This window comes from Vanacampus margaritifer, chromosome 8, assembly GCF_051991255.1.
Source record: "Vanacampus margaritifer isolate UIUO_Vmar chromosome 8, RoL_Vmar_1.0, whole genome shotgun sequence".
Classification (NCBI taxonomy): domain Eukaryota; kingdom Metazoa; phylum Chordata; class Actinopteri; order Syngnathiformes; family Syngnathidae; genus Vanacampus; species Vanacampus margaritifer.
Window position 1 is genome coordinate 27139879 of NC_135439.1, and position 72089 is coordinate 27211967.

Here is a 72089-nt window from a genome sequence, read left to right on the forward strand (position 1 = left end):
AGTTTAGGTGTGAGAGCCAAAATGAACTTTTTATTGCTTTAAATGCGTTTTCAGCCTGATTGTGCACTTTAGGTGAAAATGTCAAAATCTTCAAAATGAGCATAAGCACGATGAAATTAATGCTGGAATCATCTTCAGGATGCTAGAATACACTGAATACAGCAAAAATTTTGAGTCTACAACGTTTAGTTCAGGTGTGAGAGCCAAAATGAACTTTTTATTGCTTTAAACGCGTTTTCAGCCCCTGATTGTACACTTAAGGTGAAAATGTCAAAATCTTCAAAATGAGCATAAGCACAATGAAATTAATGCTGGAATCATCTTCAGGATGCTAGAATACACTAAATACAGCAAAAATTTTGAGTCTACAACGTTTAGTTTAGGTGTGAGAGCCAAAATGAACTTTTTATTGCTTTAAATGCGTTTTCAGCCTGATTGTGCACTTTAGGTGAAAATGTCAAAATCTTAAAAATGAGCATAAGCACAATGAAATTAATGCTGGAATCATCTTCAGGATGCTAGAATACACTAAATACAGCAAAAATTTTGAGTCTACAACGTTTATTTTAGGTGTGTGAGCCAAAATGAACTTTTTATTGCTTTAAATGCGTTTTCAGCCTGATTGTGCACTTTAGGTGAAAATGTCAAAATCTTCAAAATGAGCATAAGCACGATTTAATTAATGCTGGAATCATCTTCAGGATGCTAGAATACACTGAATACAGCAAAAATTTTGAGTCTACAACGTTTAGTTTAGGTGTGAGAGCCAAAATGAACTTTTTATTGCTTTAAATGCGTTTTCAGCCTGATTGTGCACTTTAGGTGAAAATGTCAAAATCTTAAAAATGAGCATAAGCACAATGAAATTAATGCTGGAATCATCTTCAGGATGCTAGAATACACTAAATACAGCAAAAATTTTGAGTCTACAACGTTTAGTTTAGGTGTGAGAGCCAAAATGAACTTTTTATTGCTTTAAACGCGTTTTCAGCCCCTGATTGTACACTTAAGGTGAAAATGTCAAAATCTTCAAAATGAGCATAAGCACAATGAAATTAATGCTGGAATCATCTTCAGGATGCTAGAATACACTAAATACAGCAAAAATTTTGAGTCTACAACGTTTAGTTTAGGTGTGAGAGCCAAAATGAACTTTTTATTGCTTTAAATGCGTTTTCAGCCTGATTGTGCACTTTAGGTGAAAATGTCAAAATCTTAAAAATGAGCATAAGCACAATGAAATTAATGCTGGAATCATCTTCAGGATGCTAGAATACACTAAATACAGCAAAAATTTTGAGTCTACAACGTTTAGTTTAGGTGTGAGAGCCAAAATGAACTTTTTATTGCTTTAAACGCGTTTTCAGCCCCTGATTGTACACTTAAGGTGAAAATGTCAAAATCTTCAAAATGAGCATAAGCACAATGAAATTAATGCTGGAATCATCTTCAGGATGCTAGAATACACTAAATACAGCAAAAATTTTGAGTCTACAAGGTTTAGTTTAGGTGTGAGAGCCAAAATGAACTTTTTATTGCTTTAAACGCGTTTTCAGCCCCTGATTGTACACTTTAGGTGAAAATGTCAAAATCTTCAAAATGAGCATAAGCACGATGAAATTAATGCTGGAATCATCTTCAGGATGCTAGAATACACTGAATACAGCAAAAATTTTGAGTCTACAACGTTTAGTTCAGGTGTGAGAGCCAAAATGAACTTTTTATTGCTTTAAACGCGTTTTCAGCCCCTGATTGTACACTTAAGGTGAAAATGTCAAAATCTTCAAAATGAGCATAAGCACAATGAAATTAATGCTGGAATCATCTTCAGGATGCTAGAATACACTAAATACAGCAAAAATTTTGAGTCTACAAGGTTTAGTTTAGGTGTGAGAGCCAAAATGAACTTTTTATTGCTTTAAACGCGTTTTCAGCCCCTGATTGTACACTTAAGGTGAAAATGTCAAAATCTTCAAAATGAGCATAAGCACAATGAAATTAATGCTGGAATCATCTTCAGGATGCTAGAATACACTAAATACAGCAAAAATTTTGAGTCTACAACGTTTAGTTTAGGTGTGAGAGCCAAAATGAACTTTTTATTGCTTTAAATGCGTTTTCAGCCTGATTGTGCACTTTAGGTGAAAATGTCAAAATCTTCAAAATGAGCATAAGCACGATGAAATTAATGCTGGAATCATCTTCAGGATGCTAGAATACACTGAATACAGCAAAAATTTTGAGTCTACAACGTTTAGTTCAGGTGTGAGAGCCAAAATGAACTTTTTATTGCTTTAAACGCGTTTTCAGCCCCTGATTGTACACTTAAGGTGAAAATGTCAAAATCTTCAAAATGAGCATAAGCACAATGAAATTAATGCTGGAATCATCTTCAGGATGCTAGAATACACTAAATACAGCAAAAATTTTGAGTCTACAACGTTTAGTTTAGGTGTGAGAGCCAAAATGAACTTTTTATTGCTTTAAATGCGTTTTCAGCCTGATTGTGCACTTTAGGTGAAAATGTCAAAATCTTCAAAATGAGCATAAGCACAATGAAATTAATGCTGGAATCATCTTCAGGATGCTAGAATACACTAAATACAGCAAAAATTTTGAGTCTACAACGTTTAGTTTAGGTGTGAGAGCCAAAATGAACTTTTTATTGCTTTAAATGCGTTTTCAGCCTGATTGTGCACTTTAGGTGAAAATGTCAAAATCTTCAAAATGAGCATAAGCACGATGAAATTAATGCTGGAATCATCTTCAGGATGCTAGAATACACTGAATACAGCAAAAATTTTGAGTCTACAACGTTTAGTTCAGGTGTGAGAGCCAAAATGAACTTTTTATTGCTTTAAACGCGTTTTCAGCCCCTGATTGTACACTTAAGGTGAAAATGTCAAAATCTTCAAAATGAGCATAAGCACAATGAAATTAATGCTGGAATCATCTTCAGGATGCTAGAATACACTAAATACAGCAAAAATTTTGAGTCTACAACGTTTAGTTTAGGTGTGAGAGCCAAAATGAACTTTTTATTGCTTTAAATGCGTTTTCAGCCTGATTGTGCACTTTAGGTGAAAATGTCAAAATCTTAAAAATGAGCATAAGCACAATGAAATTAATGCTGGAATCATCTTCAGGATGCTAGAATACACTAAATACAGCAAAAATTTTGAGTCTACAACGTTTATTTTAGGTGTGTGAGCCAAAATGAACTTTTTATTGCTTTAAATGCGTTTTCAGCCTGATTGTGCACTTTAGGTGAAAATGTCAAAATCTTCAAAATGAGCATAAGCACGATTTAATTAATGCTGGAATCATCTTCAGGATGCTAGAATACACTGAATACAGCAAAAATTTTGAGTCTACAACGTTTAGTTTAGGTGTGAGAGCCAAAATGAACTTTTTATTGCTTTAAATGCGTTTTCAGCCTGATTGTGCACTTTAGGTGAAAATGTCAAAATCTTAAAAATGAGCATAAGCACAATGAAATTAATGCTGGAATCATCTTCAGGATGCTAGAATACACTAAATACAGCAAAAATTTTGAGTCTACAACGTTTAGTTTAGGTGTGAGAGCCAAAATGAACTTTTTATTGCTTTAAACGCGTTTTCAGCCCCTGATTGTACACTTAAGGTGAAAATGTCAAAATCTTCAAAATGAGCATAAGCACAATGAAATTAATGCTGGAATCATCTTCAGGATGCTAGAATACACTAAATACAGCAAAAATTTTGAGTCTACAACGTTTAGTTTAGGTGTGAGAGCCAAAATGAACTTTTTATTGCTTTAAATGCGTTTTCAGCCTGATTGTGCACTTTAGGTGAAAATGTCAAAATCTTAAAAATGAGCATAAGCACAATGAAATTAATGCTGGAATCATCTTCAGGATGCTAGAATACACTAAATACAGCAAAAATTTTGAGTCTACAACGTTTAGTTTAGGTGTGAGAGCCAAAATGAACTTTTTATTGCTTTAAACGCGTTTTCAGCCCCTGATTGTACACTTAAGGTGAAAATGTCAAAATCTTCAAAATGAGCATAAGCACAATGAAATTAATGCTGGAATCATCTTCAGGATGCTAGAATACACTAAATACAGCAAAAATTTTGAGTCTACAAGGTTTAGTTTAGGTGTGAGAGCCAAAATGAACTTTTTATTGCTTTAAACGCGTTTTCAGCCCCTGATTGTACACTTTAGGTGAAAATGTCAAAATCTTCAAAATGAGCATAAGCACGATGAAATTAATGCTGGAATCATCTTCAGGATGCTAGAATACACTGAATACAGCAAAAATTTTGAGTCTACAACGTTTAGTTCAGGTGTGAGAGCCAAAATGAACTTTTTATTGCTTTAAACGCGTTTTCAGCCCCTGATTGTACACTTAAGGTGAAAATGTCAAAATCTTCAAAATGAGCATAAGCACAATGAAATTAATGCTGGAATCATCTTCAGGATGCTAGAATACACTAAATACAGCAAAAATTTTGAGTCTACAAGGTTTAGTTTAGGTGTGAGAGCCAAAATGAACTTTTTATTGCTTTAAACGCGTTTTCAGCCCCTGATTGTACACTTAAGGTGAAAATGTCAAAATCTTCAAAATGAGCATAAGCACAATGAAATTAATGCTGGAATCATCTTCAGGATGCTAGAATACACTAAATACAGCAAAAATTTTGAGTCTACAACGTTTAGTTTAGGTGTGAGAGCCAAAATGAACTTTTTATTGCTTTAAACGCGTTTTCAGCCCCTGATTGTACACTTTAGGTGAAAATGTCAAAATCTTCAAAATGAGCATAAGCACGATGAAATTAATGCTGGAATCATCTTCAGGATGCTAGAATACACTAAATACAGCAAAAATTTTGAGTCTACAACGTTTATTTTAGGTGTGTGAGCCAAAATGAACTTTTTATTGCTTTAAACGCGTTTTCAGCCTGATTGTGCACTTTAGGTGAAAATGTCAAAATCTTCAAAATGAGCATAAGCACGATGAAATTAATGCTGGAATCATCTTCAGGATGCTAGAATACACTGAATACAGCAAAAATTTTGAGTCTACAACGTTTAGTTTAGGTGTGAGAGCCAAAATGAACTTTTTATTGCTTTAAACGCGTTTTCAGCCCCTGATTGTACACTTAAGGTGAAAATGTCAAAATCTTCAAAATGAGCATAAGCACAATGAAATTAATGCTGGAATCATCTTCAGGATGCTAGAATACACTAAATACAGCAAAAATTTTGAGTCTACAACGTTTAGTTTAGGTGTGAGAGCCAAAATGAACTTTTTATTGCTTTAAATGCGTTTTCAGCCTGATTGTGCACTTTAGGTGAAAATGTCAAAATCTTAAAAATGAGCATAAGCACAATGAAATTAATGCTGGAATCATCTTCAGGATGCTAGAATACACTAAATACAGCAAAAATTTTGAGTCTACAACGTTTAGTTTAGGTGTGAGAGCCAAAATGAACTTTTTATTGCTTTAAACGCGTTTTCAGCCCCTGATTGTACACTTAAGGTGAAAATGTCAAAATCTTCAAAATGAGCATAAGCACAATGAAATTAATGCTGGAATCATCTTCAGGATGCTAGAATACACTAAATACAGCAAAAATTTTGAGTCTACAAGGTTTAGTTTAGGTGTGAGAGCCAAAATGAACTTTTTATTGCTTTAAACGCGTTTTCAGCCCCTGATTGTACACTTAAGGTGAAAATGTCAAAATCTTCAAAATGAGCATAAGCACAATGAAATTAATGCTGGAATCATCTTCAGGATGCTAGAATACACTAAATACAGCAAAAATTTTGAGTCTACAACGTTTAGTTTAGGTGTGAGAGCCAAAATGAACTTTTTATTGCTTTAAACGCGTTTTCAGCCCCTGATTGTACACTTTAGGTGAAAATGTCAAAATCTTCAAAATGAGCATAAGCACGATGAAATTAATGCTGGAATCATCTTCAGGATGCTAGAATACACTAAATACAGCAAAAATTTTGAGTCTACAACGTTTATTTTAGGTGTGTGAGCCAAAATGAACTTTTTATTGCTTTAAACGCGTTTTCAGCCTGATTGTGCACTTTAGGTGAAAATGTCAAAATCTTCAAAATGAGCATAAGCACGATGAAATTAATGCTGGAATCATCTTCAGGATGCTAGAATACACTGAATACAGCAAAAATTTTGAGTCTACAACGTTTAGTTTAGGTGTGAGAGCCAAAATGAACTTTTTATTGCTTTAAACGCGTTTTCAGCCCCTGATTGTACACTTAAGGTGAAAATGTCAAAATCTTCAAAATGAGCATAAGCACAATGAAATTAATGCTGGAATCATCTTCAGGATGCTAGAATACACTAAATACAGCAAAAATTTTGAGTCTACAACGTTTAGTTTAGGTGTGAGAGCCAAAATGAACTTTTTATTGCTTTAAACGCGTTTTCAGCCCCTGATTGTACACTTAAGGTGAAAATGTCAAAATCTTCAAAATGAGCATAAGCACAATGAAATTAATGCTGGAATCATCTTCAGGATGCTAGAATACACTAAATACAGCAAAAATTTTGAGTCTACAACGTTTAGTTTAGGTGTGAGAGCCAAAATGAACTTTTTATTGCTTTAAATGCGTTTTCAGCCTGATTGTGCACTTTAGGTGAAAATGTCAAAATCTTCAAAATGAGCATAAGCACGATGAAATTAATGCTGGAATCATCTTCAGGATGCTAGAATACACTGAATACAGCAAAAATTTTGAGTCTACAACGTTTAGTTCAGGTGTGAGAGCCAAAATGAACTTTTTATTGCTTTAAACGCGTTTTCAGCCCCTGATTGTACACTTAAGGTGAAAATGTCAAAATCTTCAAAATGAGCATAAGCACAATGAAATTAATGCTGGAATCATCTTCAGGATGCTAGAATACACTAAATACAGCAAAAATTTTGAGTCTACAACGTTTAGTTTAGGTGTGAGAGCCAAAATGAACTTTTTATTGCTTTAAATGCGTTTTCAGCCTGATTGTGCACTTTAGGTGAAAATGTCAAAATCTTCAAAATGAGCATAAGCACAATGAAATTAATGCTGGAATCATCTTCAGGATGCTAGAATACACTAAATACAGCAAAAATTTTGAGTCTACAACGTTTAGTTTAGGTGTGAGAGCCAAAATGAACTTTTTATTGCTTTAAATGCGTTTTCAGCCTGATTGTGCACTTTAGGTGAAAATGTCAAAATCTTCAAAATGAGCATAAGCACGATGAAATTAATGCTGGAATCATCTTCAGGATGCTAGAATACACTGAATACAGCAAAAATTTTGAGTCTACAACGTTTAGTTCAGGTGTGAGAGCCAAAATGAACTTTTTATTGCTTTAAACGCGTTTTCAGCCCCTGATTGTACACTTAAGGTGAAAATGTCAAAATCTTCAAAATGAGCATAAGCACAATGAAATTAATGCTGGAATCATCTTCAGGATGCTAGAATACACTAAATACAGCAAAAATTTTGAGTCTACAACGTTTAGTTTAGGTGTGAGAGCCAAAATGAACTTTTTATTGCTTTAAATGCGTTTTCAGCCTGATTGTGCACTTTAGGTGAAAATGTCAAAATCTTAAAAATGAGCATAAGCACAATGAAATTAATGCTGGAATCATCTTCAGGATGCTAGAATACACTAAATACAGCAAAAATTTTGAGTCTACAACGTTTATTTTAGGTGTGTGAGCCAAAATGAACTTTTTATTGCTTTAAATGCGTTTTCAGCCTGATTGTGCACTTTAGGTGAAAATGTCAAAATCTTCAAAATGAGCATAAGCACGATGAAATTAATGCTGGAATCATCTTCAGGATGCTAGAATACACTGAATACAGCAAAAATTTTGAGTCTACAACGTTTAGTTTAGGTGTGAGAGCCAAAATGAACTTTTTATTGCTTTAAATGCGTTTTCAGCCTGATTGTGCACTTTAGGTGAAAATGTCAAAATCTTAAAAATGAGCATAAGCACAATGAAATTAATGCTGGAATCATCTTCAGGATGCTAGAATACACTAAATACAGCAAAAATTTTGAGTCTACAACGTTTAGTTTAGGTGTGAGAGCCAAAATGAACTTTTTATTGCTTTAAACGCGTTTTCAGCCCCTGATTGTACACTTAAGGTGAAAATGTCAAAATCTTCAAAATGAGCATAAGCACAATGAAATTAATGCTGGAATCATCTTCAGGATGCTAGAATACACTAAATACAGCAAAAATTTTGAGTCTACAACGTTTAGTTTAGGTGTGAGAGCCAAAATGAACTTTTTATTGCTTTAAATGCGTTTTCAGCCTGATTGTGCACTTTAGGTGAAAATGTCAAAATCTTAAAAATGAGCATAAGCACAATGAAATTAATGCTGGAATCATCTTCAGGATGCTAGAATACACTAAATACAGCAAAAATTTTGAGTCTACAACGTTTAGTTTAGGTGTGAGAGCCAAAATGAACTTTTTATTGCTTTAAACGCGTTTTCAGCCCCTGATTGTACACTTAAGGTGAAAATGTCAAAATCTTCAAAATGAGCATAAGCACAATGAAATTAATGCTGGAATCATCTTCAGGATGCTAGAATACACTAAATACAGCAAAAATTTTGAGTCTACAAGGTTTAGTTTAGGTGTGAGAGCCAAAATGAACTTTTTATTGCTTTAAACGCGTTTTCAGCCCCTGATTGTACACTTTAGGTGAAAATGTCAAAATCTTCAAAATGAGCATAAGCACGATGAAATTAATGCTGGAATCATCTTCAGGATGCTAGAATACACTGAATACAGCAAAAATTTTGAGTCTACAACGTTTAGTTCAGGTGTGAGAGCCAAAATGAACTTTTTATTGCTTTAAACGCGTTTTCAGCCCCTGATTGTACACTTAAGGTGAAAATGTCAAAATCTTCAAAATGAGCATAAGCACAATGAAATTAATGCTGGAATCATCTTCAGGATGCTAGAATACACTAAATACAGCAAAAATTTTGAGTCTACAACGTTTATTTTAGGTGTGTGAGCCAAAATGAACTTTTTATTGCTTTAAATGCGTTTTCAGCCTGATTGTGCACTTTAGGTGAAAATGTCAAAATCTTCAAAATGAGCATAAGCACGATCAAATTAATGCTGGAATCATCTTCAGGATGTTAGAATACACTGAATACAGCAAAAATTTTGAGTCTACAACGTTTAGTTTAAGTGTGAGAGCCAAAATGAACTTTTTATTGCTTTAAACGCGTTTTCAGCCCCTGATTGTACACTTAAGGTGAAAATGTCAAAATCTTCAAAATGAGCATAAGCACAATGAAATTAATGCTGGAATCATCTTCAGGATGCTAGAATACACTAAATACAGCAAAAATTTTGAGTCTACAACGTTTAGTTTAGGTGTGAGAGCCAAAATGAACTTTTTATTGCTTTAAATGCGTTTTCAGCCTGATTGTGCACTTTAGGTGAAAATGTCAAAATCTTTAAAATGAGCATAAGCACGATGAAATTAATGCTGGAATCATCTTCAGGATGCTAGAATACACTAAATACAGCAAAAATTTTGAGTCTACAACGTTTAGTTTAGGTGTGAGAGCCAAAATGAACTTTTTATTGCTTTAAACGCGTTTTCAGCCCCTGATTGTACACTTAAGGTGAAAATGTCAAAATCTTCAAAATGAGCATAAGCACAATGAAATTAATGCTGGAATCATCTTCAGGATGCTAGAATACACTAAATACAGCAAAAATTTTGAGTCTACAAGGTTTAGTTTAGGTGTGAGAGCCAAAATGAACTTTTTATTGCTTTAAACGCGTTTTCAGCCCCTGATTGTACACTTTAGGTGAAAATGTCAAAATCATTAAAATGAGCATAAGCACGATGAAATTAATGCTGGAATCATCTTCAGGATGCTAGAATACACTGAATACAGCAAAAATTTTGAGTCTACAACGTTTAGTTCAGGTGTGAGAGCCAAAATGAACTTTTTATTGCTTTAAACGCGTTTTCAGCCCCTGATTGTACACTTAAGGTGAAAATGTCAAAATCTTCAAAATGAGCATAAGCACAATGAAATTAATGCTGGAATCATCTTCAGGATGCTAGAATACACTAAATACAGCAAAAATTTTGAGTCTACAAGGTTTAGTTTAGGTGTGAGAGCCAAAATGAACTTTTTATTGCTTTAAACGCGTTTTCAGCCCCTGATTGTACACTTAAGGTGAAAATGTCAAAATCTTCAAAATGAGCATAAGCACAATGAAATTAATGCTGGAATCATCTTCAGGATGCTAGAATACACTAAATACAGCAAAAATTTTGAGTCTACAACGTTTATTTTAGGTGTGTGAGCCAAAATGAACTTTTTATTGCTTTAAATGCGTTTTCAGCCTGATTGTGCACTTTAGGTGAAAATGTCAAAATCTTCAAAATGAGCATAAGCACGATTTAATTAATGCTGGAATCATCTTCAGGATGCTAGAATACACTGAATACAGCAAAAATTTTGAGTCTACAACGTTTAGTTTAGGTGTGAGAGCCAAAATGAACTTTTTATTGCTTTAAATGCGTTTTCAGCCTGATTGTGCACTTTAGGTGAAAATGTCAAAATCTTAAAAATGAGCATAAGCACAATGAAATTAATGCTGGAATCATCTTCAGGATGCTAGAATACACTAAATACAGCAAAAATTTTGAGTCTACAACGTTTAGTTTAGGTGTGAGAGCCAAAATGAACTTTTTATTGCTTTAAACGCGTTTTCAGCCCCTGATTGTACACTTAAGGTGAAAATGTCAAAATCTTCAAAATGAGCATAAGCACAATGAAATTAATGCTGGAATCATCTTCAGGATGCTAGAATACACTAAATACAGCAAAAATTTTGAGTCTACAACGTTTAGTTTAGGTGTGAGAGCCAAAATGAACTTTTTATTGCTTTAAATGCGTTTTCAGCCTGATTGTGCACTTTAGGTGAAAATGTCAAAATCTTAAAAATGAGCATAAGCACAATGAAATTAATGCTGGAATCATCTTCAGGATGCTAGAATACACTAAATACAGCAAAAATTTTGAGTCTACAACGTTTAGTTTAGGTGTGAGAGCCAAAATGAACTTTTTATTGCTTTAAACGCGTTTTCAGCCCCTGATTGTACACTTAAGGTGAAAATGTCAAAATCTTCAAAATGAGCATAAGCACAATGAAATTAATGCTGGAATCATCTTCAGGATGCTAGAATACACTAAATACAGCAAAAATTTTGAGTCTACAAGGTTTAGTTTAGGTGTGAGAGCCAAAATGAACTTTTTATTGCTTTAAACGCGTTTTCAGCCCCTGATTGTACACTTTAGGTGAAAATGTCAAAATCTTCAAAATGAGCATAAGCACGATGAAATTAATGCTGGAATCATCTTCAGGATGCTAGAATACACTGAATACAGCAAAAATTTTGAGTCTACAACGTTTAGTTCAGGTGTGAGAGCCAAAATGAACTTTTTATTGCTTTAAACGCGTTTTCAGCCCCTGATTGTACACTTAAGGTGAAAATGTCAAAATCTTCAAAATGAGCATAAGCACAATGAAATTAATGCTGGAATCATCTTCAGGATGCTAGAATACACTAAATACAGCAAAAATTTTGAGTCTACAAGGTTTAGTTTAGGTGTGAGAGCCAAAATGAACTTTTTATTGCTTTAAACGCATTTTCAGCCCCTGATTGTACACTTAAGGTGAAAATGTCAAAATCTTCAAAATGAGCATAAGCACAATGAAATTAATGCTGGAATCATCTTCAGGATGCTAGAATACACTAAATACAGCAAAAATTTTGAGTCTACAACGTTTAGTTTAGGTGTGAGAGCCAAAATGAACTTTTTATTGCTTTAAACGCGTTTTCAGCCCCTGATTGTACACTTTAGGTGAAAATGTCAAAATCTTCAAAATGAGCATAAGCACGATGAAATTAATGCTGGAATCATCTTCAGGATGCTAGAATACACTAAATACAGCAAAAATTTTGAGTCTACAACGTTTATTTTAGGTGTGTGAGCCAAAATGAACTTTTTATTGCTTTAAACGCGTTTTCAGCCTGATTGTGCACTTTAGGTGAAAATGTCAAAATCTTCAAAATGAGCATAAGCACGATGAAATTAATGCTGGAATCATCTTCAGGATGCTAGAATACACTGAATACAGCAAAAATTTTGAGTCTACAACGTTTAGTTTAGGTGTGAGAGCCAAAATGAACTTTTTATTGCTTTAAACGCGTTTTCAGCCCCTGATTGTACACTTAAGGTGAAAATGTCAAAATCTTCAAAATGAGCATAAGCACAATGAAATTAATGCTGGAATCATCTTCAGGATGCTAGAATACACTAAATACAGCAAAAATTTTGAGTCTACAACGTTTAGTTTAGGTGTGAGAGCCAAAATGAACTTTTTATTGCTTTAAATGCGTTTTCAGCCTGATTGTGCACTTTAGGTGAAAATGTCAAAATCTTAAAAATGAGCATAAGCACAATGAAATTAATGCTGGAATCATCTTCAGGATGCTAGAATACACTAAATACAGCAAAAATTTTGAGTCTACAACGTTTAGTTTAGGTGTGAGAGCCAAAATGAACTTTTTATTGCTTTAAACGCGTTTTCAGCCCCTGATTGTACACTTAAGGTGAAAATGTCAAAATCTTCAAAATGAGCATAAGCACAATGAAATTAATGCTGGAATCATCTTCAGGATGCTAGAATACACTAAATACAGCAAAAATTTTGAGTCTACAAGGTTTAGTTTAGGTGTGAGAGCCAAAATGAACTTTTTATTGCTTTAAACGCGTTTTCAGCCCCTGATTGTACACTTAAGGTGAAAATGTCAAAATCTTCAAAATGAGCATAAGCACAATGAAATTAATGCTGGAATCATCTTCAGGATGCTAGAATACACTAAATACAGCAAAAATTTTGAGTCTACAACGTTTAGTTTAGGTGTGAGAGCCAAAATGAACTTTTTATTGCTTTAAACGCGTTTTCAGCCCCTGATTGTACACTTTAGGTGAAAATGTCAAAATCTTCAAAATGAGCATAAGCACGATGAAATTAATGCTGGAATCATCTTCAGGATGCTAGAATACACTAAATACAGCAAAAATTTTGAGTCTACAACGTTTATTTTAGGTGTGTGAGCCAAAATGAACTTTTTATTGCTTTAAACGCGTTTTCAGCCTGATTGTGCACTTTAGGTGAAAATGTCAAAATCTTCAAAATGAGCATAAGCACGATGAAATTAATGCTGGAATCATCTTCAGGATGCTAGAATACACTGAATACAGCAAAAATTTTGAGTCTACAACGTTTAGTTTAGGTGTGAGAGCCAAAATGAACTTTTTATTGCTTTAAACGCGTTTTCAGCCCCTGATTGTACACTTAAGGTGAAAATGTCAAAATCTTCAAAATGAGCATAAGCACAATGAAATTAATGCTGGAATCATCTTCAGGATGCTAGAATACACTAAATACAGCAAAAATTTTGAGTCTACAACGTTTAGTTTAGGTGTGAGAGCCAAAATGAACTTTTTATTGCTTTAAACGCGTTTTCAGCCCCTGATTGTACACTTAAGGTGAAAATGTCAAAATCTTCAAAATGAGCATAAGCACAATGAAATTAATGCTGGAATCATCTTCAGGATGCTAGAATACACTAAATACAGCAAAAATTTTGAGTCTACAACGTTTAGTTTAGGTGTGAGAGCCAAAATGAACTTTTTATTGCTTTAAATGCGTTTTCAGCCTGATTGTGCACTTTAGGTGAAAATGTCAAAATCTTCAAAATGAGCATAAGCACGATGAAATTAATGCTGGAATCATCTTCAGGATGCTAGAATACACTGAATACAGCAAAAATTTTGAGTCTACAACGTTTAGTTCAGGTGTGAGAGCCAAAATGAACTTTTTATTGCTTTAAACGCGTTTTCAGCCCCTGATTGTACACTTAAGGTGAAAATGTCAAAATCTTCAAAATGAGCATAAGCACAATGAAATTAATGCTGGAATCATCTTCAGGATGCTAGAATACACTAAATACAGCAAAAATTTTGAGTCTACAACGTTTAGTTTAGGTGTGAGAGCCAAAATGAACTTTTTATTGCTTTAAATGCGTTTTCAGCCTGATTGTGCACTTTAGGTGAAAATGTCAAAATCTTCAAAATGAGCATAAGCACAATGAAATTAATGCTGGAATCATCTTCAGGATGCTAGAATACACTAAATACAGCAAAAATTTTGAGTCTACAACGTTTAGTTTAGGTGTGAGAGCCAAAATGAACTTTTTATTGCTTTAAATGCGTTTTCAGCCTGATTGTGCACTTTAGGTGAAAATGTCAAAATCTTCAAAATGAGCATAAGCACGATGAAATTAATGCTGGAATCATCTTCAGGATGCTAGAATACACTGAATACAGCAAAAATTTTGAGTCTACAACGTTTAGTTCAGGTGTGAGAGCCAAAATGAACTTTTTATTGCTTTAAACGCGTTTTCAGCCCCTGATTGTACACTTAAGGTGAAAATGTCAAAATCTTCAAAATGAGCATAAGCACAATGAAATTAATGCTGGAATCATCTTCAGGATGCTAGAATACACTAAATACAGCAAAAATTTTGAGTCTACAACGTTTAGTTTAGGTGTGAGAGCCAAAATGAACTTTTTATTGCTTTAAATGCGTTTTCAGCCTGATTGTGCACTTTAGGTGAAAATGTCAAAATCTTAAAAATGAGCATAAGCACAATGAAATTAATGCTGGAATCATCTTCAGGATGCTAGAATACACTAAATACAGCAAAAATTTTGAGTCTACAACGTTTATTTTAGGTGTGTGAGCCAAAATGAACTTTTTATTGCTTTAAATGCGTTTTCAGCCTGATTGTGCACTTTAGGTGAAAATGTCAAAATCTTCAAAATGAGCATAAGCACGATGAAATTAATGCTGGAATCATCTTCAGGATGCTAGAATACACTGAATACAGCAAAAATTTTGAGTCTACAACGTTTAGTTTAGGTGTGAGAGCCAAAATGAACTTTTTATTGCTTTAAATGCGTTTTCAGCCTGATTGTGCACTTTAGGTGAAAATGTCAAAATCTTAAAAATGAGCATAAGCACAATGAAATTAATGCTGGAATCATCTTCAGGATGCTAGAATACACTAAATACAGCAAAAATTTTGAGTCTACAACGTTTAGTTTAGGTGTGAGAGCCAAAATGAACTTTTTATTGCTTTAAACGCGTTTTCAGCCCCTGATTGTACACTTAAGGTGAAAATGTCAAAATCTTCAAAATGAGCATAAGCACAATGAAATTAATGCTGGAATCATCTTCAGGATGCTAGAATACACTAAATACAGCAAAAATTTTGAGTCTACAACGTTTAGTTTAGGTGTGAGAGCCAAAATGAACTTTTTATTGCTTTAAATGCGTTTTCAGCCTGATTGTGCACTTTAGGTGAAAATGTCAAAATCTTAAAAATGAGCATAAGCACAATGAAATTAATGCTGGAATCATCTTCAGGATGCTAGAATACACTAAATACAGCAAAAATTTTGAGTCTACAACGTTTAGTTTAGGTGTGAGAGCCAAAATGAACTTTTTATTGCTTTAAACGCGTTTTCAGCCCCTGATTGTACACTTAAGGTGAAAATGTCAAAATCTTCAAAATGAGCATAAGCACAATGAAATTAATGCTGGAATCATCTTCAGGATGCTAGAATACACTAAATACAGCAAAAATTTTGAGTCTACAAGGTTTAGTTTAGGTGTGAGAGCCAAAATGAACTTTTTATTGCTTTAAACGCGTTTTCAGCCCCTGATTGTACACTTTAGGTGAAAATGTCAAAATCTTCAAAATGAGCATAAGCACGATGAAATTAATGCTGGAATCATCTTCAGGATGCTAGAATACACTGAATACAGCAAAAATTTTGAGTCTACAACGTTTAGTTCAGGTGTGAGAGCCAAAATGAACTTTTTATTGCTTTAAACGCGTTTTCAGCCCCTGATTGTACACTTAAGGTGAAAATGTCAAAATCTTCAAAATGAGCATAAGCACAATGAAATTAATGCTGGAATCATCTTCAGGATGCTAGAATACACTAAATACAGCAAAAATTTTGAGTCTACAACGTTTATTTTAGGTGTGTGAGCCAAAATGAACTTTTTATTGCTTTAAATGCGTTTTCAGCCTGATTGTGCACTTTAGGTGAAAATGTCAAAATCTTCAAAATGAGCATAAGCACGATCAAATTAATGCTGGAATCATCTTCAGGATGTTAGAATACACTGAATACAGCAAAAATTTTGAGTCTACAACGTTTAGTTTAAGTGTGAGAGCCAAAATGAACTTTTTATTGCTTTAAACGCGTTTTCAGCCCCTGATTGTACACTTAAGGTGAAAATGTCAAAATCTTCAAAATGAGCATAAGCACAATGAAATTAATGCTGGAATCATCTTCAGGATGCTAGAATACACTAAATACAGCAAAAATTTTGAGTCTACAACGTTTAGTTTAGGTGTGAGAGCCAAAATGAACTTTTTATTGCTTTAAATGCGTTTTCAGCCTGATTGTGCACTTTAGGTGAAAATGTCAAAATCTTTAAAATGAGCATAAGCACGATGAAATTAATGCTGGAATCATCTTCAGGATGCTAGAATACACTAAATACAGCAAAAATTTTGAGTCTACAACGTTTAGTTTAGGTGTGAGAGCCAAAATGAACTTTTTATTGCTTTAAACGCGTTTTCAGCCCCTGATTGTACACTTAAGGTGAAAATGTCAAAATCTTCAAAATGAGCATAAGCACAATGAAATTAATGCTGGAATCATCTTCAGGATGCTAGAATACACTAAATACAGCAAAAATTTTGAGTCTACAAGGTTTAGTTTAGGTGTGAGAGCCAAAATGAACTTTTTATTGCTTTAAACGCGTTTTCAGCCCCTGATTGTACACTTTAGGTGAAAATGTCAAAATCATTAAAATGAGCATAAGCACGATGAAATTAATGCTGGAATCATCTTCAGGATGCTAGAATACACTGAATACAGCAAAAATTTTGAGTCTACAACGTTTAGTTCAGGTGTGAGAGCCAAAATGAACTTTTTATTGCTTTAAACGCGTTTTCAGCCCCTGATTGTACACTTAAGGTGAAAATGTCAAAATCTTCAAAATGAGCATAAGCACAATGAAATTAATGCTGGAATCATCTTCAGGATGCTAGAATACACTAAATACAGCAAAAATTTTGAGTCTACAAGGTTTAGTTTAGGTGTGAGAGCCAAAATGAACTTTTTATTGCTTTAAACGCGTTTTCAGCCCCTGATTGTACACTTAAGGTGAAAATGTCAAAATCTTCAAAATGAGCATAAGCACAATGAAATTAATGCTGGAATCATCTTCAGGATGCTAGAATACACTAAATACAGCAAAAATTTTGAGTCTACAACGTTTAGTTTAGGTGTGAGAGCCAAAATGAACTTTTTATTGCTTTAAACGCGTTTTCAGCCCCTGATTGTACACTTTAGGTGAAAATGTCAAAATCTTCAAAATGAGCATAAGCACGATGAAATTAATGCTGGAATCATCTTCATGATGCTAGAATACACTAAATACAGCAAAAATTTTGAGTCTACAACGTTTATTTTAGGTGTGTGAGCCAAAATGAACTTTTTATTGCTTTAAACGCGTTTTCAGCCTGATTGTGCACTTTAGGTGAAAATGTCAAAATCTTCAAAATGAGCATAAGCACGATGAAATTAATGCTGGAATCATCTTCAGGATGCTAGAATACACTGAATACAGCAAAAATTTTGAGTCTACAACGTTTAGTTTAGGTGTGAGAGCCAAAATGAACTTTTTATTGCTTTAAACGCGTTTTCAGCCCCTGATTGTACACTTAAGGTGAAAATGTCAAAATCTTCAAAATGAGCATAAGCACAATGAAATTAATGCTGGAATCATCTTCAGGATGCTAGAATACACTAAATACAGCAAAAATTTTGAGTCTACAACGTTTAGTTTAGGTGTGAGAGCCAAAATGAACTTTTTATTGCTTTAAATGCGTTTTCAGCCTGATTGTGCACTTTAGGTGAAAATGTCAAAATCTTAAAAATGAGCATAAGCACAATGAAATTAATGCTGGAATCATCTTCAGGATGCTAGAATACACTAAATACAGCAAAAATTTTGAGTCTACAACGTTTAGTTTAGGTGTGAGAGCCAAAATGAACTTTTTATTGCTTTAAACGCGTTTTCAGCCCCTGATTGTACACTTAAGGTGAAAATGTCAAAATCTTCAAAATGAGCATAAGCACAATGAAATTAATGCTGGAATCATCTTCAGGATGCTAGAATACACTAAATACAGCAAAAATTTTGAGTCTACAAGGTTTAGTTTAGGTGTGAGAGCCAAAATGAACTTTTTATTGCTTTAAACGCGTTTTCAGCCCCTGATTGTACACTTAAGGTGAAAATGTCAAAATCTTCAAAATGAGCATAAGCACAATGAAATTAATGCTGGAATCATCTTCAGGATGCTAGAATACACTAAATACAGCAAAAATTTTGAGTCTACAACGTTTAGTTTAGGTGTGAGAGCCAAAATGAACTTTTTATTGCTTTAAACGCGTTTTCAGCCCCTGATTGTACACTTTAGGTGAAAATGTCAAAATCTTCAAAATGAGCATAAGCACGATGAAATTAATGCTGGAATCATCTTCAGGATGCTAGAATACACTAAATACAGCAAAAATTTTGAGTCTACAACGTTTATTTTAGGTGTGTGAGCCAAAATGAACTTTTTATTGCTTTAAACGCGTTTTCAGCCTGATTGTGCACTTTAGGTGAAAATGTCAAAATCTTCAAAATGAGCATAAGCACGATGAAATTAATGCTGGAATCATCTTCAGGATGCTAGAATACACTGAATACAGCAAAAATTTTGAGTCTACAACGTTTAGTTTAGGTGTGAGAGCCAAAATGAACTTTTTATTGCTTTAAACGCGTTTTCAGCCCCTGATTGTACACTTAAGGTGAAAATGTCAAAATCTTCAAAATGAGCATAAGCACAATGAAATTAATGCTGGAATCATCTTCAGGATGCTAGAATACACTAAATACAGCAAAAATTTTGAGTCTACAACGTTTAGTTTAGGTGTGAGAGCCAAAATGAACTTTTTATTGCTTTAAACGCGTTTTCAGCCCCTGATTGTACACTTAAGGTGAAAATGTCAAAATCTTCAAAATGAGCATAAGCACAATGAAATTAATGCTGGAATCATCTTCAGGATGCTAGAATACACTAAATACAGCAAAAATTTTGAGTCTACAACGTTTAGTTTAGGTGTGAGAGCCAAAATGAACTTTTTATTGCTTTAAATGCGTTTTCAGCCTGATTGTGCACTTTAGGTGAAAATGTCAAAATCTTCAAAATGAGCATAAGCACGATGAAATTAATGCTGGAATCATCTTCAGGATGCTAGAATACACTGAATACAGCAAAAATTTTGAGTCTACAACGTTTAGTTCAGGTGTGAGAGCCAAAATGAACTTTTTATTGCTTTAAACGCGTTTTCAGCCCCTGATTGTACACTTAAGGTGAAAATGTCAAAATCTTCAAAATGAGCATAAGCACAATGAAATTAATGCTGGAATCATCTTCAGGATGCTAGAATACACTAAATACAGCAAAAATTTTGAGTCTACAACGTTTAGTTTAGGTGTGAGAGCCAAAATGAACTTTTTATTGCTTTAAATGCGTTTTCAGCCTGATTGTGCACTTTAGGTGAAAATGTCAAAATCTTCAAAATGAGCATAAGCACAATGAAATTAATGCTGGAATCATCTTCAGGATGCTAGAATACACTAAATACAGCAAAAATTTTGAGTCTACAACGTTTAGTTTAGGTGTGAGAGCCAAAATGAACTTTTTATTGCTTTAAATGCGTTTTCAGCCTGATTGTGCACTTTAGGTGAAAATGTCAAAATCTTCAAAATGAGCATAAGCACGATGAAATTAATGCTGGAATCATCTTCAGGATGCTAGAATACACTGAATACAGCAAAAATTTTGAGTCTACAACGTTTAGTTCAGGTGTGAGAGCCAAAATGAACTTTTTATTGCTTTAAACGCGTTTTCAGCCCCTGATTGTACACTTAAGGTGAAAATGTCAAAATCTTCAAAATGAGCATAAGCACAATGAAATTAATGCTGGAATCATCTTCAGGATGCTAGAATACACTAAATACAGCAAAAATTTTGAGTCTACAACGTTTAGTTTAGGTGTGAGAGCCAAAATGAACTTTTTATTGCTTTAAATGCGTTTTCAGCCTGATTGTGCACTTTAGGTGAAAATGTCAAAATCTTAAAAATGAGCATAAGCACAATGAAATTAATGCTGGAATCATCTTCAGGATGCTAGAATACACTAAATACAGCAAAAATTTTGAGTCTACAACGTTTATTTTAGGTGTGTGAGCCAAAATGAACTTTTTATTGCTTTAAATGCGTTTTCAGCCTGATTGTGCACTTTAGGTGAAAATGTCAAAATCTTCAAAATGAGCATAAGCACGATGAAATTAATGCTGGAATCATCTTCAGGATGCTAGAATACACTGAATACAGCAAAAATTTTGAGTCTACAACGTTTAGTTTAGGTGTGAGAGCCAAAATGAACTTTTTATTGCTTTAAATGCGTTTTCAGCCTGATTGTGCACTTTAGGTGAAAATGTCAAAATCTTAAAAATGAGCATAAGCACAATGAAATTAATGCTGGAATCATCTTCAGGATGCTAGAATACACTAAATACAGCAAAAATTTTGAGTCTACAACGTTTAGTTTAGGTGTGAGAGCCAAAATGAACTTTTTATTGCTTTAAACGCGTTTTCAGCCCCTGATTGTACACTTAAGGTGAAAATGTCAAAATCTTCAAAATGAGCATAAGCACAATGAAATTAATGCTGGAATCATCTTCAGGATGCTAGAATACACTAAATACAGCAAAAATTTTGAGTCTACAACGTTTAGTTTAGGTGTGAGAGCCAAAATGAACTTTTTATTGCTTTAAATGCGTTTTCAGCCTGATTGTGCACTTTAGGTGAAAATGTCAAAATCTTAAAAATGAGCATAAGCACAATGAAATTAATGCTGGAATCATCTTCAGGATGCTAGAATACACTAAATACAGCAAAAATTTTGAGTCTACAACGTTTAGTTTAGGTGTGAGAGCCAAAATGAACTTTTTATTGCTTTAAACGCGTTTTCAGCCCCTGATTGTACACTTAAGGTGAAAATGTCAAAATCTTCAAAATGAGCATAAGCACAATGAAATTAATGCTGGAATCATCTTCAGGATGCTAGAATACACTAAATACAGCAAAAATTTTGAGTCTACAAGGTTTAGTTTAGGTGTGAGAGCCAAAATGAACTTTTTATTGCTTTAAACGCGTTTTCAGCCCCTGATTGTACACTTTAGGTGAAAATGTCAAAATCTTCAAAATGAGCATAAGCACGATGAAATTAATGCTGGAATCATCTTCAGGATGCTAGAATACACTGAATACAGCAAAAATTTTGAGTCTACAACGTTTAGTTCAGGTGTGAGAGCCAAAATGAACTTTTTATTGCTTTAAACGCGTTTTCAGCCCCTGATTGTACACTTAAGGTGAAAATGTCAAAATCTTCAAAATGAGCATAAGCACAATGAAATTAATGCTGGAATCATCTTCAGGATGCTAGAATACACTAAATACAGCAAAAATTTTGAGTCTACAACGTTTATTTTAGGTGTGTGAGCCAAAATGAACTTTTTATTGCTTTAAATGCGTTTTCAGCCTGATTGTGCACTTTAGGTGAAAATGTCAAAATCTTCAAAATGAGCATAAGCACGATCAAATTAATGCTGGAATCATCTTCAGGATGTTAGAATACACTGAATACAGCAAAAATTTTGAGTCTACAACGTTTAGTTTAAGTGTGAGAGCCAAAATGAACTTTTTATTGCTTTAAACGCGTTTTCAGCCCCTGATTGTACACTTAAGGTGAAAATGTCAAAATCTTCAAAATGAGCATAAGCACAATGAAATTAATGCTGGAATCATCTTCAGGATGCTAGAATACACTAAATACAGCAAAAATTTTGAGTCTACAACGTTTAGTTTAGGTGTGAGAGCCAAAATGAACTTTTTATTGCTTTAAATGCGTTTTCAGCCTGATTGTGCACTTTAGGTGAAAATGTCAAAAACTTTAAAATGAGCATAAGCACGATGAAATTAATGCTGGAATCATCTTCAGGATGCTAGAATACACTGAATACAGCAAAAATTTTGAGTCTACAACGTTTAGTTTAGGTGTGAGAGCCAAAATGAACTTTTTATTGCTTTAAATGCGTTTTCAGCCTGATTGTGCACTTTAGGTGAAAATGTCAAAATCTTAAAAATGAGCATAAGCACAATAAAATTAATGCTGGAATCATCTTCAGGATGCTAGAATACACTAAATACAGCAAAAATTTTGAGTCTACAACGTTTATTTTAGGTGTGAGAGCCAAAATGAACTTTTTATTGCTTTAAACGCGTTTTCAGCCCCTGATTGTACACTTAAGGTGAAAATGTCAAAATCTTCAAAATGAGCATAAGCACAATGAAATTAATGCTGGAATCGTCTTCAGGATGCTAGAATACACTAAATACAGCAAAAATTTTGAGTCTACAACGTTTAGTTTAGGTGTGAGAGCCAAAATGAACTTTTTATTGCTTTAAATGCGTTTTCAGCCTGATTGTGCACTTTAGGTGAAAATGTCAAAATCTTAAAAATGAGCATAAGCACAATGAAATTGATGCTGGAATCATCTTCAGGATGCTAGAATACACTAAATACAGCAAAAATTTTGAGTCTACAACGTTTAGTTTAGGTGTGAGAGCCAAAATGAACTTTTTATTGCTTTAAACGCGTTTTCAGCCCCTGATTGTACACTTAAGGTGAAAATGTCAAAATCTTCAAAATGAGCATAAGCACAATGAAATTAATGCTGGAATCATCTTCAGGATGCTAGAATACACTAAATACAGCAAAAATTTTGAGTCTACAACGTTTAGTTTAGGTGTGAGAGCCAAAATGAACTTTTTATTGCTTTAAATGCGTTTTCAGCCTGATTGTGCACTTTAGGTGAAAATGTCAAAATCTTAAAAATGAGCATAAGCACAATGAAATTAATGCTGGAATCATCTTCAGGATGCTAGAATACACTAAATACAGCAAAAATTTTGAGTCTACAACGTTTAGTTTAGGTGTGAGAGCCAAAATGAACTTTTTATTGCTTTAAACGCGTTTTCAGCCCCTGATTGTACACTTAAGGTGAAAATGTCAAAATCTTCAAAATGAGCATAAGCACAATGAAATTAATGCTGGAATCATCTTCAGGATGCTAGAATACACTAAATACAGCAAAAATTTTGAGTCTACAACGTTTAGTTTAGGTGTGAGAGCCAAAATGAACTTTTTATTGCTTTAAACGCGTTTTCAGCCCCTGATTGTACACTTAAGGTGAAAATGTCAAAATCTTCAAAATGAGCATAAGCACAATGAAATTAATGCTGGAATCATCTTCAGGATGCTAGAATACACTAAATACAGCAAAAATTTTGAGTCTACAACGTTTAGTTTAGGTGTGAGAGCCAAAATGAACTTTTTATTGCTTTAAATGCGTTTTCAGCCTGATTGTGCACTTTAGGTGAAAATGTCAAAATCTTAAAAATGAGCATAAGCACAATTAAATTAATGCTGGAATCATCTTCAGGATGCTAGAATACACTAAATACAGCAAAAATTTTGAGTCTCAAACGTTTATTTTAGGTGTGAGAGCCAAAATGAACTTTTTATTGCTTTAAACGCGTTTTCAGCCCCTGATTGTACACTTAAGGTGAAAATGTCAAAATCTTCAAAATGAGCATAAGCACAATGAAATTAATGCTGGAATCATCTTCAGGATGCTAGAATACACTAAATACAGCAAAAATTTTGAGTCTACAACGTTTAGTTTAGGTGTGAGAGCCAAAATGAACTTTTTATTGCTTTAAATGCGTTTTCAGCCTGATTGTGCACTTTAGGTGAAAATGTCAAAATCTTAAAAATGAGCATAAGCACAATAAAATTAATGCTGGAATCATCTTCAGGATGCTAGAATACACAAAATACAGCAAAAATTTTGAGTCTATAACGTTTAGTTTAGGTGTGAGAGCCAAAATGAACTTTTTATTGCTTTAAACGCGTTTTCAGCCCCTGATTGTACACTTAAGGTGAAAATGTCAAAATCTTCAAAATGAGCATAAGCACAATGAAATTAATGCTGGAATCATCTTCAGGATGCTAGAATACACTAAATACAGCAAAAATTTTGAGTCTACAACGTTTAGTTTAGGTGTGAGAGCCAAAATGAACTTTTTATTGCTTTAAATGCGTTTTCAGCCTGATTGTGCACTTTAGGTGAAAATGTCAAAATCTTAAAAATGAGCATAAGCACAATGAAATTAATGCTGGAATCATCTTCAGGATGCTAGAATACACTAAATACAGCAAAAATTTTGAGTCTACAACGTTTAGTTTAGGTGTGAGAGCCAAAATGAACTTTTTATTGCTTTAAACGCGTTTTCAGCCCCTGATTGTACACTTAAGGTGAAAATGTCAAAATCTTCAAAATGAGCATAAGCACAATGAAATTAATGCTGGAATCATCTTCAGGATGCTAGAATACACTAAATACAGCAAAAATTTTGAGTCTACAAGGTTTAGTTTAGGTGTGAGAGCCAAAATGAACTTTTTATTGCTTTAAACGCGTTTTCAGCCCCTGATTGTACACTTTAGGTGAAAATGTCAAAATCTTCAAAATGAGCATAAGCACGATGAAATTAATGCTGGAATCATCTTCAGGATGCTAGAATACACTGAATACAGCAAAAATTTTGAGTCTACAACGTTTAGTTCAGGTGTGAGAGCCAAAATGAACTTTTTATTGCTTTAAACGCGTTTTCAGCCCCTGATTGTACACTTAAGGTGAAAATGTCAAAATCTTCAAAATGAGCATAAGCACAATGAAATTAATGCTGGAATCATCTTCAGGATGCTAGAATACACTAAATACAGCAAAAATTTTGAGTCTACAACGTTTATTTTAGGTGTGTGAGCCAAAATGAACTTTTTATTGCTTTAAATGCGTTTTCAGCCTGATTGTGCACTTTAGGTGAAAATGTCAAAATCTTCAAAATGAGCATAAGCACGATCAAATTAATGCTGGAATCATCTTCAGGATGTTAGAATACACTGAATACAGCAAAAATTTTGAGTCTACAACGTTTAGTTTAAGTGTGAGAGCCAAAATGAACTTTTTATTGCTTTAAACGCGTTTTCAGCCCCTGATTGTACACTTAAGGTGAAAATGTCAAAATCTTCAAAATGAGCATAAGCACAATGAAATTAATGCTGGAATCATCTTCAGGATGCTAGAATACACTAAATACAGCAAAAATTTTGAGTCTACAACGTTTAGTTTAGGTGTGAGAGCCAAAATGAACTTTTTATTGCTTTAAATGCGTTTTCAGCCTGATTGTGCACTTTAGGTGAAAATGTCAAAATCTTTAAAATGAGCATAAGCACGATGAAATTAATGCTGGAATCATCTTCAGGATGCTAGAATACACTGAATACAGCAAAAATTTTGAGTCTACAACGTTTAGTTTAGGTGTGAGAGCCAAAATGAACTTTTTATTGCTTTAAATGCGTTTTCAGCCTGATTGTGCACTTTAGGTGAAAATGTCAAAATCTTAAAAATGAGCATAAGCACAATAAAATTAATGCTGGAATCATCTTCAGGATGCTAGAATACACTAAATACAGCAAAAATTTTGAGTCTACAACGTTTATTTTAGGTGTGAGAGCCAAAATGAACTTTTTATTGCTTTAAACGCGTTTTCAGCCCCTGATTGTACACTTAAGGTGAAAATGTCAAAATCTTCAAAATGAGCATAAGCACAATGAAATTAATGCTGGAATCGTCTTCAGGATGCTAGAATACACTAAATACAGCAAAAATTTTGAGTCTACAACGTTTAGTTTAGGTGTGAGAGCCAAAATGAACTTTTTATTGCTTTAAATGCGTTTTCAGCCTGATTGTGCACTTTAGGTGAAAATGTCAAAATCTTAAAAATGAGCATAAGCACAATGAAATTGATGCTGGAATCATCTTCAGGATGCTAGAATACACTAAATACAGCAAAAATTTTGAGTCTACAACGTTTAGTTTAGGTGTGAGAGCCAAAATGAACTTTTTATTGCTTTAAACGCGTTTTCAGCCCCTGATTGTACACTTAAGGTGAAAATGTCAAAATCTTCAAAATGAGCATAAGCACAATGAAATTAATGCTGGAATCATCTTCAGGATGCTAGAATACACTAAATACAGCAAAAATTTTGAGTCTACAACGTTTAGTTTAGGTGTGAGAGCCAAAATGAACTTTTTATTGCTTTAAATGCGTTTTCAGCCTGATTGTGCACTTTAGGTGAAAATGTCAAAATCTTAAAAATGAGCATAAGCACAATGAAATTAATGCTGGAATCATCTTCAGGATGCTAGAATACACTAAATACAGCAAAAATTTTGAGTCTACAACGTTTAGTTTAGGTGTGAGAGCCAAAATGAACTTTTTATTGCTTTAAACGCGTTTTCAGCCCCTGATTGTACACTTAAGGTGAAAATGTCAAAATCTTCAAAATGAGCATAAGCACAATGAAATTAATGCTGGAATCATCTTCAGGATGCTAGAATACACTAAATACAGCAAAAATTTTGAGTCTACAACGTTTAGTTTAGGTGTGAGAGCCAAAATGAACTTTTTATTGCTTTAAACGCGTTTTCAGCCCCTGATTGTACACTTAAGGTGAAAATGTCAAAATCTTCAAAATGAGCATAAGCACAATGAAATTAATGCTGGAATCATCTTCAGGATGCTAGAATACACTAAATACAGCAAAAATTTTGAGTCTACAACGTTTAGTTTAGGTGTGAGAGCCAAAATGAACTTTTTATTGCTTTAAATGCGTTTTCAGCCTGATTGTGCACTTTAGGTGAAAATGTCAAAATCTTAAAAATGAGCATAAGCACAATTAAATTAATGCTGGAATCATCTTCAGGATGCTAGAATACACTAAATACAGCAAAAATTTTGAGTCTCAAACGTTTATTTTAGGTGTGAGAGCCAAAATGAACTTTTTATTGCTTTAAACGCGTTTTCAGCCCCTGATTGTACACTTTAGGTGAAAATGTCAAAATCTTCAAAATGAGCATAAGCACGATGAAATTAATGCTGGAATCATCTTCAGGATGCTAGAATACACTGAATACAGCAAAAATTTTGAGTCTACAACGTTTAGTTCAGGTGTGAGAGCCAAAATGAACTTTTTATTGCTTTAAACGCGTTTTCAGCCCCTGATTGTACACTTAAGGTGAAAATGTCAAAATCTTCAAAATGAGCATAAGCACAATGAAATTAATGCTGGAATCATCTTCAGGATGCTAGAATACACTAAATACAGCAAAAATTTTGAGTCTACAACGTTTATTTTAGGTGTGTGAGCCAAAATGAACTTTTTATTGCTTTAAATGCGTTTTCAGCCTGATTGTGCACTTTAGGTGAAAATGTCAAAATCTTCAAAATGAGCATAAGCACGATCAAATTAATGCTGGAATCATCTTCAGGATGTTAGAATACACTGAATACAGCAAAAATTTTGAGTCTACAACGTTTAGTTTAAGTGTGAGAGCCAAAATGAACTTTTTATTGCTTTAAATGCGTTTTCAGCCCCTGATTGTACACTTAAGGTGAAAATGTCAAAATCTTCAAAATGAGCATAAGCACAATGAAATTAATGCTGGAATCATCTTCAGGATGCTAGAATACACTAAATACAGCAAAAATTTTGAGTCTACAACGTTTAGTTTAGGTGTGAGAGCCAAAATGAACTTTTTATTGCTTTAAATGCGTTTTCAGCCTGATTGTGCACTTTAGGTGAAAATGTCAAAATCTTTAAAATGAGCATAAGCACGATGAAATTAATGCTGGAATCATCTTCAGGATGCTAGAATACACTGAATACAGCAAAAATTTTGAGTCTACAACGTTTAGTTTAGGTGTGAGAGCCAAAATGAACTTTTTATTGCTTTAAATGCGTTTTCAGCCTGATTGTGCACTTTAGGTGAAAATGTCAAAATCTTAAAAATGAGCATAAGCACAATAAAATTAATGCTGGAATCATCTTCAGGATGCTAGAATACACTAAATACAGCAAAAATTTTGAGTCTACAACGTTTATTTTAGGTGTGAGAGCCAAAATGAACTTTTTATTGCTTTAAACGCGTTTTCAGCCCCTGATTGTACACTTAAGGTGAAAATGTCAAAATCTTCAAAATGAGCATAAGCACAATGAAATTAATGCTGGAATCGTCTTCAGGATGCTAGAATACACTAAATACAGCAAAAATTTTGAGTCTACAACGTTTAGTTTAGGTGTGAGAGCCAAAATGAACTTTTTATTGCTTTAAATGCGTTTTCAGCCTGATTGTGCACTTTAGGTGAAAATGTCAAAATCTTAAAAATGAGCATAAGCACAATGAAATTGATGCTGGAATCATCTTCAGGATGCTAGAATACACTAAATACAGCAAAAATTTTGAGTCTACAACGTTTAGTTTAGGTGTGAGAGCCAAAATGAACTTTTTATTGCTTTAAACGCGTTTTCAGCCCCTGATTGTACACTTAAGGTGAAAATGTCAAAATCTTCAAAATGAGCATAAGCACAATGAAATTAATGCTGGAATCATCTTCAGGATGCTAGAATACACTAAATACAGCAAAAATTTTGAGTCTACAACGTTTAGTTTAGGTGTGAGAGCCAAAATGAACTTTTTATTGCTTTAAATGCGTTTTCAGCCTGATTGTGCACTTTAGGTGAAAATGTCAAAATCTTAAAAATGAGCATAAGCACAATGAAATTAATGCTGGAATCATCTTCAGGATGCTAGAATACACTAAATACAGCAAAAATTTTGAGTCTACAACGTTTAGTTTAGGTGTGAGAGCCAAAATGAACTTTTTATTGCTTTAAACGCGTTTTCAGCCCCTGATTGTACACTTAAGGTGAAAATGTCAAAATCTTCAAAATGAGCATAAGCACAATGAAATTAATGCTGGAATCATCTTCAGGATGCTAGAATACACTAAATACAGCAAAAATTTTGAGTCTACAACGTTTAGTTTAGGTGTGAGAGCCAAAATGAACTTTTTATTGCTTTAAACGCGTTTTCAGCCCCTGATTGTACACTTAAGGTGAAAATGTCAAAATCTTCAAAATGAGCATAAGCACAATGAAATTAATGCTGGAATCATCTTCAGGATGCTAGAATACACTAAATACAGCAAAAATTTTGAGTCTACAACGTTTAGTTTAGGTGTGAGAGCCAAAATGAACTTTTTATTGCTTTAAATGCGTTTTCAGCCTGATTGTGCACTTTAGGTGAAAATGTCAAAATCTTAAAAATGAGCATAAGCACAATTAAATTAATGCTGGAATCATCTTCAGGATGCTAGAATACACTAAATACAGCAAAAATTTTGAGTCTCAAACGTTTATTTTAGGTGTGAGAGCCAAAATGAACTTTTTATTGCTTTAAACGCGTTTTCAGCCCCTGATTGTACACTTAAGGTGAAAATGTCAAAATCTTCAAAATGAGCATAAGCACAATGAAATTAATGCTGGAATCATCTTCAGGATGCTAGAATACACTAAATACAGCAAAAATTTTGAGTCTACAACGTTTAGTTTAGGTGTGAGAGCCAAAATGAACTTTTTATTGCTTTAAATGCGTTTTCAGCCTGATTGTGCACTTTAGGTGAAAATGTCAAAATCTTAAAAATGAGCATAAGCACAATAAAATTAATGCTGGAATCATCTTCAGGATGCTAGAATACACAAAATACAGCAAAAATTTTGAGTCTATAACGTTTAGTTTAGGTGTGAGAGCCAAAATGAACTTTTTATTGCTTTAAACGCGTTTTCAGCCCCTGATTGTACACTTAAGGTGAAAATGTCAAAATCTTCAAAATGAGCATAAGCACAATGAAATTAATGCTGGAATCATCTTCAGGATGCTAGAATACACTAAATACAGCAAAAATTTTGAGTCTACAACGTTTAGTTTAGGTGTGAGAGCCAAAATGAACTTTTTATTGCTTTAAATGCGTTTTCAGCCTGATTGTGCACTTTAGGTGAAAATGTCAAAATCTTAAAAATGAGCATAAGCACAATGAAATTAATGCTGGAATCATCTTCAGGATGCTAGAATACACTAAATACAGCAAAAATTTTGAGTCTACAACGTTTAGTTTAGGTGTGAGAGCCAAAATGAACTTTTTATTGCTTTAAACGCGTTTTCAGCCCCTGATTGTACACTTAAGGTGAAAATGTCAAAATCTTCAAAATGAGCATAAGCACAATGAAATTAATGCTGGAATCATCTTCAGGATGCTAGAATACACTAAATACAGCAAAAATTTTGAGTCTACAAGGTTTAGTTTAGGTGTGAGAGCCAAAATGAACTTTTTATTGCTTTAAACGCGTTTTCAGCCCCTGATTGTACACTTAAGGTGAAAATGTCAAAATCTTCAAAATGAGCATAAGCACAATGAAATTAATGCTGGAATCATCTTCAGGATGCTAGAATACACTAAATACAGCAAAAATTTTGAGTCTACAACGTTTAGTTTAGGTGTGAGAGCCAAAATGAACTTTTTATTGCTTTAAACGCGTTTTCAGCCCCTGATTGTACACTTTAGGTGAAAATGTCAAAATCTTCAAAATGAGCATAAGCACGATGAAATTAATGCTGGAATCATCTTCAGGATGCTAGAATACACTAAATACAGCAAAAATTTTGAGTCTACAACGTTTATTTTAGGTGTGTGAGCCAAAATGAACTTTTTATTGCTTTAAACGCGTTTTCAGCCTGATTGTGCACTTTAGGTGAAAATGTCAAAATCTTCAAAATGAGCATAAGCACGATGAAATTAATGCTGGAATCATCTTCAGGATGCTAGAATACACTGAATACAGCAAAAATTTTGAGTCTACAACGTTTAGTTTAGGTGTGAGAGCCAAAATGAACTTTTTATTGCTTTAAACGCGTTTTCAGCCCCTGATTGTACACTTAAGGTGAAAATGTCAAAATCTTCAAAATGAGCATAAGCACAATGAAATTAATGCTGGAATCATCTTCAGGATGCTAGAATACACTAAATACAGCAAAAATTTTGAGTCTACAACGCTTAGTTTAGGTGTGAGAGCCAAAATGAACTTTTTATTGCTTTAAACGCGTTTTCAGCCCCTGATTGTACACTTTAGGTGAAAATGTCAAAATCTTCAAAATGAGCATAAGCACGATGAAATTAATGCTGGAATCATCTTCAGGATGCTAGAATACACTAAATACAGCAAAAATTTTGAGTCTACAACGTTTATTTTAGGTGTGTGAGCCAAAATGAACTTTTTATTGCTTTAAACGCGTTTTCAGCCTGATTGTGCACTTTAGGTGAAAATGTCAAAATCTTCAAAATGAGCATAAGCACGATGAAATTAATGCTGGAATCATCTTCAGGATGCTAGAATACACTGAATACAGCAAAAATTTTGAGTCTACAACGTTTAGTTTAGGTGTGAGAGCCAAAATGAACTTTTTATTGCTTTAAACGCGTTTTCAGCCCCTGATTGTACACTTAAGGTGAAAATGTCAAAATCTTCAAAATGAGCATAAGCACAATGAAATTAATGCTGGAATCATCTTCAGGATGCTAGAATACACTAAATACAGCAAAAATTTTGAGTCTACAACGTTTAGTTTAGGTGTGAGAGCCAAAATGAACTTTTTATTGCTTTAAACGCGTTTTCAGCCCCTGATTGTACACTTAAGGTGAAAATGTCAAAATCTTCAAAATGAGCATAAGCACAATGAAATTAATGCTGGAATCATCTTCAGGATGCTAGAATACACTAAATACAGCAAAAATTTTGAGTCTACAACGTTTAGTTTAGGTGTGAGAGCCAAAATGAACTTTTTATTGCTTTAAATGCGTTTTCAGCCTGATTGTGCACTTTAGGTGAAAATGTCAAAATCTTCAAAATGAGCATAAGCACGATGAAATTAATGCTGGAATCATCTTCAGGATGCTAGAATACACTGAATACAGCAAAAATTTTGAGTCTACAACGTTTAGTTCAGGTGTGAGAGCCAAAATGAACTTTTTATTGCTTTAAACGCGTTTTCAGCCCCTGATTGTACACTTAAGGTGAAAATGTCAAAATCTTCAAAATGAGCATAAGCACAATGAAATTAATGCTGGAATCATCTTCAGGATGCTAGAATACACTAAATACAGCAAAAATTTTGAGTCTACAACGTTTAGTTTAGGTGTGAGAGCCAAAATGAACTTTTTATTGCTTTAAATGCGTTTTCAGCCTGATTGTGCACTTTAGGTGAAAATGTCAAAATCTTCAAAATGAGCATAAGCACAATGAAATTAATGCTGGAATCATCTTCAGGATGCTAGAATACACTAAATACAGCAAAAATTTTGAGTCTACAACGTTTAGTTTAGGTGTGAGAGCCAAAATGAACTTTTTATTGCTTTAAATGCGTTTTCAGCCTGATTGTGCACTTTAGGTGAAAATGTCAAAATCTTCAAAATGAGCATAAGCACGATGAAATTAATGCTGGAATCATCTTCAGGATGCTAGAATACACTGAATACAGCAAAAATTTTGAGTCTACAACGTTTAGTTCAGGTGTGAGAGCCAAAATGAACTTTTTATTGCTTTAAACGCGTTTTCAGCCCCTGATTGTACACTTAAGGTGAAAATGTCAAAATCTTCAAAATGAGCATAAGCACAATGAAATTAATGCTGGAATCATCTTCAGGATGCTAGAATACACTAAATACAGCAAAAATTTTGAGTCTACATCGTTTAGTTTAGGTGTGAGAGCCAAAATGAACTTTTTATTGCTTTAAATGCGTTTTCAGCCTGATTGTGCACTTTAGGTGAAAATGTCAAAATCTTAAAAATGAGCATAAGCACGATGAAATTAATGCTGGAATCATCTTCAGGATGCTAGAATACACTAAATACAGCAAAAATTTTGAGTCTACAACGTTTAGTTTAGGTGTGAGAGCCAAAATGAACTTTTTATTGCTTTAAATGCGTTTTCAGCCTGATTGTGCACTTTAGGTGAAAATGTCAAAATCTTAAAAATGAGCATAAGCACAATGAAATTAATGCTGGAATCATCTTCAGGATGCTAGAATACACTAAATACAGCAAAAAATTTGAGTCTACAACGTTTAGTTTAGGTGTGAGAGCCAAAATGAACTTTTTATTGCTTTAAACGCGTTTTCAGCCCCTGATTGTACACTTAAGGTGAAAATGTCAAAATCTTCAAAATGATCATAAGCACAATGAAATTAATGCTGGAATCATCTTCAGGATGCTAGAATACACTAAATACAGCAAAAATTTTGAGTCTACAACGTTTAGTTTAGGTGTGAGAGCCAAAATGAACTTTTTATTGCTTTAAATGCGTTTTCAGCCTGATTGTGCACTTTAGGTGAAAATGTCAAAATCTTAAAAATGAGCATAAGCACAATGAAATTAATGCTGGAATCATCTTCAGGATGCTAGAATACACTAAATACAGCAAAAATTTTGAGTCTACAACGTTTAGTTTAGGTGTGAGAGCCAAAATGAACTTTTTATTGCTTTAAACGCGTTTTCAGCCCCTGATTGTACACTTAAGGTGAAAATGTCAAAATCTTCAAAATGAGCATAAGCACAATGAAATTAATGCTGGAATCATCTTCAGGATGCTAGAATACACTAAATACAGCAAAAATTTTGAGTCTACAAGGTTTAGTTTAGGTGTGAGAGCCAAAATGAACTTTTTATTGCTTTAAACGCGTTTTCAGCCCCTGATTGTACACTTTAGGTGAAAATGTCAAAATCTTCAAAATGAGCATAAGCACGATGAAATTAATGCTGGAATCATCTTCAGGATGCTAGAATACACTGAATACAGCAAAAATTTTGAGTCTACAACGTTTAGTTCAGGTGTGAGAGCCAAAATGAACTTTTTATTGCTTTAAACGCGTTTTCAGCCCCTGATTGTACACTTAAGGTGAAAATGTCAAAATCTTCAAAATGAGCATAAGCACAATGAAATTAATGCTGGAATCATCTTCAGGATGCTAGAATACACTAAATACAGCAAAATTTTTGAGTCTACAACGTTTATTTTAGGTGTGTGAGCCAAAATGAACTTTTTATTGCTTTAAATGCGTTTTCAGCCTGATTGTGCACTTTAGGTGAAAATGTCAAAATCTTCAAAATGAGCATAAGCACGATCAAATTAATGCTGGAATCATCTTCAGGATGTTAGAATACACTGAATACAGCAAAAATTTTGAGTCTACAACGTTTAGTTTAAGTGTGAGAGCCAAAATGAACTTTTTATTGCTTTAAACGCGTTTTCAGCCCCTGATTGTACACTTAAGGTGAAAATGTCAAAATCTTCAAAATGAGCATAAGCACAATGAAATTAATGCTGGAATCATCTTCAGGATGCTAGAATACACTAAATACAGCAAAAATTTTGAGTCTACAACGTTTAGTTTAGGTGTGAGAGCCAAAATGAACTTTTTATTGCTTTAAATGCGTTTTCAGCCTGATTGTGCACTTTAGGTGAAAATGTCAAAATCTTTAAAATGAGCATAAGCACGATGAAATTAATGCTGGAATCATCTTCAGGATGCTAGAATACACTGAATACAGCAAAAATTTTGAGTCTACAACGTTTAGTTTAGGTGTGAGAGCCAAAATGAACTTTTTATTGCTTTAAATGCGTTTTCAGCCTGATTGTGCACTTTAGGTGAAAATGTCAAAATCTTAAAAATGAGCATAAGCACGATGAAATTAATGCTGGAATCATCTTCAGGATGCTAGAATACACTAAATACAGCAAAAATTTTGAGTCTACAACGTTTAGTTTAGGTGTGAGAGCCAAAATGAACTTTTTATTGCTTTAAACGCGTTTTCAGCCCCTGATTGTACACTTAAGGTGAAAATGTCAAAATCTTCAAAATGAGCATAAGCACAATGAAATTAATGCTGGAATCGTCTTCAGGATGCTAGAATACACTAAATACAGCAAAAATTTTGAGTCTACAACGTTTAGTTTAGGTGTGAGAGCCAAAATGAACTTTTTATTGCTTTAAATGCGTTTTCAGCCTGATTGTGCACTTTAGGTGAAAATGTCAAAATCTTAAAAATGAGCATAAGCACAATGAAATTGATGCTGGAATCATCTTCAGGATGCTAGAATACACTAAATACAGCAAAAATTTTGAGTCTACAACGTTTAGTTTAGGTGTGAGAGCCAAAATGAACTTTTTATTGCTTTAAACGCGTTTTCAGCCCCTGATTGTACACTTAAGGTGAAAATGTCAAAATCTTCAAAATGAGCATAAGCACAATGAAATTAATGCTGGAATCATCTTCAGGATGCTAGAATACACTAAATACAGCAAAAATTTTGAGTCTACAACGTTTAGTTTAGGTGTGAGAGCCAAAATGAACTTTTTATTGCTTTAAATGCGTTTTCAGCCTGATTGTGCACTTTAGGTGAAAATGTCAAAATCTTAAAAATGAGCATAAGCACAATGAAATTAATGCTGGAATCATCTTCAGGATGCTAGAATACACTAAATACAGCAAAAATTTTGAGTCTACAACGTTTAGTTTAGGTGTGAGAGCCAAAATGAACTTTTTATTGCTTTAAACGCGTTTTCAGCCCCTGATTGTACACTTAAGGTGAAAATGTCAAAATCTTCAAAATGAGCATAAGCACAATGAAATTAATGCTGGAATCATCTTCAGGATGCTAGAATACACTAAATACAGCAAAAATTTTGAGTCTACAACGTTTAGTTTAGGTGTGAGAGCCAAAATGAACTTTTTATTGCTTTAAACGCGTTTTCAGCCCCTGATTGTACACTTAAGGTGAAAATGTCAAAATCTTCAAAATGAGCATAAGCACAATGAAATTAATGCTGGAATCATCTTCAGGATGCTAGAATACACTAAATACAGCAAAAATTTTGAGTCTACAACGTTTAGTTTAGGTGTGAGAGCCAAAATGAACTTTTTATTGCTTTAAATGCGTTTTCAGCCTGATTGTGCACTTTAGGTGAAAATGTCAAAATCTTAAAAATGAGCATAAGCACAATGAAATTGATGCTGGAATCATCTTCAGGATGCTAGAATACACTAAATACAGCAAAAATTTTGAGTCTACAACGTTTAGTTTAGGTGTGAGAGCCAAAATGAACTTTTTATTGCTTTAAACGCGTTTTCAGCCCCTGATTGTACACTTAAGGTGAAAATGTCAAAATCTTCAAAATGAGCATAAGCACAATGAAATTAATGCTGGAATCATCTTCAGGATGCTAGAATACACTAAATACAGCAAAAATTTTGAGTCTACAACGTTTAGTTTAGGTGTGAGAGCCAAAATGAACTTTTTATTGCTTTAAATGCGTTTTCAGCCTGATTGTGCACTTTAGGTGAAAATGTCAAAATCTTAAAAATGAGCATAAGCACAATGAAATTAATGCTGGAATCATCTTCAGGATGCTAGAATACACTAAATACAGCAAAAATTTTGAGTCTACAACGTTTAGTTTAGGTGTGAGAGCCAAAATGAACTTTTTATTGCTTTAAACGCGTTTTCAGCCCCTGATTGTACACTTAAGGTGAAAATGTCAAAATCTTCAAAATGAGCATAAGCACAATGAAATTAATGCTGGAATCATCTTCAGGATGCTAGAATACACTAAATACAGCAAAAATTTTGAGTCTACAACGTTTAGTTTAGGTGTGAGAGCCAAAATGAACTTTTTATTGCTTTAAACGCGTTTTCAGCCCCTGATTGTACACTTAAGGTGAAAATGTCAAAATCTTCAAAATGAGCATAAGCACAATGAAATTAATGCTGGAATCATCTTCAGGATGCTAGAATACACTAAATACAGCAAAAATTTTGAGTCTACAACGTTTAGTTTAGGTGTGAGAGCCAAAATGAACTTTTTATTGCTTTAAATGCGTTTTCAGCCTGATTGTGCACTTTAGGTGAAAATGTCAAAATCTTAAAAATGAGCATAAGCACAATTAAATTAATGCTGGAATCATCTTCAGGATGCTAGAATACACTAAATACAGCAAAAATTTTGAGTCTCAAACGTTTATTTTAGGTGTGAGAGCCAAAATGAACTTTTTATTGCTTTAAACGCGTTTTCAGCCCCTGATTGTACACTTTAGGTGAAAATGTCAAAATCTTCAAAATGAGCATAAGCACGATGAAATTAATGCTGGAATCATCTTCAGGATGCTAGAATACACTGAATACAGCAAAAATTTTGAGTCTACAACGTTTAGTTCAGGTGTGAGAGCCAAAATGAACTTTTTATTGCTTTAAACGCGTTTTCAGCCCCTGATTGTACACTTAAGGTGAAAATGTCAAAATCTTCAAAATGAGCATAAGCACAATGAAATTAATGCTGGAATCATCTTCAGGATGCTAGAATACACTAAATACAGCAAAAATTTTGAGTCTACAACGTTTATTTTAGGTGTGTGAGCCAAAATGAACTTTTTATTGCTTTAAATGCGTTTTCAGCCTGATTGTGCACTTTAGGTGAAAATGTCAAAATCTTCAAAATGAGCATAAGCACGATCAAATTAATGCTGGAATCATCTTCAGGATGTTAGAATACACTGAATACAGCAAAAATTTTGAGTCTACAACGTTTAGTTTAAGTGTGAGAGCCAAAATGAACTTTTTATTGCTTTAAACGCGTTTTCAGCCCCTGATTGTACACTTAAGGTGAAAATGTCAAAATCTTCAAAATGAGCATAAGCACAATGAAATTAATGCTGGAATCATCTTCAGGATGCTAGAATACACTAAATACAGCAAAAATTTTGAGTCTACAACGTTTAGTTTAGGTGTGAGAGCCAAAATGAACTTTTTATTGCTTTAAATGCGTTTTCAGCCTGATTGTGCACTTTAGGTGAAAATGTCAAAATCTTTAAAATGAGCATAAGCACGATGAAATTAATGCTGGAATCATCTTCAGGATGCTAGAATACACTGAATACAGCAAAAATTTTGAGTCTACAACGTTTAGTTTAGGTGTGAGAGCCAAAATGAACTTTTTATTGCTTTAAATGCGTTTTCAGCCTGATTGTGCACTTTAGGTGAAAATGTCAAAATCTTAAAAATGAGCATAAGCACAATAAAATTAATGCTGGAATCATCTTCAGGATGCTAGAATACACTAAATACAGCAAAAATTTTGAGTCTACAACGTTTATTTTAGGTGTGAGAGCCAAAATGAACTTTTTATTGCTTTAAACGCGTTTTCAGCCCCTGATTGTACACTTAAGGTGAAAATGTCAAAATCTTCAAAATGAGCATAAGCACAATGAAATTAATGCTGGAATCGTCTTCAGGATGCTAGAATACACTAAATACAGCAAAAATTTTGAGTCTACAACGTTTAGTTTAGGTGTGAGAGCCAAAATGAACTTTTTATTGCTTTAAATGCGTTTTCAGCCTGATTGTGCACTTTAGGTGAAAATGTCAAAATCTTAAAAATGAGCATAAGCACAATGAAATTGATGCTGGAATCATCTTCAGGATGCTAGAATACACTAAATACAGCAAAAATTTTGAGTCTACAACGTTTAGTTTAGGTGTGAGAGCCAAAATGAACTTTTTATTGCTTTAAACGCGTTTTCAGCCCCTGATTGTACACTTAAGGTGAAAATGTCAAAATCTTCAAAATGAGCATAAGCACAATGAAATTAATGCTGGAATCATCTTCAGGATGCTAGAATACACTAAATACAGCAAAAATTTTGAGTCTACAACGTTTAGTTTAGGTGTGAGAGCCAAAATGAACTTTTTATTGCTTTAAATGCGTTTTCAGCCTGATTGTGCACTTTAGGTGAAAATGTCAAAATCTTAAAAATGAGCATAAGCACAATGAAATTAATGCTGGAATCATCTTCAGGATGCTAGAATACACTAAATACAGCAAAAATTTTGAGTCTACAACGTTTAGTTTAGGTGTGAGAGCCAAAATGAACTTTTTATTGCTTTAAACGCGTTTTCAGCCCCTGATTGTACACTTAAGGTGAAAATGTCAAAATCTTCAAAATGAGCATAAGCACAATGAAATTAATGCTGGAATCATCTTCAGGATGCTAGAATACACTAAATACAGCAAAAATTTTGAGTCTACAACGTTTAGTTTAGGTGTGAGAGCCAAAATGAACTTTTTATTGCTTTAAACGCGTTTTCAGCCCCTGATTGTACACTTAAGGTGAAAATGTCAAAATCTTCAAAATGAGCATAAGCACAATGAAATTAATGCTGGAATCATCTTCAGGATGCTAGAATACACTAAATACAGCAAAAATTTTGAGTCTACAACGTTTAGTTTAGGTGTGAGAGCCAAAATGAACTTTTTATTGCTTTAAATGCGTTTTCAGCCTGATTGTGCACTTTAGGTGAAAATGTCAAAATCTTAAAAATGAGCATAAGCACAATTAAATTAATGCTGGAATCATCTTCAGGATGCTAGAATACACTAAATACAGCAAAAATTTTGAGTCTCAAACGTTTATTTTAGGTGTGAGAGCCAAAATGAACTTTTTATTGCTTTAAACGCGTTTTCAGCCCCTGATTGTACACTTAAGGTGAAAATGTCAAAATCTTCAAAATGAGCATAAGCACAATGAAATTAATGCTGGAATCATCTTCAGGATGCTAGAATACACTAAATACAGCAAAAATTTTGAGTCTACAACGTTTAGTTTAGGTGTGAGAGCCAAAATGAACTTTTTATTGCTTTAAATGCGTTTTCAGCCTGATTGTGCACTTTAGGTGAAAATGTCAAAATCTTAAAAATGAGCATAAGCACAATAAAATTAATGCTGGAATCATCTTCAGGATGCTAGAATACACAAAATACAGCAAAAATTTTGAGTCTATAACGTTTAGTTTAGGTGTGAGAGCCAAAATGAACTTTTTATTGCTTTAAACGCGTTTTCAGCCCCTGATTGTACACTTAAGGTGAAAATGTCAAAATCTTCAAAATGAGCATAAGCACAATGAAATTAATGCTGGAATCATCTTCAGGATGCTAGAATACACTAAATACAGCAAAAATTTTGAGTCTACAACGTTTAGTTTAGGTGTGAGAGCCAAAATGAACTTTTTATTGCTTTAAATGCGTTTTCAGCCTGATTGTGCACTTTAGGTGAAAATGTCAAAATCTTAAAAATGAGCATAAGCACAATGAAATTAATGCTGGAATCATCTTCAGGATGCTAGAATACACTAAATACAGCAAAAATTTTGAGTCTACAACGTTTAGTTTAGGTGTGAGAGCCAAAATGAACTTTTTATTGCTTTAAACGCGTTTTCAGCCCCTGATTGTACACTTAAGGTGAAAATGTCAAAATCTTCAAAATGAGCATAAGCACAATGAAATTAATGCTGGAATCATCTTCAGGATGCTAGAATACACTAAATACAGCAAAAATTTTGAGTCTACAAGGTTTAGTTTAGGTGTGAGAGCCAAAATGAACTTTTTATTGCTTTAAACGCGTTTTCAGCCCCTGATTGTACACTTAAGGTGAAAATGTCAAAATCTTCAAAATGAGCATAAGCACAATGAAATTAATGCTGGAATCATCTTCAGGATGCTAGAATACACTAAATACAGCAAAAATTTTGAGTCTACAACGTTTAGTTTAGGTGTGAGAGCCAAAATGAACTTTTTATTGCTTTAAACGCGTTTTCAGCCCCTGATTGTACACTTTAGGTGAAAATGTCAAAATCTTCAAAATGAGCATAAGCACGATGAAATTAATGCTGGAATCATCTTCAGGATGCTAGAATACACTAAATACAGCAAAAATTTTGAGTCTACAACGTTTATTTTAGGTGTGTGAGCCAAAATGAACTTTTTATTGCTTTAAACGCGTTTTCAGCCTGATTGTGCACTTTAGGTGAAAATGTCAAAATCTTCAAAATGAGCATAAGCACGATGAAATTAATGCTGGAATCATCTTCAGGATGCTAGAATACACTGAATACAGCAAAAATTTTGAGTCTACAACGTTTAGTTTAGGTGTGAGAGCCAAAATGAACTTTTTATTGCTTTAAACGCGTTTTCAGCCCCTGATTGTACACTTAAGGTGAAAATGTCAAAATCTTCAAAATGAGCATAAGCACAATGAAATTAATGCTGGAATCATCTTCAGGATGCTAGAATACACTAAATACAGCAAAAATTTTGAGTCTACAACGCTTAGTTTAGGTGTGAGAGCCAAAATGAACTTTTTATTGCTTTAAACGCGTTTTCAGCCCCTGATTGTACACTTTAGGTGAAAATGTCAAAATCTTCAAAATGAGCATAAGCACGATGAAATTAATGCTGGAATCATCTTCAGGATGCTAGAATACACTAAATACAGCAAAAATTTTGAGTCTACAACGTTTATTTTAGGTGTGTGAGCCAAAATGAACTTTTTATTGCTTTAAACGCGTTTTCAGCCTGATTGTGCACTTTAGGTGAAAATGTCAAAATCTTCAAAATGAGCATAAGCACGATGAAATTAATGCTGGAATCATCTTCAGGATGCTAGAATACACTGAATACAGCAAAAATTTTGAGTCTACAACGTTTAGTTTAGGTGTGAGAGCCAAAATGAACTTTTTATTGCTTTAAACGCGTTTTCAGCCCCTGATTGTACACTTAAGGTGAAAATGTCAAAATCTTCAAAATGAGCATAAGCACAATGAAATTAATGCTGGAATCATCTTCAGGATGCTAGAATACACTAAATACAGCAAAAATTTTGAGTCTACAACGTTTAGTTTAGGTGTGAGAGCCAAAATGAACTTTTTATTGCTTTAAACGCGTTTTCAGCCCCTGATTGTACACTTAAGGTGAAAATGTCAAAATCTTCAAAATGAGCATAAGCACAATGAAATTAATGCTGGAATCATCTTCAGGATGCTAGAATACACTAAATACAGCAAAAATTTTGAGTCTACAACGTTTAGTTTAGGTGTGAGAGCCAAAATGAACTTTTTATTGCTTTAAATGCGTTTTCAGCCTGATTGTGCACTTTAGGTGAAAATGTCAAAATCTTCAAAATGAGCATAAGCACGATGAAATTAATGCTGGAATCATCTTCAGGATGCTAGAATACACTGAATACAGCAAAAATTTTGAGTCTACAACGTTTAGTTCAGGTGTGAGAGCCAAAATGAACTTTTTATTGCTTTAAACGCGTTTTCAGCCCCTGATTGTACACTTAAGGTGAAAATGTCAAAATCTTCAAAATGAGCATAAGCACAATGAAATTAATGCTGGAATCATCTTCAGGATGCTAGAATACACTAAATACAGCAAAAATTTTGAGTCTACAACGTTTAGTTTAGGTGTGAGAGCCAAAATGAACTTTTTATTGCTTTAAATGCGTTTTCAGCCTGATTGTGCACTTTAGGTGAAAATGTCAAAATCTTCAAAATGAGCATAAGCACAATGAAATTAATGCTGGAATCATCTTCAGGATGCTAGAATACACTAAATACAGCAAAAATTTTGAGTCTACAACGTTTAGTTTAGGTGTGAGAGCCAAAATGAACTTTTTATTGCTTTAAATGCGTTTTCAGCCTGATTGTGCACTTTAGGTGAAAATGTCAAAATCTTCAAAATGAGCATAAGCACGATGAAATTAATGCTGGAATCATCTTCAGGATGCTAGAATACACTGAATACAGCAAAAATTTTGAGTCTACAACGTTTAGTTCAGGTGTGAGAGCCAAAATGAACTTTTTATTGCTTTAAACGCGTTTTCAGCCCCTGATTGTACACTTAAGGTGAAAATGTCAAAATCTTCAAAATGAGCATAAGCACAATGAAATTAATGCTGGAATCATCTTCAGGATGCTAGAATACACTAAATACAGCAAAAATTTTGAGTCTACATCGTTTAGTTTAGGTGTGAGAGCCAAAATGAACTTTTTATTGCTTTAAATGCGTTTTCAGCCTGATTGTGCACTTTAGGTGAAAATGTCAAAATCTTAAAAATGAGCATAAGCACGATGAAATTAATGCTGGAATCATCTTCAGGATGCTAGAATACACTGAATACAGCAAAAATTTTGAGTCTACAACGTTTAGTTTAGGTGTGAGAGCCAAAATGAACTTTTTATTGCTTTAAATGCGTTTTCAGCCTGATTGTGCACTTTAGGTGAAAATGTCAAAATCTTAAAAATGAGCATAAGCACAATGAAATTAATGCTGGAATCATCTTCAGGATGCTAGAATACACTAAATACAGCAAAAAATTTGAGTCTACAACGTTTAGTTTAGGTGTGAGAGCCAAAATGAACTTTTTATTGCTTTAAACGCGTTTTCAGCCCCTGATTGTACACTTAAGGTGAAAATGTCAAAATCTTCAAAATGAGCATAAGCACAATGAAATTAATGCTGGAATCATCTTCAGGATGCTAGAATACACTAAATACAGCAAAAATTTTGAGTCTACAACGTTTAGTTTAGGTGTGAGAGCCAAAATGAACTTTTTATTGCTTTAAATGCGTTTTCAGCCTGATTGTGCACTTTAGGTGAAAATGTCAAAATCTTAAAAATGAGCATAAGCACAATGAAATTAATGCTGGAATCATCTTCAGGATGCTAGAATACACTAAATACAGCAAAAATTTTGAGTCTACAACGTTTAGTTTAGGTGTGAGAGCCAAAATGAACTTTTTATTGCTTTAAACGCGTTTTCAGCCCCTGATTGTACACTTAAGGTGAAAATGTCAAAATCTTCAAAATGAGCATAAGCACAATGAAATTAATGCTGGAATCATCTTCAGGATGCTAGAATACACTAAATACAGCAAAAATTTTGAGTCTACAAGGTTTAGTTTAGGTGTGAGAGCCAAAATGAACTTTTTATTGCTTTAAACGCGTTTTCAGCCCCTGATTGTACACTTTAGGTGAAAATGTCAAAATCTTCAAAATGAGCATAAGCACGATGAAATTAATGCTGGAATCATCTTCAGGATGCTAGAATACACTGAATACAGCAAAAATTTTGAGTCTACAACGTTTAGTTCAGGTGTGAGAGCCAAAATGAACTTTTTATTGCTTTAAACGCGTTTTCAGCCCCTGATTGTACACTTAAGGTGAAAATGTCAAAATCTTCAAAATGAGCATAAGCACAATGAAATTAATGCTGGAATCATCTTCAGGATGCTAGAATACACTAAATACAGCAAAATTTTTGAGTCTACAACGTTTATTTTAGGTGTGTGAGCCAAAATGAACTTTTTATTGCTTTAAATGCGTTTTCAGCCTGATTGTGCACTTTAGGTGAAAATGTCAAAATCTTCAAAATGAGCATAAGCACGATCAAATTAATGCTGGAATCATCTTCAGGATGTTAGAATACACTGAATACAGCAAAAATTTTGAGTCTACAACGTTTAGTTTAAGTGTGAGAGCCAAAATGAACTTTTTATTGCTTTAAACGCGTTTTCAGCCCCTGATTGTACACTTAAGGTGAAAATGTCAAAATCTTCAAAATGAGCATAAGCACAATGAAATTAATGCTGGAATCATCTTCAGGATGCTAGAATACACTAAATACAGCAAAAATTTTGAGTCTACAACGTTTAGTTTAGGTGTGAGAGCCAAAATGAACTTTTTATTGCTTTAAATGCGTTTTCAGCCTGATTGTGCACTTTAGGTGAAAATGTCAAAATCTTTAAAATGAGCATAAGCACGATGAAATTAATGCTGGAATCATCTTCAGGATGCTAGAATACACTGAATACAGCAAAAATTTTGAGTCTACAACGTTTAGTTTAGGTGTGAGAGCCAAAATGAACTTTTTATTGCTTTAAATGCGTTTTCAGCCTGATTGTGCACTTTAGGTGAAAATGTCAAAATCTTAAAAATGAGCATAAGCACGATGAAATTAATGCTGGAATCATCTTCAGGATGCTAGAATACACTAAATACAGCAAAAATTTTGAGTCTACAACGTTTAGTTTAGGTGTGAGAGCCAAAATGAACTTTTTATTGCTTTAAACGCGTTTTCAGCCCCTGATTGTACACTTAAGGTGAAAATGTCAAAATCTTCAAAATGAGCATAAGCACAATGAAATTAATGCTGGAATCGTCTTCAGGATGCTAGAATACACTAAATACAGCAAAAATTTTGAGTCTACAACGTTTAGTTTAGGTGTGAGAGCCAAAATGAACTTTTTATTGCTTTAAATGCGTTTTCAGCCTGATTGTGCACTTTAGGTGAAAATGTCAAAATCTTAAAAATGAGCATAAGCACAATGAAATTGATGCTGGAATCATCTTCAGGATGCTAGAATACACTAAATACAGCAAAAATTTTGAGTCTACAACGTTTAGTTTAGGTGTGAGAGCCAAAATGAACTTTTTATTGCTTTAAACGCGTTTTCAGCCCCTGATTGTACACTTAAGGTGAAAATGTCAAAATCTTCAAAATGAGCATAAGCACAATGAAATTAATGCTGGAATCATCTTCAGGATGCTAGAATACACTAAATACAGCAAAAATTTTGAGTCTACAACGTTTAGTTTAGGTGTGAGAGCCAAAATGAACTTTTTATTGCTTTAAATGCGTTTTCAGCCTGATTGTGCACTTTAGGTGAAAATGTCAAAATCTTAAAAATGAGCATAAGCACAATGAAATTAATGCTGGAATCATCTTCAGGATGCTAGAATACACTAAATACAGCAAAAATTTTGAGTCTACAACGTTTAGTTTAGGTGTGAGAGCCAAAATGAACTTTTTATTGCTTTAAACGCGTTTTCAGCCCCTGATTGTACACTTAAGGTGAAAATGTCAAAATCTTCAAAATGAGCATAAGCACAATGAAATTAATGCTGGAATCATCTTCAGGATGCTAGAATACACTAAATACAGCAAAAATTTTGAGTCTACAACGTTTAGTTTAGGTGTGAGAGCCAAAATGAACTTTTTATTGCTTTAAACGCGTTTTCAGCCCCTGATTGTACACTTAAGGTGAAAATGTCAAAATCTTCAAAATGAGCATAAGCACAATGAAATTAATGCTGGAATCATCTTCAGGATGCTAGAATACACTAAATACAGCAAAAATTTTGAGTCTACAACGTTTAGTTTAGGTGTGAGAGCCAAAATGAACTTTTTATTGCTTTAAATGCGTTTTCAGCCTGATTGTGCACTTTAGGTGAAAATGTCAAAATCTTAAAAATGAGCATAAGCACAATTAAATTAATGCTGGAATCATCTTCAGGATGCTAGAATACACTAAATACAGCAAAAATTTTGAGTCTCAAACGTTTATTTTAGGTGTGAGAGCCAAAATGAACTTTTTATTGCTTTAAACGCGTTTTCAGCCCCTGATTGTACACTTAAGGTGAAAATGTCAAAATCTTCAAAATGAGCATAAGCACAATGAAATTAATGCTGGAATCATCTTCAGGATGCTAGAATACACTAAATACAGCAAAAATTTTGAGTCTACAACGTTTAGTTTAGGTGTGAGAGCCAAAATGAACTTTTTATTGCTTTAAATGCGTTTTCAGCCTGATTGTGCACTTTAGGTGAAAATGTCAAAATCTTCAAAATGAGCATAAGCACAATAAAATTAATGCTGGAATCATCTTCAGGATGCTAGAATACACAAAATACAGCAAAAATTTTGAGTCTATAACGTTTAGTTTAGGTGTGAGAGCCAAAATGAACTTTTTATTGCTTTAAACGCGTTTTCAGCCCCTGATTGTACACTTAAGGTGAAAATGTCAAAATCTTCAAAATGAGCATAAGCACAATGAAATTAATGCTGGAATCATCTTCAGGATGCTAGAATACACTAAATACAGCAAAAATTTTGAGTCTACAACGTTTAGTTTAGGTGTGAGAGCCAAAATGAACTTTTTATTGCTTTAAATGCGTTTTCAGCCTGATTGTGCACTTTAGGTGAAAATGTCAAAATCTTAAAAATGAGCATAAGCACAATGAAATTAATGCTGGAATCATCTTCAGGATGCTAGAATACACTAAATACAGCAAAAATTTTGAGTCTACAACGTTTAGTTTAGGTGTGAGAGCCAAAATGAACTTTTTATTGCTTTAAACGCGTTTTCAGCCCCTGATTGTACACTTAAGGTGAAAATGTCAAAATCTTCAAAATGAGCATAAGCACAATGAAATTAATGCTGGAATCATCTTCAGGATGCTAGAATACACTAAATACAGCAAAAATTTTGAGTCTACAAGGTTTAGTTTAGGTGTGAGAGCCAAAATGAACTTTTTATTGCTTTAAACGCGTTTTCAGCCCCTGATTGTACACTTAAGGTGAAAATGTCAAAATCTTCAAAATGAGCATAAGCACAATGAAATTAATGCTGGAATCATCTTCAGGATGCTAGAATACACTAAATACAGCAAAAATTTTGAGTCTACAACGTTTAGTTTAGGTGTGAGAGCCAAAATGAACTTTTTATTGCTTTAAACGCGTTTTCAGCCCCTGATTGTACACTTTAGGTGAAAATGTCAAAATCTTCAAAATGAGCATAAGCACGATGAAATTAATGCTGGAATCATCTTCAGGATGCTAGAATACACTAAATACAGCAAAAATTTTGAGTCTACAACGTTTATTTTAGGTGTGTGAGCCAAAATGAACTTTTTATTGCTTTAAACGCGTTTTCAGCCTGATTGTGCACTTTAGGTGAAAATGTCAAAATCTTCAAAATGAGCATAAGCACGATGAAATTAATGCTGGAATCATCTTCAGGATGCTAGAATACACTGAATACAGCAAAAATTTTGAGTCTACAACGTTTAGTTTAGGTGTGAGAGCCAAAATGAACTTTTTATTGCTTTAAACGCGTTTTCAGCCCCTGATTGTACACTTAAGGTGAAAATGTCAAAATCTTCAAAATGAGCATAAGCACAATGAAATTAATGCTGGAATCATCTTCAGGATGCTAGAATACACTAAATACAGCAAAAATTTTGAGTCAACAACGTTTAGTTTAGGTGTGAGAGCCAAAATGAACTTTTTATTGCTTTAAACGCGTTTTCAGCCCCTGATTGTACACTTAAGGTGAAAATGTCAAAATCTTCAAAATGAGCATAAGCACAATGAAATTAATGCTGGAATCATCTTCAGGATGCTAGAATACACTAAATACAGCAAAAATTTTGAGTCTACAACGTTTAGTTTAGGTGTGAGAGCCAAAATGAACTTTTTATTGCTTTAAATGCGTTTTCAGCCTGATTGTGCACTTTAGGTGAAAATGTCAAAATCTTCAAAATGAGCATAAGCACGATTAAATTAATGCTGGAATCATCTTCAGGATGCTAGAATACACTGAATACAGCAAAAATTTTGAGTCTACAACGTTTAGTTCAGGTGTGAGAGCCAAAATGAACTTTTTATTGCTTTAAACGCGTTTTCAGCCCCTGATTGTACACTTAAGGTGAAAATGTCAAAATCTTCAAAATGAGCATAAGCACAATGAAATTAATGCTGGAATCATCTTCAGGATGCTAGAATACACTAAATACAGCAAAAATTTTGAGTCTACAACGTTTAGTTTAGGTGTGAGAGCCAAAATGAACTTTTTATTGCTTTAAATGCGTTTTCAGCCTGATTGTGCACTTTAGGTGAAAATGTCAAAATCTTCAAAATGAGCATAAGCACAATGAAATTAATGCTGGAATCATCTTCAGGATGCTAGAATACACTAAATACAGCAAAAATTTTGAGTCTACAACGTTTAGTTTAGGTGTGAGAGCCAAAATGAACTTTTTATTGCTTTAAATGCGTTTTCAGCCTGATTGTGCACTTTAGGTGAAAATGTCAAAATCTTCAAAATGAGCATAAGCACGATGAAATTAATGCTGGAATCATCTTCAGGATGCTAGAATACACTGAATACAGCAAAAATTTTGAGTCTACAACGTTTTGTTCAGGTGTGAGAGCCAAAATGAACTTTTTATTGCTTTAAACGCGTTTTCAGCCCCTGATTGTACACTTAAGGTGAAAATGTCAAAATCTTCAAAATGAGCATAAGCACAATGAAATTAATGCTGGAATCATCTTCAGGATGCTAGAATACACTAAATACAGCAAAAATTTTGAGTCTACAACGTTTAGTTTAGGTGTGAGAGCCAAAATGAACTTTTTATTGCTTTAAATGCGTTTTCAGCCTGATTGTGCACTTTAGGTGAAAATGTCAAAATCTTAAAAATGAGCATAAGCACAATGAAATTAATGCTGGAATCATCTTCAGGATGCTAGAATACACTAAATACAGCAAAAATTTTGAGTCTACAACGTTTATTTTAGGTGTGTGAGCCAAAATGAACTTTTTATTGCTTTAAATGCGTTTTCAGCCTGATTGTGCACTTTAGGTGAAAATGTCAAAATCTTCAAAATGAGCATAAGCACGATGAAATTAATGCTGGAATCATCTTCAGGATGCTAGAATACACTGAATACAGCAAAAATTTTGAGTCTACAACGTTTAGTTTAGGTGTGAGAGCCAAAATGAACTTTTTATTGCTTTAAATGCGTTTTCAGCCTGATTGTGCACTTTAGGTGAAAATGTCAAAATCTTAAAAATGAGCATAAGCACAATGAAATTAATGCTGGAATCATCTTCAGGATGCTAGAATACACTAAATACAGCAAAAATTTTGAGTCTACAACGTTTAGTTTAGGTGTGAGAGCCAAAATGAACTTTTTATTGCTTTAAACGCGTTTTCAGCCCCTGATTGTACACTTAAGGTGAAAATGTCAAAATCTTCAAAATGAGCATAAGCACAATGAAATTAATGCTGGAATCATCTTCAGGATGCTAGAATACACTAAATACAGCAAAAATTTTGAGTCTACAACGTTTAGTTTAGGTGTGAGAGCCAAAATGAACTTTTTATTGCTTTAAATGCGTTTTCAGCCTGATTGTGCACTTTAGGTGAAAATGTCAAAATCTTAAAAATGAGCATAAGCACAATGAAATTAATGCTGGAATCATCTTCAGGATGCTAGAATACACTAAATACAGCAAAAATTTTGAGTCTACAACGTTTAGTTTAGGTGTGAGAGCCAAAATGAACTTTTTATTGCTTTAAACGCGTTTTCAGCCCCTGATTGTACACTTAAGGTGAAAATGTCAAAATCTTCAAAATGAACATAAGCACAATGAAATTAATGCTGGAATCATCTTCAGGATGCTAGAATACACTAAATACAGCAAAAATTTTGAGTCTACAACGTTTATTTTAGGTGTGTGAGCCAAAATGAACTTTTTATTGCTTTAAATGCGTTTTCAGCCTGATTGTGCACTTTAGGTGAAAATGTCAAAATCTTCAAAATGAGCATAAGCACAATGAAATTAATGCTGGAATCATATTCAGGATGCTAGAATACACTAAATACAGCAAAAATTTTGAGTCTACAACGTTTAGTTTAGGTGTGAGAGCCAAAATGAACTTTTTATTGCTTTAAATGCGTTTTCAGCCTGATTGTGCACTTTAGGTGAAAATGTCAAAATCTTAAAAATGAGCATAAGCACAATGAAATTAATGCTGGAATCATCTTCAGGATGCTAGAATACACTAAATACAGCAAAAATTTTGAGTCTACAACGTTTAGTTTAGGTGTGAGAGCCAAAATGAACTTTTTATTGCTTTAAACGCGTTTTCAGCCCCTGATTGTACACTTAAGGTGAAAATGTCAAAATCTTCAAAATGAGCATAAGCACAATGAAATTAATGCTGGAATCATCTTCAGGATGCTAGAATACACTAAATACAGCAAAAATTTTGAGTCTACAACGTTTAGTTTAGGTGTGAGAGCCAAAATGAACTTTTTATTGCTTTAAATGCGTTTTCAGCCTGATTGTGCACTTTAGGTGAAAATGTCAAAATCTTAAAAATGAGCATAAGCACAATGAAATTAATGCTGGAATCATCTTCAGGATGCTAGAATACACTAAATACAGCAAAAATTTTGAGTCTACAACGTTTATTTTAGGTGTGAGAGCCAAAATGAACTTTTTATTGCTTTAAACGCGTTTTCAGCCCCTGATTGTACACTTAAGGTGAAAATGTCAAAATCTTCAAAATGAGCATAAGCACAATGAAATTAATGCTGGAATCATCTTCAGGATGCTAGAATACACTAAATACAGCAAAAATTTTGAGTCTACAACGTTTAGTTTAGGTGTGAGAGCCAAAATGAACTTTTTATTGCTTTAAATGCGTTTTCAGCCTGATTGTGCACTTTAGGTGAAAATGTCAAAATCTTAAAAATGAGCATAAGCACAATAAAATTAATGCTGGAATCATCTTCAGGATGCTAGAATACACTAAATACAGCAAAAATTTTGAGTCTACAACGTTTAGTTTAGGTGTGAGAGCCAAAATGAACTTTTTATTGCTTTAAACGCGTTTTCAGCCCCTGATTGTACACTTAAGGTGAAAATGTCAAAATCTTCAAAATGAGCATAAGCACAATGAAATTAATGCTGGAATCATCTTCAGGATGCTAGAATACACTAAATACAGCAAAAATTTTGAGTCTACAACGTTTAGTTTAGGTGTGAGAGCCAAAATGAACTTTTTATTGCTTTAAATGCGTTTTCAGCCTGATTGTGCACTTTAGGTGAAAATGTCAAAATCTTAAAAATGAGCATAAGCACAATGAAATTGATGCTGGAATCATCTTCAGGATGCTAGAATACACTAAATACAGCAAAAATTTTGAGTCTACAACGTTTAGTTTAGGTGTGAGAGCCAAAATGAACTTTTTATTGCTTTAAACGCGTTTTCAGCCCCTGATTGTACACTTAAGGTGAAAATGTCAAAATCTTAAAAATGAGCATAAGCACAATGAAATTAATGCTGGAATCATCTTCAGGATGCTAGAATACAGTAAATACAGCAAAAATTTTGAGTCTACAACGTTTAGTTTAGGTGTGAGAGCCAAAATGAACTTTTTATTGCTTTAAACGCGTTTTCAGCCCCTGATTGTACACTTAAGGTGAAAATGTCAAAATCTTCAAAATGAGCATAAGCACAATGAAATTAAATCTGGAATCATCTTCAGAATGCTAGAATACACTAAATACAGCAAAAATTTTGAGTCTACAACGTTTAGTTTAGGTGTGAGAGCCAAAATGAACTTTTTATTGCTTTAAACGCGTTTTCAGCCCCTGATTGTACACTTAAGGTGAAAATGTCAAAATCTTCAAAATGAGCATAAGCACAATGAAATTAATGCTGGAATCATCTTCAGGATGCTAGAATACACTAAATACAGCAAAAATTTTGAGTCTACAACGTTTAGTTTAGGTGTGAGAGCCAAAATGAACTTTTTATTGCTTTAAATGCGTTTTCAGCCTGATTGTGCACTTAAGGTGAAAATGTCAAAATCTTCAAAATGAGCATAAGCACAATTAAATTAATGCTGGAATCATCTTCAGGATGCTAGAATACACTGAATATAGCAAAAATTTTGAGTCTACAACGTTTAGTTTAGGTGTGAGAGCCAAAATGAACTTTTTATTGCTTTAAACGCGTTTTCAGCCCCTGATTGTACACTTAAGGTGAAAATGTCAAAATCTTAAAAATGAGCATAAGCACAATGAAATTAATGCTGGAATCATCTTCAGGATGCTAAAATACACTAAATACAGCAAAAAAATTGAGTCTACAACGTTTAGTTTAGGTGTGAGAGCCAAAATGAACTTTTTATTGCTTTAAACGCGTTTTCAGCCCCTGATTGTACACTTAAGGTGAAAATGTCAAAATCTTCAAAATGAGCATAAGCACAATGAAATTAATGCTGGAATCATCTTCAGGATGCTAGAATACACTAAATACAGCAAAAATTTTGAGTCTACAACGTTTAGTTTAGGTGTGAGAGCCAAAATGAACTTTTTATTGCTTTCAACGCGTTTTCAGCCCCTGATTGTACACTTAAGGTGAAAATGTCAAAATCTTCAAAATGAGCATAAGCACAATGAAATTAATGCTGGAATCATCTTCAGGATGCTAGAATACACTAAATACAGCAAAAATTTTGAGTCTACAACGTTTATTTTAGGTGTGTGAGCCAAAATGAACTTTTTATTGCTTTAAATGCGTTTTCAGCCTGATTGTGCACTTTAGGTGAAAATGTCAAAATCTTCAAAATGAGCATAAGCACGATGAAATTAATGCTGGAATCATCTTCAGGATGCTAGAATACACTGAATACAGCAAAAATTTTGAGTCTACAACGTTTAGTTTAGGTGTGAGAGCCAAAATGAACTTTTTATTGCTTTAAACGCGTTTTCAGCCCCTGATTGTACACTTAAGGTGAAAATGTCAAAATCTTCAAAATGAGCATAAGCACAATGAAATTAATGCTGGAATCATCTTCAGGATGCTAGAATACACTAAATACAGCAAAAATTTTGAGTCTACAACGTTTAGTTTAGGTGTGAGAGCCAAAATGAACTTTTTATTGCTTTAAATGCGTTTTCAGCCTGATTGTGCACTTTAGGTGAAAATGTCAAAATCTTAAAAATGAGCATAAGCACAATGAAATTAATGCTGGAATCATCTTCAGGATGCTAGAATACACTAAATACAGCAAAAATTTTGAGTCTACAACGTTTATTTTAGGTGTGAGAGCCAAAATGAACTTTTTATTGCTTTAAACGCGTTTTCAGCCCCTGATTGTACACTTAAGGTGAAAATGTCAAAATCTTCAAAATGAGCATAAGCACAATGAAATTAATGCTGGAATCATCTTCAGGATGCTAGAATACACTAAATACAGCAAAAATTTTGAGTCTACAACGTTTAGTTTAGGTGTGAGAGCCAAAATGAACTTTTTATTGCTTTAAATGCGTTTTCAGCCTGATTGTGCAGTTTAGGTGAAAATGTCAAAATCTTAAAAATGAGCATAAGCACAATAAAATTAATGCTGGAATCATCTTCAGGATGCTAGAATACACTAAATACAGCAAAAATTTTGAGTCTACAACGTTTAGTTTAGGTGTGAGAGCCAAAATGAACTTTTTATTGCTTTAAACGCGTTTTCAGCCCCTGATTGTACACTTAAGGTGAAAATGTCAAAATCTTCAAAATGAGCATAAGCACAATGAAATTAATGCTGGAATCATCTTCAGGATGCTAGAATACACTAAATACAGCAAAAATTTTGAGTCTACAACGTTTAGTTTAGGTGTGAGAGCCAAAATGAACTTTTTATTGCTTTAAATGCGTTTTCAGCCTGATTGTGCACTTTAGGTGAAAATGTCAAAATCTTAAAAATGAGCATAAGCACAATGAAATTGATGCTGGAATCATCTTCAGGATGCTAGAATACACTAAATACAGCAAAAATTTTGAGTCTACAACGTTTAGTTTAGGTGTGAGAGCCAAAATGAACTTTTTATTGCTTTAAACGCGTTTTCAGCCCCTGATTGTACACTTAAGGTGAAAATGTCAAAATCTTAAAAATGAGCATAAGCACAATGAAATTAATGCTGGAATCATCTTCAGGATGCTAGAATACAGTAAATACAGCAAAAATTTTGAGTCTACAACGTTTAGTTTAGGTGTGAGAGCCAAAATGAACTTTTTATTGCTTTAAACGCGTTTTCAGCCCCTGATTGTACACTTAAGGTGAAAATGTCAAAATCTTCAAAATGAGCATAAGCACAATGAAATTAATGCTGGAATCATCTTCAGGATGCTAGAATACACTAAATACAGCAAAAATTTTGAGTCTACAACGTTTAGTTTAGGTGTGAGAGCCAAAATGAACTTTTTATTGCTTTAAATGCGTTTTCAGCCTGATTGTGCACTTAAGGTGAAAATGTCAAAATCTTCAAAATGAGCATAAGCACAATTAAATTAATGCTGGAATCATCTTCAGGATGCTAGAATACACTGAATATAGCAAAAATTTTGAGTCTACAACGTTTAGTTTAGGTGTGAGAGCCAAAATGAACTTTTTATTGCTTTAAACGCGTTTTCAGCCCCTGATTGTACACTTAAGGTGAAAATGTCAAAATCTTAAAAATGAGCATAAGCACAATGAAATTAATGCTGGAATCATCTTCAGGATGCTAAAATACACTAAATACAGCAAAAAAATTGAGTCTACAACGTTTAGTTTAGGTGTGAGAGCCAAAATGAACTTTTTATTGCTTTAAACGCGTTTTCAGCCCCTGATTGTACACTTAAGGTGAAAATGTCAAAATCTTCAAAATGAGCATAAGCACAATGAAATTAATGCTGGAATCATCTTCAGGATGCTAGAATACACTAAATACAGCAAAAATTTTGAGTCTACAACGTTTAGTTTAGGTGTGAGAGCCAAAATGAACTTTTTATTGCTTTCAACGCGTTTTCAGCCCCTGATTGTACACTTAAGGTGAAAATGTCAAAATCTTCAAAATGAGCATAAGCACAATGAAATTAATGCTGGAATCATCTTCAGGATGCTAGAATACACTAAATACAGCAAAAATTTTGAGTCTACAACGTTTATTTTAGGTGTGTGAGCCAAAATGAACTTTTTATTGCTTTAAATGCGTTTTCAGCCTGATTGTGCACTTTAGGTGAAAATGTCAAAATCTTCAAAATGAGCATAAGCACGATGAAATTAATGCTGGAATCATCTTCAGGATGCTAGAATACACTGAATACAGCAAAAATTTTGAGTCTACAACGTTTAGTTTAGGTGTGAGAGCCAAAATGAACTTTTTATTGCTTTAAACGCGTTTTCAGCCCCTGATTGTACACTTAAGGTGAAAATGTCAAAATCTTCAAAATGAGCATAAGCACAATGAAATTAATGCTGGAATCATCTTCAGGATGCTAGAATACACTAAATACAGCAAAAATTTTGAGTCTACAACGTTTAGTTTAGGTGTGAGAGCCAAAATGAACTTTTTATTGCTTTAAATGCGTTTTCAGCCTGATTGTGCACTTTAGGTGAAAATGTCAAAATCTTAAAAATGAGCATAAGCACAATGAAATTAATGCTGGAATCATCTTCAGGATGCTAGAATACACTAAATACAGCAAAAATTTTGAGTCTACAATGTTTAGTTTAGGTGTGAGAGCCAAAATGAACTTTTTATTGCTTTAAACGCGTTTTCAGCCCCTGATTGTACACTTAAGGTGAAAATGTCAAAATCTTCAAAATGAGCATAAGCACAATGAAATTAATGCTGGAATCATCTTCAGGATGCTAGAATACACTAAATACAGCAAAAATTTTGAGTCTACAACGTTTAGTTTAGGTGTGAGAGCCAAAATAAACTTTTTATTGCTTTAAACGCGTTTTCAGCCCCTGATTGTACACTTAAGGTGAAAATGTCAAAATCTTCAAAATGAGCATAAGCACAATGAAATTAATGCTGGAATCATCTTCAGGATGCTAGAATACACTAAATACAGCAAAAATTTTGAGTCTACAACGTTTAGTTTAGGTGTGAGAGCCAAAATGAACTTTTTATTGCTTTAAATGCGTTTTCAGCCTGATTGTGCACTTTAGGTGAAAATGTCAAAATCTTAAAAATGAGCATAAGCACAATGAAATTGATGCTGGAATCATCTTCAGGATGCTAGAATACACTAAATACAGCAAAAATTTTGAGTCTACAACGTTTAGTTTAGGTGTGAGAGCCAAAATGAACTTTTTATTGCTTTAAACGCGTTTTCAGCCCCTGATTGTACACTTAAGGTGAAAATGTCAAAATCTTCAAAATGAGCATAAACACAATGAAATTAATGCTGGAATCATCTTCAGGATGCTAGAATACACTAAATACAGCAAAAATTTTGAGTCTACAACGTTTAGTTTAGGTGTGAGAGCCAAAATGAACTTTTTATTGCTTTAAATGCGTTTTCAGCCTGATTGTGCACTTTAGGTGAAAATGTCAAAATCTTAAAAATGAGCATAAGCACAATGAAATTAATGCTGGAATCATCTTCAGGATGCTAGAATACACTAAATACAGCAAAAATTTTGAGTCTACAACGTTTAGTTTAGGTGTGAGAGCCAAAATGAACTTTTTATTGCTTTAAACGCGTTTTCAGCCCCTGATTGTACACTTAAGGTGAAAATGTCAAAATCTTCAAAATGAGCATAAGCACAATGAAATTAATGCTGGAATCATCTTCAGGATGCTAGAATACACTAAATACAGCAAAAATTTTGAGTCTACAACGTTTAGTTTAGGTGTGAGAGCCAAAATGAACTTTTTATTGCTTTAAACGCGTTTTCAGCCCCTGATTGTACACTTAAGGTGAAAATGTCAAAATCTTCAAAATGAGCATAAGCACAATGAAATTAATGCTGGAATCATCTTCAGGATGCTAGAATACACTAAATACAGCAAAAATTTTGAGTCTACAACGTTTAGTTTAGGTGTGAGAGCCAAAATGAACTTTTTATTGCTTTAAATGCGTTTTCAGCCTGATTGTGCACTTTAGGTGAAAATGTCAAAATCTTAAAAATGAGCATAAGCACAATTAAATTAATGCTGGAATCATCTTCAGGATGCTAGAATACACTAAATACAGCAAAAATTTTGAGTCTCAAACGTTTATTTTAGGTGTGAGAGCCAAAATGAACTTTTTATTGCTTTAAACGCGTTTTCAGCCCCTGATTGTACACTTAAGGTGAAAATGTCAAAATCTTCAAAATGAGCATAAGCACAATGAAATTAATGCTGGAATCATCTTCAGGATGCTAGAATACACTAAATACAGCAAAAATTTTGAGTCTACAACGTTTAGTTTAGGTGTGAGAGCCAAAATGAACTTTTTATTGCTTTAAATGCGTTTTCAGCCTGATTGTGCACTTTAGGTGAAAATGTCAAAATCTTAAAAATGAGCATAAGCACAATAAAATTAATGCTGGAATCATCTTCAGGATGCTAGAATACACAAAATACAGCAAAAATTTTGAGTCTATAACGTTTAGTTTAGGTGTGAGAGCCAAAATGAACTTTTTATTGCTTTAAACGCGTTTTCAGCCCCTGATTGTACACTTAAGGTGAAAATGTCAAAATCTTCAAAATGAGCATAAGCACAATGAAATTAATGCTGGAATCATCTTCAGGATGCTAGAATACACTAAATACAGCAAAAATTTTGAGTCTACAACGTTTAGTTTAGGTGTGAGAGCCAAAATGAACTTTTTATTGCTTTAAATGCGTTTTCAGCCTGATTGTGCACTTTAGGTGAAAATGTCAAAATCTTAAAAATGAGCATAAGCACAATGAAATTAATGCTGGAATCATCTTCAGGATGCTAGAATACACTAAATACAGCAAAAATTTTGAGTCTACAACGTTTAGTTTAGGTGTGAGAGCCAAAATGAACTTTTTATTGCTTTAAACGCGTTTTCAGCCCCTGATTGTACACTTAAGGTGAAAATGTCAAAATCTTCAAAATGAGCATAAGCACAATGAAATTAATGCTGGAATCATCTTCAGGATGCTAGAATACACTAAATACAGCAAAAATTTTGAGTCTACAAGGTTTAGTTTAGGTGTGAGAGCCAAAATGAACTTTTTATTGCTTTAAACGCGTTTTCAGCCCCTGATTGTACACTTAAGGTGAAAATGTCAAAATCTTCAAAATGAGCATAAGCACAATGAAATTAATGCTGGAATCATCTTCAGGATGCTAGAATACACTAAATACAGCAAAAATTTTGAGTCTACAACGTTTAGTTTAGGTGTGAGAGCCAAAATGAACTTTTTATTGCTTTAAATGCGTTTTCAGCCCCTGATTGTACACTTAAGGTGAAAATGTCAAAATCTTCAAAATGAGCATAAGCACAATGAAATTAATGCTGGAATCATCTTCAGGATGCTAGAATACACTAAATACAGCAAAAATTTTGAGTCTACAACGTTTAGTTTAGGTGTGAGAGCCAAAATGAACTTTTTATTGCTTTAAATGCGTTTTCAGCCTGATTGTGCACTTTAGGTGAAAATGTCAAAATCTTCAAAATGAGCATAAGCACGATGAAATTAATGCTGGAATCATCTTCAGGATGCTAGAATACACTGAATACAGCAAAAATTTTGAGTCTACAACGTTTAGTTCAGATGTGAGAGCCAAAATGAACTTTTTATTGCTTTAAACGCGTTTTCAGCCCCTGATTGTACACTTAAGGTGAAAATGTCAAAATCTTCAAAATGAGCATAAGCACAATGAAATTAATGCTGGAATCATCTTCAGGATGCTAGAATACACTAAATACAGCAAAAATTTTGAGTCTACAACGTTTAGTTTAGGTGTGAGAGCCAAAATGAACTTTTTATTGCTTTAAATGCGTTTTCAGCCTGATTGTGCACTTTAGGTGAAAATGTCAAAATCTTAAAAATGAGCATAAGCACAATGAAATTAATGCTGGAATCATCTTCAGGATGCTAGAATACACTAAATACAGCAAAAATTTTGAGTCTACAACGTTTATTTTAGGTGTGTGAGCCAAAATTAACTTTTTATTGCTTTAAATGCGTTTTCAGCCTGATTGTGCACTTTAGGTGAAAATGTCAAAATCTTCAAAATGAGCATAAGCACGATGAAATTAATGCTGGAATCATCTTCAGGATGCTAGAATACACTGAATACAGCAAAAATTTTGAGTCTACAACGTTTAGTTTAGGTGTGAGAGCCAAAATGAACTTTTTATTGCTTTAAATGCGTTTTCAGCCTGATTGTGCACTTTAGGTGAAAATGTCAAAATCTTAAAAATGAGCATAAGCACAATGAAATTAATGCTGGAATCATCTTCAGGATGCTAGAATACACTAAATACAGCAAAAATTTTGAGTCTACAACGTTTAGTTTAGGTGTGAGAGCCAAAATGAACTTTTTATTGCTTTAAACGCGTTTTCAGCCCCTGATTGTACACTTAAGGTGAAAATGTCAAAATCTTCAAAATGAGCATAAGCACAATGAAATTAATGCTGGAATCATCTTCAGGATGCTAGAATACACTAAATACAGCAAAAATTTTGAGTCTACAACGTTTAGTTTAGGTGTGAGAGCCAAAATGAACTTTTTATTGCTTTAAATGCGTTTTCAGCCTGATTGTGCACTTTAGGTGAAAATGTCAAAATCTTAAAAATGAGCATAAGCACAATGAAATTAATGCTGGAATCATCTTCAGGATGCTAGAATACACTAAATACAGCAAAAATTTTGAGTCTACAACGTTTAGTTTAGGTGTGAGAGCCAAAATGAACTTTTTATTGCTTTAAACGCGTTTTCAGCCCCTGATTGTACACTTAAGGTGAAAATGTCAAAATCTTCAAAATGAACATAAGCACAATGAAATTAATGCTGGAATCATCTTCAGGATGCTAGAATACACTAAATACAGCAAAAATTTTGAGTCTACAACGTTTATTTTAGGTGTGTGAGCCAAAATGAACTTTTTATTGCTTTAAATGCGTTTTCAGCCTGATTGTGCACTTAAGGTGAAAATGTCAAAATCTTCAAAATGAGCATAAGCACAATGAAATTAATGCTGGAATCATATTCAGGATGCTAGAATACACTAAATACAGCAAAAATTTTGAGTCTACAACGTTTAGTTTAGGTGTGAGAGCCAAAATGAACTTTTTATTGCTTTAAATGCGTTTTCAGCCTGATTGTGCACTTTAGGTGAAAATGTCAAAATCTTAAAAATGAGCATAAGCACAATGAAATTAATGCTGGAATCATCTTCAGGATGCTAGAATACACTAAATACAGCAAAAATTTTGAGTCTACAACGTTTAGTTTAGGTGTGAGAGCCAAAATGAACTTTTTATTGCTTTAAACGCGTTTTCAGCCCCTGATTGTACACTTAAGGTGAAAATGTCAAAATCTTCAAAATGAGCATAAGCACAATGAAATTAATGCTGGAATCATCTTCAGGATGCTAGAATACACTAAATACAGCAAAAATTTTGAGTCTACAACGTTTAGTTTAGGGGTGAGAGCCAAAATGAACTTTTTATTGCTTTAAATGCGTTTTCAGCCTGATTGTGCACTTTAGGTGAAAATGTCAAAATCTTAAAAATGAGCATAAGCACAATGAAATTAATGCTGGAATCATCTTCAGGATGCTAGAATACACTAAATACAGCAAAAATTTTGAGTCTACAACGTTTATTTTAGGTGTGAGAGCCAAAATGAACTTTTTATTGCTTTAAACGCGTTTTCAGCCCCTGATTGTACACTTAAGGTGAAAATGTCAAAATCTTCAAAATGAGCATAAGCACAATGAAATTAATGCTGGAATCATCTTCAGGATGCTAGAATACACTAAATACAGCAAAAATTTTGAGTCTACAACGTTTAGTTTAGGTGTGAGAGCCAAAATGAACTTTTTATTGCTTTAAATGCGTTTTCAGCCTGATTGTGCACTTTAGGTGAAAATGTCAAAATCTTAAAAATGAGCATAAGCACAATAAAATTAATGCTGGAATCATCTTCAGGATGCTAGAATACACTAAATACAGCAAAAATTTTGAGTCTACAACGTTTAGTTTAGGTGTGAGAGCCAAAATGAACTTTTTATTGCTTTAAACGCGTTTTCAGCCCCTGATTGTACACTTAAGGTGAAAATGTCAAAATCTTCAGAATGAGCATAAGCACAATGAAATTAATGCTGGAATCCTCTTCAGGATGCTAGAATACACTAAATACAGCAAAAATTTTGAGTCTACAACGTTTAGTTTAGGTGTGAGAGCCAAAATGAACTTTTTATTGCTTTAAATGCGTTTTCAGCCTGATTGTGCACTTTAGGTGAAAATGTCAAAATCTTAAAAATGAGCATAAGCACAATGAAATTGATGCTGGAATCATCTTCAGGATGCTAGAATACACTAAATACAGCAAAAATTTTGAGTCTACAACGTTTAGTTTAGGTGTGAGAGCCAAAATGAACTTTTTATTGCTTTAAACGCGTTTTCAGCCCCTGATTGTACACTTAAGGTGAAAATGTCAAAATCTTAAAAATGAGCATAAGCACAATGAAATTAATGCTGGAATCATCTTCAGGATGCTAGAATACACTAAATACAGCAAAAATTTTGAGTCTACAACGTTTAGTTTAGGTGTGAGAGCCAAAATGAACTTTTTATTGCTTTAAACGCGTTTTCAGCCCCTGATTGTACACTTAAGGTGAAAATGTCAAAATCTTCAAAATGAGCATAAGCACAATGAAATTAATGCTGGAATCATCTTCAGAATGCTAGAATACACTAAATACAGCAAAAATTTTGAGTCTACAACGTTTAGTTTAGGTGTGAGAGCCAAAATGAACTTTTTATTGCTTTAAACGCGTTTTCAGCCCCTGATTGTACACTTAAGGTGAAAATGTCAAAATCTTCAAAATGAGCATAAGCACAATGAAATTAATGCTGGAATCATCTTCAGGATGCTAGAATACACTAAATACAGCAAAAATTTTGAGTCTACAACGTTTAGTTTAGGTGTGAGAGCCAAAATGAACTTTTTATTGCTTTAAATGCGTTTTCAGCCTGATTGTGCACTTTAGGTGAAAATGTCAAAATCTTCAAAATGAGCATAAGCACAATTAAATTAATGCTGGAATCATCTTCAGGATGCTAGAATACACTGAATATAGCAAAAATTTTGAGTCTACAACGTTTAGTTTAGGTGTGAGAGCCAAAATGAACTTTTTATTGCTTTAAACGCGTTTTCAGCCCCTGATTGTACACTTAAGGTGAAAATGTCAAAATCTTAAAAATGAGCATAAGCACAATGAAATTAATGCTGGAATCATCTTCAGGATGCTAAAATACACTAAATACAGCAAAAAAATTGAGTCTACAACGTTTAGTTTAGGTGTGAGAGCCAAAATGAACTTTTTATTGCTTTAAACGCGTTTTCAGCCCCTGATTGTACACTTAAGGTGAAAATGTCAAAATCTTCAAAATGAGCATAAGCACAATGAAATTAATGCTGGAATCATCTTCAGGATGCTAGAATACACTAAATACAGCAAAAATTTTGAGTCTACAACGTTTAGTTTAGGTGTCAGAGCCAAAATGAACTTTTTATTGCTTTCAACGCGTTTTCAGCCCCTGATTGTACACTTAAGGTGAAAATGTCAAAATCTTCAAAATGAGCATAAGCACAATGAAATTAATGCTGGAATCATCTTCAGGATGCTAGAATACACTAAATACAGCAAACATTTTGAGTCTACAACGTTTATTTTAGGTGTGTGAGCCAAAATGAACTTTTTATTGCTTTAAATGCGTTTTCAGCCTGATTGTGCACTTTAGGTGAAAATGTCAAAATCTTCAAAATGAGCATAAGCACGATGAAATTAATGCTGGAATCATCTTCAGGATGCTAGAATACACTGAATACAGCAAAAATTTTGAGTCTACAACGTTTAGTTTAGGTGTGAGAGCCAAAATGAACTTTTTATTGCTTTAAACGCGTTTTCAGCCCCTGATTGTACACTTAAGGTGAAAATGTCAAAATCTTCAAAATGAGCATAAGCACAATGAAATTAATGCTGGAATCATCTTCAGGATGCTAGAATACACTAAATACAGCAAAAATTTTGAGTCTACAACGTTTAGTTTAGGTGTGAGAGCCAAAATGAACTTTTTATTGCTTTAAATGCGTTTTCAGCCTGATTGTGCACTTTAGGTGAAAATGTCAAAATCTTAAAAATGAGCATAAGCACAATGAAATTAATGCTGGAATCATCTTCAGGATGCTAGAATACACTAAATACAGCAAAAATTTTGAGTCTACAACGTTTAGTTTAGGTGTGAGAGCCAAAATGAACTTTTTATTGCTTTAAACGCGTTTTCAGCCCCTGATTGTACACTTAAGGTGAAAATGTCAAAATCTTCAAAATGAGCATAAGCACAATGAAATTAATGCTGGAATCATCTTCAGGATGCTAGAATACACTAAATACAGCAAAAATTTTGAGTCTACAACGTTTAGTTTAGGTGTGAGAGCCAAAATGAACTTTTTATTGCTTTAAACGCGTTTTCAGCCCCTGATTGTACACTTAAGGTGAAAATGTCAAAATCTTCAAAATGAGCATAAGCACAATGAAATTAATGCTGGAATCATCTTCAGGATGCTAGAATACACTAAATACAGCAAAAATTTTGAGTCTACAACGTTTAGTTTAGGTGTGAGAGCCAAAATGAACTTTTTATTGCTTTAAATGCGTTTTCAGCCTGATTGTGCACTTTAGGTGAAAATGTCAAAATCTTAAAAATGAGCATAAGCACAATGAAATTAATGCTAGAATCATCTTCAGGATGCTAGAATACACTAAATACAGCAAAAATTTTGAGTCTACAACGTTTAGTTTAGGTGTGAGAGCCAAAATGAACTTTTTATTGCTTTAAATGCGTTTTCAGCCTGATTGTGCACTTTAGGTGAAAATGTCAAAATCTTAAAAATGAGCATAAGCACAATGAAATTAATGCTGGAATCATCTTCAGGATGCTAGAATACACTAAATACAGCAAAAATTTTGAGTCTACAACGTTTAGTTTAGGTGTGAGAGCCAAAATGAACTTTTTATTGCTTTAAACGCGTTTTCAGCCCCTGATTGTACACTTAAGGTGAAAATGTCAAAATCTTCAAAATGAGCATAAGCACAATGAAATTAATGCTGGAATCATCTTCAGGATGCTAGAATACACTAAATACAGCAAAAATTTTGAGTCTTCAACGTTTAGTTTAGGTGTGAGAGCCAAAATGAACTTTTTATTGCTTTAAATGCGTTTTCAGCCTGATTGTGCACTTTAGGTGAAAATGTCAAAATCTTCAAAATGAGCATAAGCACGATGAAATTAATGCTGGAATCATCTTCAGGATGCTAGAATACACTAAATACAGCAAAAATTTTGAGTCTACAACGTTTAGTTTAGGTGTGAGAGCCAAAATGAACTTTTTATTGCTTTAAACGCGTTTTCAGACCCTGATTGTACACTTAAGGTGAAAATGTCAAAATCTTCAAAATGAGCATAAGCACAATGAAATTAATGCTGGAATCATCTTCAGGATGCTAGAATACACTAAATACAGCAAAAATTTTGAGTCTACAACGTTTAGTTTAGGTGTGAGAGCCAAAATGAACTTTTTATTGCTTTAAATGCGTTTTCAGCCTGATTGTGCACTTTAGGTGAAAATGTCAAAATCTTAAAAATGAGCATAAGCACAATTAAATTAATGCTGGAATCATCTTCAGGATGCTAGAATACACTAAATACAGCAAAAATTTTGAGTCTACAACGTTTATTTTAGGTGTGAGAGCCAAAATGAACTTTTTATTGCTTTAAACGCGTTTTCAGCCCCTGATTGTACACTTAAGGTGAAAATGTCAAAATCTTCAAAATGAGCATAAGCACAATGAAATTAATGCTGGAATCATCTTCAGGATGCTAGAATACACTAAATACAGCAAAAATTTTGAGTCTTCAACGTTTAGTTTAGGTGTGAGAGCCAAAATGAACTTTTTATTGCTTTAAATGCGTTTTCAGCCTGATTGTGCACTTTAGGTGAAAATGTCAAAATCTTCAAAATGAGCATAAGCACGATGAAATTAATGCTGGAATCATCTTCAGGATGCTAGAATACACTAAATACAGCAAAAATTTTGAGTCTACAACGTTTAGTTTAGGTGTGAGAGCCAAAATGAACTTTTTATTGCTTTAAACGCGTTTTCAGACCCTGATTGTACACTTAAGGTGAAAATGTCAAAATCTTCAAAATGAGCATAAGCACAATGAAATTAATGCTGGAATCATCTTCAGGATGCTAGAATACACTAAATACAGCAAAAATTTTGAGTCTACAACGTTTAGTTTAGGTGTGAGAGCCAAAATGAACTTTTTATTGCTTTAAATGCGTTTTCAGCCTGATTGTGCACTTTAGGTGAAAATGTCAAAATCTTAAAAATGAGCATAAGCACAATTAAATTAATGCTGGAATCATCTTCAGGATGCTAGAATACACTAAATACAGCAAAAATTTTGAGTCTACAACGTTTATTTTAGGTGTGAGAGCCAAAATGAACTTTTTATTGCTTTAAACGCGTTTTCAGCCCCTGATTGTACACTTAAGGTGAAAATGTCAAAATCTTCAAAATGAGCATAAGCACAATGAAATTAATGCTGGAATCATCTTCAGGATGCTAGAATACACTAAATACAGCAAAAATTTTGAGTCTACAACGTTTAGTTTAGGTGTGAGAGCCAAAATGAACTTTTTATTGCTTTAAATGCGTTTTCAGCCTGATTGTGCACTTTAGGTGAAAATGTCAAAATCTTAAAAATGAGCATAAGCACAATAAAATTAATGCTGGAATCATCTTCAGGATGCTAGAATACACTTAATACAGCAAAAATTTTGAGTCTACAACGTTTAGTTTAGGTGTGAGAGCCAAAATGAACTTTTTATTGCTTTAAACGCGTTTTCAGCCCCTGATTGTACACTTAAGGTGAAAATGTCAAAATCTTCAAAATGAGCATAAGCACAATGAAATTAATGCTGGAATCATCTTCAGGATGCTAGAATACACTAAATACAGCAAAAATTTTGAGTCTACAACGTTTATTTTAGGTGTGTGAGCCAAAATGAACTTTTTATTGCTTTAAATGCGTTTTCAGCCTGATAGTGCACTTTAGGTGAAAATGTCAAAATCTTCAAAATGAGCATAAGCACGATGAAATTAATGCTGGAATCATCTTCAGGATGCTAGAATACACTGAATACAGCAAAAATTTTGAGTCTACAACGTTTAGTTTAGGTGTGAGAGCCAAAATGAACTTTTTATTGCTTTAAACGCGTTTTCAGCCCCTGATTGTACACTTAAGGTGAAAATGTCAAAATGAGCATAAGCACAATGAAATTAATGCTGGAATCATCTTCAGGATGCTAGAATACACTAAATACAGCAAAAATTTTGAGTCTACAACGTTTAGTTTAGGTGTGAGAGCCAAAATGAACTTTTTATTGCTTTAAATGCGTTTTCAGCCTGATTGTGCACTTTAGGTGAAAATGTCAAAATCTTAAAAATGAGCATAAGCACAATGAAATTAATGCTGGAATCATCTTCAGGATGCTAGAATACACTAAATACAGCAAAAATTTTGAGTCTACAACGTTTAGTTTAGGTGTGAGAGCCAAAATGAACTTTTTATTGCTTTAAACGCGTTTTCAGCCCCTGATTGTACACTTAAGGTGAAAATGTCAAAATCTTCAAAATGAGCATAAGCACAATGAAATTAATGCTGGAATCATCTTCAGGATGCTAGAATACACTAAATACAGCAAAAATTTTGAGTCTACAACGTTTAGTTTAGGTGTGAGAGCCAAAATGAACTTTTTATTGCTTTAAATGCGTTTTCAGCCTGATTGTGCACTTTAGGTGAAAATGTCAAAATCTTAAAAATGAGCATAAGCACAATTAAATTAATGCTGGAATCATCTTCAGGATGCTAGAATACACTAAATACAGCAAAAATTTTGAGTCTACAACGTTTATTTTAGGTGTGAGAGCCAAAATGAACTTTTTATTGCTTTAAACGCGTTTTCAGCCCCTGATTGTACACTTAAGGTGAAAATGTCAAAATCTTCAAAATGAGCATAAGCACAATGAAATTAATGCTGGAATCATCTTCAGGATGCTAGAATACACTAAATACAGCAAAAATTTTGAGTCTACAACGTTTAGTTTAGGTGTGAGAGCCAAAATGAACTTTTTATTGCTTTAAATTTGTTTTCAGCCTGATTGTGCACTTTAGGTGAAAATGTCAAAATCATAAAAATGAGCATAAGCACAATGAAATTAATGCTGGAATCATCTTCAGGATGCTAGAATACACTAAATACAGCAAAAATTTTGAGTCTACAACGTTTAGTTTAGGTGTGAGAGCCAAAATGAACTTTTTATTGCTTTAAATGCGTTTTCAGCCTGATTGTGCACTTTAGGTGAAAATGTCAAAATCTTAAAAATGAGCATAAGCACAATGAAATTAATGCTGGAATCATCTTCAGGATGCTAGAATACACTAAATACAGCAAAAATTTTGAGTCTACAACGTTTAGTTTAGGTGTGAGAGCCAAAATGAACTTTTTATTGCTTTAAACGCGTTTTCAGCCCCTGATTGTACACTTAAGGTGAAAATTTCAAAATCTTCAAAATGAGCATAAGCACAATGAAATTAATGCTGGAATCATCTTCAGGATGCTAGAATACACTAAATACAGCAAAAATTTTGAGTCTACAACGTTTATTTTAGGTGTGTGAGCCAAAATGAACTTTTTATTGCTTTAAACGCGTTTTCAGCCCCTGATTGTACACTTAAGGTGAAAATGTCAAAATCTTCAAAATGAGCATAAGCACAATGAAATTAATGCTGGAATCATCTTCAGGATGCTAGAATACACTAAATACAGCAAAAATTTTGAGTCTACAACGTTTAGTTTAGGTGTGAGAGCCAAAATGAACTTTTTATTGCTTTAAATGCGTTTTCAGCCTGATTGTGCACTTTAGGTGAAAATGTCAAAATCTTAAAAATGAGCATAAGCACAATGAAATTAATGCTGGAATCATCTTCAGGATGCTAGAATACACTGAATACAGCAAAAAATTTGAGTCTACAATGTTTAGTTTAGGTGTGAGAGCCAAAATGAACTTTTTATTGCTTTAAACGCGTTTTCAGCCCCTGATTGTACACTTAAGGTGAAAATGTCAAAATCTTCAAAATGAGCATAAGCACAATGAAATTAATGCTGGAATCATCTTCAAGATGCTAGAATACACTAAATACAGCAAAAATTTTGAGTCTACAACGTTTAGTTTAGGTGTGAGAGCCAAAATGAACTTTTTATTGCTTTAAATGCGTTTTCAGCCTGATTGTGCACTTTAGGTGAAAATGTCAAAATCTTAAAAATGAGCATAAGCACAATGAAATTAATGCTAGAATCATCTTCAGGATGCTAGAATACACTAAATACAGCAAAAATTTTGAGTCTACAACGTTTAGTTTAGGTGTGAGAGCCAAAATGAACTTTTTATTGCTTTAAACGCGATTTCAGCCCCTGATTGTACACTTAAGGTGAAAATGTCAAAATCTTCAAAATGAGCATAAGCACAATGAAATTAATGCTGGAATCATCTTCAGGATGCTAGAATACACTAAATACAGCAAAAATGTTGAGTCTACAACGTTTATTTTAGGTGTGTGAGCCAAAATGAACTTTTTATTGCTTTAAAGGCGTTTTCAGCCTGATTGTGCACTTTAGGTGAAAATGTCAAAATCTTCAAAATGAGCATAAGCACGATGAAATTAATGCTGGAATCATCTTCAGGATGCTAGAATACACTGAATACAGCAAAAATTTTGAGTCTACAACGTTTAGTTTAGGTGTGAGAGCCAAAATGAACTTTTTATTGCTTTAAACGCGTTTTCAGCCCCTGATTGTACACTTAAGGTGAAAATGTCAAAATCTTCAAAATGAGCATAAGCACAATGAAATTAATGCTGGAATCATCTTCAGGATGCTAGAATACACTAAATACAGCAAAAATTTTGAGTCTACAACGTTTAGTTTAGGTGTGAGAGCCAAAATGAACTTTTTATTGCTTTAAATGCGTTTTCAGCCTGATTGTGCACTTTAGGTGAAAACGTCAAAATCTTCAAAATGAGCATAAGCACAATGAATTTAATGCTGGAATCATCTTCAGGATGCTAGAATACACTAAATACAGCAAAAATTTTGAGTCTACAACGTTTAGTTTAGGTGTGAGAGCCAAAATGAACTTTTTATTGCTTTAAACGCGTTTTCAGCCCCTGATTGTACACTTAAGGTGAAAATGTCAAAATCTTCAAAATGAGCATAAGCACAATGAAATTAATGCTGGAATCATCTTCAGGATGCTAGAATACACTAAATACAGCAAAAATTTTGAGTCTACAACGTTTAGTTTAGGTGTGAGAGCCAAAATGAACTTTTTATTGCTTTAAATGCGTTTTCAGCCTGATTGTGCACTTTAGGTGAAAATGTCAAAATCTTCAAAATGAGCATAAGCACAATGAAATTAATGCTGGAATCATCTTCAGGATGCTAGAATACACTAAATACAGCAAAAATTTTGAGTCTACAACGTTTAGTTTAGGTGTGAGAGCCAAAATGAACTTTTTATTGCTTTAAATGCGTTTTCAGCCTGATTGTGCACTTTAGGTGAAAATGTCAAAATCTTCAAAATGAGCATAAGCACGATGAAATTAATGCTGGAATCATCTTCAGGATGCTAGAATACACTGAATACAGCAAAAATTTTGAGTCTAAAACGTTTAGTTCAGGTGTGAGAGCCAAAATGAACTTTTTATTGCTTTAAACGCGTTTTCAGCCCCTGATTGTACACTTAAGGTGAAAATGTCAAAATCTTCAAAATGAGCATAAGCACAATGAAATTAATGCTGGAATCATCTTCAGGATGCTAGAATACACTAAATACAGCAAAAATTTTGAGTCTACAACGTTTAATTTAGGTGTGAGAGCCAAAATGAACTTTTTATTGCTTTAAATGCGTTTTCAGCCTGATTGTGCACTTTAGGTGAAAATGTCAAAATCTTAAAAATGAGCATAAGCACAATGAAATTAATGCTGGAATCATCTTCAGGATGCTAGAATACACTAAATGCAGCAAAAATTTTGAGTCTACAACGTTTATTTTAGGTGTGTGAGCCAAAATGAACTTTTTATTGCTTTAAATGCGTTTTCAGCCTGATTGTGCACTTTAGGTTAAAATTTCAAAATCTTCAAAATGAGCATAAGCACGATGAAATTAATGCTGGAATCATCTTCAGGATGCTAGAATACACTGAATACAGCAAAAATTTTGAGTCTACAACGTTTAGTTTAGGTGTGAGAGCCAAAATGAACTTTTTATTGCTTTAAACCCGTTTTCAGCCCCTGATTGTACACTTAAGGTGAAAATGTCAAAATCTTCAAAATGAGCATAAGCACAATGAAATTAATGCTGGAATCATCTTCAGGATGCTAGAATACACTAAATACAGCAAAAATTTGGAGTCTACAACGTTTAGTTTAGGTGTGAGAGCCAAAATGAACTTTTTATTGCTTTAAATGCGTTTTCAGCCTGATTGTGCACTTTAGGTGAAAATGTCAAAATCTTCAAAATGAGCATAAGCACAATGAAATTAATGCTGGAATCATCTTCAGGATGCTAGAATACACTAAATACAGCAAAAATTTTGAGTCTACAACGTTTATTTTAGGTGTGTGAGCCAAAATGAACTTTTGATTGCTTTAAATGCGTTTTCAGCCTGATTGTGCACTTTAGGTGAAAATGTCAAAATCTTAAAAATGAGCATAAGCACAATTAAATTAATGCTGGAATCATCTTCAGGATGCTAGAATACACTAAATACAGCAAAAATTTTGAGTCTACAACGTTTAGTTTAGGTGTGAGAGCCAAAATGAACTTTTTATTGCTTTAAACGCGTTTTCAGCCCCTGATTGTACACTTAAGGTGAAAATGTCAAAATCTTCAAAATGAGCATAAGCACAATGAAATTAATGCTGGAATCATCTTCAGGATGCTAGAATACACTAAATACAGCAAAAATTTTGAGTCTACAACGTTTATTTTAGGTGTGTGAGCCAAAATGAACTTTTTATTGCTTTAAATGCGTTTTCAGC